This window comes from Caretta caretta, chromosome 22, assembly GCF_965140235.1.
Source record: "Caretta caretta isolate rCarCar2 chromosome 22, rCarCar1.hap1, whole genome shotgun sequence".
Classification (NCBI taxonomy): Eukaryota; Metazoa; Chordata; order Testudines; family Cheloniidae; genus Caretta; species Caretta caretta.
In genome coordinates, this window is record NC_134227.1 from 10,895,259 (window position 1) to 10,958,999 (window position 63,741).

Consider the following 63,741-nt stretch of genomic DNA (forward strand, 5'->3'; position numbering starts at 1 on the left):
TATTAAGTCACTGCATATGTTATCGTGATGTCAGTCGTAAGCCAGTAGATGAATTTCTAGATGTTCAGGTTATAGAAGACACATGGCTAAAACTCTGACAACACACATCTTAGAGTTAAATGCTTGTAAATTGAACTTCAGAGAGATGGCTGCTTGTGCATTTGATGGAGCTGCAAACTTCTCTAGAAGACATAGTGAAGTACAAAGCTTGCTCAGAGAAAAGTGTAACTCTAAACTGTCCTATTCAAACTACAGAGGCTGTCTACTCCTACTAGTACAAGCTACAGAATCTTCAAAGGCATTTAATATCATCGTCATACTCTTTTTTTTTTTTCTCGCCAGCAAGAGTCCAAAAGGAAAAAGTCCAAAAGTCATCTTGGAAAATATAGATGATACACTAGGACTGAAGTTCAAATTAGTCCAACCTGGGAAAACCCGCTGGCTTTCTCATGAGTGATCCTTGGCTATTGTCTTAAAATTACTTCAACCATTATTATTGGCTTTGGAAACTACCGAGATGGGACGGATCTCAGTAGTTAGGCTGGTGGACTCCTTTTGCTACTAACTTCAGAGAAGACAATTGCCATTCTCTCGTAAGTCCACTGTTGAAACCACTTGGGTCATTATACAATGCCATCCAGGCATCTTCTACAATAGTAGTAGATCTCTGTCCAGCAATGGAAACTACACTTGTATCAATCAGATATCTATTGAAAACGCACTGGAAGAAGCAAAGACTTCAGTTCAGAAGTTGACTAATTAGGGCACTTCATTTCAGGAGTTAGTATAAGCCAGCTGAAAAAGTAAAATACACAGACTTGATTCTTACATGTCTACAACACCAACTTCTGGATTCTATCAACCTCTACGTAGCTTTTACAGATGCCTGTCTTACAAAACACTGACAGTTGAGTGGAGTGAGGCACTCCCTGCAATGGGGCTGCCATGTGACCAGGACAGAATAGAGAATTTGAACACAGAGTGGAATATCATACAATGAACAAGTGTAGATTTAACTTCAACTTCTTTATCATCACTAGTGGTTCAACCTAATTTTTGTGCTATGTTTCCTGGGATGAAAGAAGTAGGAATTCATCTCTTTCTAGTCCCAGTCACGACAGCTATAGCTGAGTGTTCTTTTTCCTCATTGATTAGAATTTTGTTCTGAAAGAAGTCGCTTTCTGCGTGATCATGACCATATCATGAAGGACTGGAAGTACTGGACACATGAGAAGCCACCAAAAATGAATGCACTGCATTCAAGAAGTTCATTAACAGAGTTGTGCAAAATTACAACAGGAAACCAAGATGAAGGTAGACATAGTGCTTCATACTAGGCTTGTGTAGCCAACTTTAATTTGTGAGATTTTAAAAACGTGAGTTAAATCTAATAAAATGGTTGTGAACCATTTTTCAGTTTTTACTCTGGTGCCATACTACCTACCTTCACCCTAATGGTCTCATCCCTCATCAGTCCTCACTCCTCCCCATGTATTTTTAAACACTCCCCCTAATTTCAATTCCTGAGGAAAACGCTGAGAGCATCCCAGCCTATGAGGTGTCACTATACTCTGACAGAGAGGAACCAGACACTTGGTGAGAACATCTGGAGTATAGAAACTACATGGGGAAGGAAGGCCTCTTCTACCTCAGCTGCCCTAGTGTTGCCACTCCCTGATGGCTGTGGGAAGAGGAGCAGTATCCTTCAGGGGCTGGAAGTAGGGAATAACATTGCACTGGCCACTGGGGGCTTGCAATAAATGAAGCAAGTGAGCTTGCCATGTGTAGCTGCCTCTTATAAAGCAGAGGCCAAACAGAGCTGGTTTGTGAGCTAGGGCCTTTTGGCTGGAAGCTGCCATCTTTGCTCTAGAATCTTAGCTTTCACCTAACTTTTCAAATGCCATCTAGGAGTAACACATACAGTGATGTCTTCCAGAGCCTGCAGGCAGCCTGGAACAACAGCCCCAAAAAGTGTGAAATGCTGCCACCCATCCCAATGGGTTATTAGCTCTGAGGACTGATGAGAATGTCCTTTCAACATTAATTACTTCACTGTAGCTCGAAGCATGCAAAAAAGCAGTGGGATGATCCCGTTACCAAGATCTGTGGTAAGTGGCATCTCAGTCACCTCTCCAGTGGATGCAACTTGGTTTATGGATGGAGCTCGGGGGCGGGGGGGGGGGGGGGAGAGTGACACTACTCTTTTCCAATTGACTGGTCATCCAGTGAGCTGTTCGTAAACCCGTGAACAAAAAATAACCCCTAGAACTGGCACAGGTTATTGACCATTATTCCTATAGAATATCTGTTGACTTGTCAGAGTTTAAGGCCAGAAGGGATCACCAGTTCATCTAGTCTGACCTCCTGTACATCACAGGCCACCAACACTACCCAGCACCTGCACATTACACCCAACCACTGAAACTAGGCCAAAATATTACAGCCCACAGAAGACTAGACTATTAGGTGCAACAGGCAGAGAGTAGGAGGGGCTGAGGCACACCACTGCCCAAGGTCATTAAGTGAGCTTACCCAGATGATCCTGGCAAGTGACCTATACCCACATGCTGCAGAGGGAGGTTTAAAACAAAACAAGCTCACTGTCAATCTGACGTGGGGAAAAATTCCTTCCCAACCCCACATATGGTGATCAGTTAGACCCCGAGCACGTAAGCAAGAACAAACCAGCCAACCACCTGAGAGGCAGAATGCCTGGTGCCACCTCTGTCCCATCTCCAGCTGTTACTATTCCTGATGCTTCAGAGGAAGGTGGGTTTGTTTTTGTTTGTTTTAAATCCCAGAATACAGTGGGGGGGAAAGGAATCTCTTCCTGACCTTTGCAGATGTCTGGCTGAAACTGTGAACCATGAGTTCTTAGGAACATAAGACCTAAATGGAAAGTGAACCTCAGGGCTGTTGAGCTCTGCCCACTACCATCACATGCAATCCTGTCATACACTTGCACTCAGATTTGTTCAGCATGTAAATAATAAAAGTGTACTCATTTCTGGGGGCAGAGAAAGGGTGAGCAGCTCTCATATAAAAGGGATTTAGTTCTTTTTCTGTTAAGCTGCTGGCAATTAATCACCAGCAATAGAAGTCACTGCCATCTGCATGGCTTCAAACCATGCACCTACAGAAATTCAAACTTTCCCTTTTATTTCTAATCTTTCCCACCCACCTTTGAACAAGTTTGCAGGTAAAGAATTGAGAGGCTCTTGGAAATCATACCCTCTCCCCTAGTAAAGCACTTGCTTGAGGTGAATGAAATTGTGAGAGAATGGGAGGCCTTATTGAGCTTTGGGTCCCCCCCATAGATCAAAGGATCTCTAGTTAAACGTTCCAGATGTATTTCAGAACTAGAACCAGGAGTGAATAGTGTTGATTCAGGGGGCCATTATTCTATAAAAGCTGAGCAAGATCTAAATATACATAGAGAAACCTTGAGGACTCCACAGTATCTGACCAGATAAGTGAACTGGCTTATTTGTCCAATTACACTGCCGGGTCAGTTACTACCAAGTCTAATTACTGAATGTTTGGAACAGATGTGAACAGCGCAGTATTGCTATACACATTCAGGTGAGCAGGAGTTGAAATAGTCCATTAACACTGAGGTTTGGCTGGCTTTACTTTAGAAGCTGAATCAAACTGGGTGTTTGTTGCAAGAGATGCACTTGCACCAAGAGTGGCAGGACGGACACACAAATCCTGTCTGAGACTTCCTGCAGCTTTTGCTAGTGAAATGTATGAGTGAGCTAAATTCATGTTGAGGTTGGAAGACTGCCTGTAATTCACTTGAATTAAGTGGCCAGCAGTTCCCTTAAGACTGCTAAAATGATCCTTCTAACGCCATGCACGCACGCAAGAGCCATAGGCACTGTTCTCAACCCGACATGGTACCTCCCATCAACACCAGTGTGGTTCTTCTGTAGGGCATGGTCTGTGTGTGAACCTATGTGCGTGATTTTCGTATTTTGAGTGAGATGGGAGGGTGTGGAGTGGGTCTCTGTAAGCTATTTGCTACAGTGGCATACTGGACTTTGGACTTTATTTTTCACTGTACACAGCTAGGAACCAGATTGTGCAAGATGAAGTGTTATTGACAGGATAAAGGAAACTGATTCCAGGAGGATATGTGCAGCGGTCCAGTAAAGCAGATGAGACCCTTGGAAAGCTCCAGAGGCTCCAAACTTGGCCATGAAGAGGTCCTCTGAGGCAGTTCTGGTGAATTGGAAGAAGCAGGAGAGAAGCCTAATGACCCTGGGGAAAGCTGAAGCTGCTGCATGACAGTGCTGGGTAGGAGGAGAAGGGTCTACATTTCACTAAATGGCAGGCGGGGGGGGGGGCAATAAAAGATTAGATGTTTGCCTGAGTGATCTATCTTGAGATGGGACGAGTGTTCTAAAGTGATCAGGAGTGTGGAGTGAAATGGAAGGGTGAGGGGCCAGAGGGATCAAGGTGTCAGGAGGGGCGAGATAAAGGAGATGGGCAGAATTGGGGCAATTGACTCTGGTGGTGGCAGAAGAGGGGGTGGATGTAGAACTGAGTGGTAGAGCAAGGAGGTGGGAGATGGGGAAGGGCAGAGAAAGTGGAACTGGTGGTGGGAATAGAAGAAAAGGAGGGCAGCTGGAGAAAGAGGAGGTGCAGGAAGAGACTGACCCAGAAGGGGTGCATTCAGAAGCAGGGGTGAGCAGCAGCTGGCTATGTCCAGACACTGCTAATTCCTTGGGAGAATGGGGAATTAGCAACAGCACAAGAAACAAACTGAGCTGTGAAAGTGATCAGAATAGAAGCCCCAGGTCAATGATTAAGGCGACTAATAGCACGATACTGTAATAAACAGGCAGTAGAGCAAAGTTCGGTAATTAAAGTGCGTGGAGAATCAGGTATGCGATGGAACAAGCAGGTGAACTGACTAATGGAGTAAGGAGGAAATCAAGTTAGGGCAAGGCAATTTCTGAAAAAGCAGCCTCTAATTTTGGGTGCTCAAGGTGGGATGCCTTGGGCCTGTTTCTCAGGAGATATTGAACACCCACAACTCCATCTGAAGTCATTGGGCTGTTTTGGCTTACGTCTAACGTGGTAGTGCGAAGGACCCCAGACAAGGATCAGGGCTCTGTTGTGCTTGGGACTTTACAAACAAATAACTCAGACCATGGAGCACTAGGATTTAGACAATAGGCAAAAGGTGAACGACGAGAAAAGGTACAAGTTAACAGCAGAGACAAGTGCATGCAGGCACGTTTGTATTCCCAGTGGTTACATATTCCAGACAGGTTACTCTGCCCTATTCCCTGCTCCAGAGTAATCAGAGCAAGACTCTGCACGGAAATGCTTGACAGCCTATTGCTTTTTTTGTGCTTACCTGAGTCTCTGTTGACATTGGCACAGAAACACTGCGAGCTGTTCTGTGCTGGGCAGGATGAGTCAGGACACATGATCATTCTGTTAGTCTCAGGGTGGGTCAGTCACGTGGGGAAATGTTAGTCCTATCTTGGTACGCTTAAAAATACACTGAAGATCATTTTCTACTCTCCTGCAAATGCATTTTGATTCTGGAACAAGTTGCGTGCAGTCTGTTTAACAGGGCAGAGGATGTGGCCTTAACGCTCCATGCCTTGACGTGTCTGTGCGTCTATTAATTATGATGAGGTGATAACGTTCTGGCAACACCCATTTTATGGGGCACACCTTTAATTGCCATTAATGTCCAGCTGCTAGAGCTCTCATACAGGCTTATTGTGTGGTCATCTATTTACCCAGAAAGCTTATATTTTCAGCCATCTGCGTAGTGTATATGTATGTGGCCTCTTTATAGCAATTTGGGTAGGTGGTTGGTGTGTCTCCAAGGAAATAACGTGCCTAATACATAAAACTGTTGGATTGTACCAATATTGATGGTAAAGGATTCTGTGTTTGGCTCATTAAACACAAAATGCAAATGTACTCATTTGCCAATAATCTCTCCCCTTCAGCCGTGGAGTGAGGCAGTCTTTCATTGCTTTCGTAACAGCTGGCCACAACGTTGCTGTCCAATATGCAGGACAATAGTATTTTATTGTATGGGCTAGTTCCATTCTAGGAGTAAATATCCTCGTATAAGAGCTACTTGCAGGGATAGCAATATATCTTTATTGGTAGCTCCTATCTGGTGGTTTTGTAGGAATGGAACCCAGGACCTCAGCAATGGAAGAAAAGTCCTCTACCTCGTCAGCTGAAGAAGTAACTGTACAATAAACAGTAAGAAAACTAGAGCCAGCACTGAACAATGACCATAACGCTCAAGGCTCGTCTACGTGAGAAAATATCACTGGTTTAACTGAAGGCGATGATTTAAACCAGTGCAAGGCTCTGTGTGAATGCCTGTAGTTTGGTGTAAGGGTGGCGTATTTTGCTCTACCTTAAGTTGATTGGGGACACGTTTAAGTTAAACTGAAATAAGTGCCCATGTGGGGATTTGCACTGCTTTTGTGGCATTAAGGGCAGGGCTTTCCAGAAAGATAATCTAGACAGGGTGCTGTGAAGCTCTTGTTCACCTCAGTTGGAGTACTGTGTCCAATTCTGTGTGCCACGCTTTAAGAAAGATGTCAGCAAATTGGAGAGAGTCCAGAGAAGAGCAACAAAAATGATAAAAGGTTTAGAAAACCTGACCTATGAGGAAAGATTTTAAAAACTGGGCATCTTTAGTCCTAAGAAGACTGAGGGAGGATCTGATAAGTCTTCAAATATGTTAAGGGCTGTTAAGAAGAAGATGGTGATCAGTTGTTCTCCATGTCCACTGTAGCTAGGACAAGAAATAATGGACTTGTCAAGGGAGATTTAGGTTAGATATTAGGAAAATCTTTCCAACTATAAGGGTAGGTAAAGATCTGGAGTAGGCTTCCAAGGGAGGTTGTGGAATCTCCGTGACTGGAAATTTTTAAGAACAGGTTGGTCTAGATTTACTTGGTCCTGCCTCAGCGTGGGGGGCTGGACTTGATGATCTCTGGAGGTCCCTTCCAGCCCTACATTTCTATGCCCAGCCCGTTGGAACCAGATATGGAATAAAGAATTGCTCCTGGAAGCACCTTAAGCATTGAACACCACAGGTTTAATTAAATTAATTTAAAAACCAATTTAAACTAAGCCAGTGCAACTTTGCCATTTAAACAAAGTCTCAGCCAGTCAAAGCCCTACAGTGATGCAACTATTTTAAAATCTTAGCCCCAGACATCCTCTACATGATGGGAAACCCACATGGGACCAGAATCTTTAGAAGGATTTTGTGGATTTTTGGCCATGTTGGTTGGTTGGTGTTTGTATTACCGTAGCACGTACGAGCCTCAGTCATGAACCAGGACCCCATTGTGCCAGGCGCTGTATAAACACAGAACGAAAAGGTGGTCCCTGTCCCTATTGAGTAGTGGAGTGGAAAGGGCCCTAAAATATGAGGACGTTGAGTCCTCTGCTGGTGCTTAGCGCTCTCTGCACAGAGGGTCTGTGTTTCTGCACTGCCTCCTAGGCCCCACTACCCAGCTCCATAGCAACACAGTTCTGATGGAGCCAGGCTGCTGGGAACTTTCCAGTCAGTGCCTTGGTGAGCCTATACTGATGGTATTTTGTGTGAAAATCCCTGTGGAGTTGGTGAGCTGAGGGGATGGGAATGGTGAGTTGCAAGGTCAGATCCAGCTCTGAACTCTGCAGTTCAGCCCCATCTCATCATTGTTTGCTATTTAAATAAACTAATTCAAAGCAGCAAGATATATATGGCTGCTGCTTACTATTAAATGTAAGTCTCTTTTTGAGAGAGAGACTAATAAACAGAAGAGAAACATTTGGGTGCATGGAGTTTCAGCTTCAGCTATTAATTAAAAAAGCCTAATTGATCATCCTGGCACAGCTGATCCGTAATTATGCCAGATGGTCTTCCTGACATATGCTCAAGGCTAGATCAAATAGCTAACAGTTTCTTCACCTTGTTAAGCAAACTAGCAAGAGGCAAACAGGAACATACTGTATTTAATTGCTACAATTCTCCTAGGAAACCAATCCCCTGATTCACCTATGTAACTGGATGTGCGTGTGCTCCATGATTAAGTGAAACACTGGGACTCTCAACCTGCTGTTCTCTATGTTAACAGGTGAAAAGTTCATTCTGTGATATTGAAACTGTGGTGCTATATAATAAAGCATGGTCATACATCAGAGTGTCACTCAAGATCTGTAACTGTATTATCCTTCCTGTCACTCCTATATAAACTGAGGGATCTGTTTTACACCTTTCTTTTTTTATCCCTAAATCTTACTGTACTGCATTCCGTCTTTTGAAATCCTCTTTCCCTCTCTGTTCCTATAACCCCAACTCTTGTCCGTCTCTTGCTTTGACTGCTGCAACTGCCTCTTCTCTGGACTCTCCACATCTCATTTTGTGCCCACTCGAGTCTATCCAAAATGGTGCTGTCAAAATCGTCTCTCTCCCCACTCCGCCCTCCCGATGCTCTGACTGCTAGTGTCTCTTTGCATCTCTTCACTACCTTCCACTCATCCACCAAGTTCAGACTTGTCTTTACCTTAAAGACCAGTGACCTTCCTATTCACAACTTTGCGCTCATTCTTCCTCTGTTCCTAACAATCCTCTTGGTCTTTTGTTTTGCACCTAGTCAGAACTTGCCATGCCAGACACAAATAGAAGCTGACCTCTGAAATCAGTTTTCTTCTTAACCTATCCTCTCCATTTTCAAATGAATTCTGAATTGCACGCTTTTCTGTGCCGGGTTAGGATCTTGATGCAGGGTGTTGAACTAGCTAAACTATATCGTACAAATAAAATTAATTATACATTTAACCTGTTGCTTGGCTAGTATTCATGGGCTAAATCTGATTTTCTTAGACTACATCAGGATGTTCACTGCGCCACTTGGACAAATCATTTTCAGTTGACGTGCTGTCTTAAAAACACTTTATCAGTCATGTCATGTTTTTGCTTCCAGATCAGATGACCATTTTTAATTGTGGAATGACGCTGTTATGAATTTCTGAGTGAATAAGTAGTGCTAAAATTCACAAAACTTTTGGTATTGGCAAACATTCTCACAAATACCCAGCTGTTTTTTGAACACTTGCAGGTAATTAACAAAAGACCACATGGTTCATAATAAACTGAGTTGGTGTGTTTCATCATGGAAATATTACTCTTTCTCTCCCTCCCCACTAGAACTAGTCAATAGTAAGGATGCCTGTGATGCAACATTTGTAGAAGGACCAGTTCATTGCAGTGGAGATTTCAGGCCTCCTCTTCTGTAGGAAGTTCAGCACAGCAGCTTATTAAGCAGCATTGGTGCAAGATTTGAGGGGTATCTTGCATGTGGTTAGAAAATGGCAGGGAGGAGCTATTGCAGCTGAGTAGGGAAGATGGAAGGTAAAGGATGGGTGGGCCGAAGCTGCACCAATAAGGGGAAGTTTGAAGGCAATTCCAGATGCTTATTTGGTGAAGGGGGAGACTGGCAAGAAGATGTGCTTGGCAATTTCTTGCAATATCCTTGAAAAAACTAATTGCAGTAAGTTTGTGTTGTGGGCAGGGATTGTATTTAACCTCTCCAGGGGGGAGATGTGCCTGATGTAAGAAATGGGAGTTCAAAAGACTATCTTGAAAATGTGCCAGATGAGTATGGACTTTTGAGACAATAAGTATGAAGTGGATTTCCTGGGGCATCCCTAGGGAGAGGTAAATGCAAATTACCCAACTCTAGTTATGCAAAAATCTAGTCTTTTAAAGCTTTATCCTGAGGAGAGGGTCTTTGTCTGCTGATTACCTGTTACTTGAGGCCAAGATCAAAGGCCCAAACTGCATAAAGAAACAGCTGATCTGCCCAGTTTTTGTTCTGGTTCTGAATTCAAGACTGATATAAACTTGTAACCAGCAGGGAAAACCCAGTTGTGGGTTTTGAAGGACTTAAATCTACCAAAGCCTAAGGTTGGAGGTTGGTGTGACCTTTGGTAAGCTTTTTAGCATGAAAGTAGGAACTTCTTCTAATGCATTTTCTCTGTGGAGCTTTTATCTGAAGAATAAAAGTGCTTGCTTAGATGGAGCTGTGACTGTGGGTTATATACTGGTTGTAGCATTTGGAGAGAAAGCAAAGCGCAGATGCTGGCCTGGTTAGGCAGTCTGGCTTGCTGGGGATATCACAGTGCCAATCCAGGGAGCTGTGCAGTCTTAAAATCCCTTGTCAGGAGTCAGTGAGACTCAGGTCTCTGCCCCAGAGAGATGACTGCTGGGAACCGGAAATTTTAACCGGGAAGCCTCAAAGGACAGTGGAGGGGGAATACTGGTGCATTTGCCCTGAAACTGTGACAGAAGAGACGTACAAGGAGGGGGGAAATGGGTAACAGGTTTGGGATTATAAGTGACAGATGGGCTTCATGAGCTGGTCTGGGTTGTGTGGAGGACCCAGGGTGACTGTTTTGAAATACAGCAACCAGACCAAATAAGAAGTGATCTATACCTTTTTGGAAGGTTTAAATTAAACATGTAACCTCACCTCTGTGCTTCCTAGTTCCACTCATCAAGGACTAAGAGCCAAAGCTCAGAATAACATGAGGCCATTCCTGCAAGGGGTCAGTCCAGCCTTGTTAAATCCCTTGGGTCTGCTGAGGCTCTGGACCATTTTGAAGTTCACCCATCAGCAGGAGAAGTTAGTGGCCACTGCCTTTTTATAGGAAGGACCCATCTCTGTATCTTCCCCATAGGCCATCTCTGCTCAGGCTGCTTTCAGCCAGCATCTTCCTTTCTTTTGTAACAGAAAAGTTGCTGGCCCTGTACTCCCACTGGCATCTGGCAGATCTTCATGTCTCTCTGTGGCCACTGACTAATCCTGATTATTCCAGGGAGCCAATAAAAGCAGGTGTGTCAGGATGGCCTCATTGCCGTGTTGAGGTCAATGCCAAATGCCTCCAGGGCAGGGTGTGGGTAGTTGTGAAATGAGCCCCTCCCATGTAGTATTCACCTTTCTGCTCCCTCCCTGGATGGAGGCAGAGGGAAGGAACAGTGGAGCAATCTCACACCCTGATTGCACTACAGCTGGCATTTCTCAGAGCTCCATCATTTTCACATCTGTCTGCCATTGTGTAACATCTCTTTCTTCCATGTAAAGACCTGCTCTATCCCTTCTGTTTAGAGTCATTTACTTAACAGAAGTCCTAGGTGGTTACTTCCAGAAGTAAATCGTTGCGGTCAATCTGCAGCTTGTACATTAGAAGACCCAAGGAAACCGATGAGTCTTGCAATGTACCTTGAAGGATGCAAGATTCAGGCTCAGCTTGCTCTCTGGTGTCCACAATTTCAACAGCTTGGGGGCCTTTGCTGAGAAAGTTAATTGGAGCCCAGGCTCCATCAGCCGTACTATTGCATTGAACTAAGTGGCCATGGTGGGGTGTGACTAGACAGAGACAGTCCCTGACACAGCCACATTTTTCTAGCCAATTTAGAGCTCTATAGATAAGGGCAAAAGCTTGAAATGGACCTGAAATTGGATCAGCAGCCACCATAAAGCATGGAACACTGAAGACATGAGCTCAGGTCTCTGTTTAGATTGCTGGTGGGCTGCTCCATTGCAACCGTTCCAGAAATGGCTCACCACTTCCAGAGTAGGTGTAAGGTCATTCATGCAGCACAGGGCTAGCCCTGCCTGTCGGTCAGCCACCCACCCAGTGAATCATTCCTCAATGTTCCCTCCTCCTCCCACCCTCCTAGCTAGGTCTGTGCCACTCCTTCTGATCAGCCTTTGCTCTGCCTGAAATACATAGGATACATACCCTGTCAAGCATTGATGCAAAACTTGAGATGTCTTGCTCTTGTAATTGACCTATGTCAAGGGAAGGAGAAAGGGGAAATATAGTGATGGGTGGATTAGAAAGAAGAAGCAATTAACAACACAAACCCCCTTTGGAAAGACCTCCTCATAGCCAGGAGAGAGCCCAATGGCAGTCATATGTCAAATGGTTATGACTGCTGCAGTTCCTTCCCCAAACTATTCACTGTTGCCTTGCACTGTTAAAGTTGGCATATTCTTCCCCTGAGGTGGCTACACTTCTCTGGTAGGCAAAGTGATCTCCCTGCAAGGGTACAGGCTTATCTTTTTGTGAAGCACTTGGGGCATCTTTACCATAAAACATACCATAGAAATGTAAGTTAGTGAAGTTGTGCAGAACCAGGGAGAGTCCATTCACTGATATCTGAGCTTTCTTCACTGTCCAAGTCCAGCCACATGCACACTGGGCTGTGGGTACAGTATATTAATACCCAATTCTTATATAGCACTTTTCACCCACAGAGAGTGTAGCATTCCAGTCAAGCAGTAATTGCCTGGAGCTATACGAAGAACCATAGGGGAGTGTGCAGCACATGAGTGCGTAGAAGCTGAATATCCAGAGCCATGTAAAATATGCTATGGCCCAGAGGAAGCAATGGTAGCTGGCACCCAGCTGACTTCTCTTGTTGAAGATTTGAGCTTTGGGAAACAGATTATTTCTTTAAATTAAAAATCGCTGTACAGCATCCAGGGACGGTAGTTCTTCACACACCATGAAAATCATCAGCGTTTGGTCTTAAACAAATAATGTTTGTAATGGCCTCCTTCACTGGCTCATATTGCACAGTGAACCGGTGGCTTCTGTATTTAGATTTATTTTCTTGCCAGCGTTGGGAAGAGCTTGCACCACAAAAGTGACCCTGTGTTTCTACTCTGAATAGGTCTTTTGTGTAGCAGCCCTGCCTGCTCTGTTCTTATTTGGTTATTTGCAAAAGCCACAAACTGGATCAGAGGCAATGGGTTTGGATGAATTGTTGTCTGGAAGGGTTTAATGCCAGTGAATGCATTGTCATTCTTTTCTTACCCCTGTGCGTTTCCCCTTTGAAGCTTTGGCAAATCTGCCACAGTACCCTACTAATTTGGCAGCTCCATCCTAGAGCTTCATCCTTGCCCGCAAGCCATCCTTCAAAATAGGCTTCAAGAACTATTTCAAGTTCAAACACAGACTAGCGAAATGGTGAGATGCTTCTCTTGTCCTTAAGACACAATACAGTGAGGAGTGACATCAAGACTGCATTGCCTGCCAGGCAGTTTGGATGTGCTGTGGATTCCCAGGGCTACCAACAAGATGGCTTGTTTCAACTTCTTGCATGCTTTTTCCTCTTGCAGTGATGCACTTGCTCCATCACCCGCACAGGTGCATGTACACCACAAATCTCAGAAGCTCATCTGGACCTGTACAGTACTTTGCAGTCCACAGCTATTCAGAGCTCACAGGTCCAATATACCCTGGTGGAGCCTCTAGATAGTTTCATGCTAATCTCTGCCCATGCTACATGTATAGAAGGTCCATTCTAACTCTAACTCTGTTTTGTTTTGTTTTTAATGCTTCCTCTGAAGGGATATTGGTCAGTTTCAAAGAGGATTCTTTTCCTCTTGGGTCCAGAGTCACAGGGGCCAAAATCCCTCTACAAATGGCTCTGCATCACTGATCATGATATACAGTGTGTGTGATCAGTATCTGAGTAAAGATTAGCCTAGTCCTGGTAGCTCAGCCAGAGGGAGGCACTCTTCTCTTCTCTGGTAGGCGCACTGCTGGCAGGGCATGGGGTTACCGGTTAGTGACTGCGCTTGGACGATGGGGAATCTGCGTAATGTATCTGCTATGCCACTGCCTCTTAAAATGACAATGTGAAAAGCAAATATTTGGGTTGTAAAATGATCTTGAAATAGATGTGAAAACAGAGCTCTCTTCCTGAGCTAGCCGTGGTCATGTCCCATGGGCAAGGCTTATTTGCATTGTTAGGGAGATTGTAAAAGCCCTTCTCTCAATGGTCTTTTTTATCCATCCGATGAAGTGAGCTGTAGCTCACGAAAGCTTATGCTCAAATAAATTTGTTAATCTCTAAGGTGCCACAAGTACGCCTTTTCTTTTATTTCCTTGTCTTTTAGCACCAGCAGGTGAATCGTGATGGCAAATTTCAAAGGTCATGCTCTCCCAGGCAGTTTCTTCCTGCTCTTTGGCATCTGGTGGTCTGTGAAATACCCCTTGAGGTACTTCAGCGAGAAGGTGAATAAAAAGTCCCATAGAAACCACTGTTTCCAACGCCTGGATGTCATTGAAGGAGTGGTCAAAATCATCTTTGCCCTGATAGGTAAGGATTAGAACACAGTGCATCCCCGACCACCCAAGACAATTCACCATGCTACAATTATTGTCTGACCTTTTCACCCACCCTACAGCCCCTTAATTTCATAAAAGTAAGGGTAAATTTGATCCTACATGTACAATATATAAACAAGGCCCAATGAACTGCACACTACCAAGTGTCTCCAATGGGTGATGTGAAGCATAAGAACATAAACACGGCCATACTGGGTCACACCAAAGGTCCATCTAGCCCAGTATCCTGTCTTCTGACAGTGGCCAATGCCAGGTGCCCCAGAGGAAATGAACAGAGCTGGTAATCATCAAGTGATCCATCCCCTGTTGGCCATTCCCAGCTTCTGGCAAACAGAGAGAAACTCTACTGGGCCTTTTTCATTCTCTCCAGCCTGGAGAATGTTCTGTCTTCAAATCTGTTCCTCATAGACATTGCCAGACTGGATCAGACCACGGGTACATCTTGTCTAGTGTCTGTCTCTAACAGTAGTCAGAACCAGATGAGCCAGAGAATAGTGCAAGAACTCTGCAGTAGCCAGATCTGTAATAATATGTCCCCAAGATAGGTCTCACCTTGGTCTCTAACAGAGATTGGTTTAAGCTGTAAAGCACAAGCTTTAATCTCCCTTCCAAAAATGTTGTTGTCACTAATTATGATAACTTGATATCCATATAAATATCCATTCCCTTTTTGCATCTTGTTACATTCCTGTTCTTAGTGATTTCCTGTGGCAGAGAGTTCCACAGTCTAATCACAGATTGTATGAAAAAGGTATTTCCTTTTCTTGGTTTTGGATTTCCCTCTTTTTTTAATTTCCTCCCTTAAAAGGAAGGACATGTAACCCTGTATTTGTCTCTGTCCAGGAATGCTGGCTGAGCAGTTTGTTCCCGATGGCCCCCACTTGTATCTCTACAGTGGCGAGGAACGCAGCTGGGTGAAGTTGATGAACTGGCAGCACACGACCATGTACCTGTTCTATGGACTCTCAGGTGTGGTGGATGTGCTCACTTACTCCCCGCTCAAGGTGCCCCTTGGACTGGATCGTCTTATGCTGTCGGTGGCTGTGTTTGTTGAAGGTTAGTAGCCTGATGGCAAACAGCTAGGGCTGAGATTCCCAAAGCTGCTCAGAGGATTTTGACAGATACCCACTGAACCTAATGGGAGTTGGGGACATAGATGCACTAGACAGCTTTGAATGTCTACCGCTAGGAGGATAACTAGATTGGAAAACCTGCTAATGTGCTGAGGAAAAACAGTTAAGAGTCTGGAGAAACTACACAAAATATCACTGGAATAAACTCTGTTAATTGGATTCTGAAATGGCTGGAAACATCTCCAGATGTTGCTGGAAGCAGCTGGGTTCAGGAAGAAAGTTTGGGGATCTCATAGATACAAAACACAGGAAGTATCATGAAAGAATAATTAATGGTGAGTTGCTGAGAGACACTGGATCTTGCCAACTTCTGAACTTCAGCAAAGTTGGGATGAATTGGGGCATGGGGTGTTACTTAACGTCCACCTCTAGTGAGATGTGAAGGGCAGCCACCATGTCTAAATCAGAGGAGACCTCAATCTGGCTTTATTGTACCAGAACTTTTTTCTGCAGTGAAAGGGATTTCTTTGTGTCTCTGACTATGAGGTGGTTTGAAGACCACAGGAGATTTCAGGTTTCCTAGCTGAATTCACGTCATATGGAAGTAGATAGAGTTGAAGACTGAAATTAAGTGGCCAGAATCTGGAAGCGCTGGTCAGGGCATGGCTTTAGAGCTGGGATCAGGATGTGTCACACTATTATCACAACAAGGAGTGGGCCAGTCACTTCTTGCACTGTCACTAGAGCGAGGGCCTTTCTGATGCCCAGCAATGAATATCAGGCAGGTGAGCTCTTTGTGTAGAGATAAGGGAGTATAATGTAACTGACACCGATAAAGCTAAAGATCCTGCCATTATTTCAATAGCAACTGCCTCATGATTACTAACAGGCTTTAAAACCATACAATACTTGCCATAGGCTGGCATGGATTCCTCAGATGACGATGGTTTTGTGGTATGAAGCAGCAGGCTGAGTTCCCTTGTTACCACAAACAGCTGGTAGATGCTACTCTTGCCTCACATCTATAGAGTTTTGTCCTTGTGTCATGTGTACCCCCAGAGAGCAAATACTTCCACTGTAGGCAGCGTTGGTCTTGTCTGCTTTCGTCTCACCTGTCCAATCCAAGTGGCCTATGCACTGGCTTCAAGTCAACACATCTTGAACCAGGATTTCAGGCTTCACTTGACTTGAACAAGGCAAGCCAATGGCCATGTGCGAATGGAGCTCCTGTTGGTAGTGAATCCACTGTGTCTAGGAACATCTCGAGATTCTTTTCCTCCTCCTGTTCCCATGACTTTAAAGAATGCAGAACAGAAAGAGTGGGGGGAGGGGCGCTGGGGGGGGGGGGGGAGAATAGATATCAATGACTTTTGACATGGATATTCAGACACTGAAATGATCGTTTGCAAAGGTTTAGGATTTAAAAGGACACTGTCCATGCTAATCTCCATTTGCAAACTCCTGGAGGAAATAGTGAGGGTTAAACTAATGAAGTACAATAGAGAGCAAAAACTCAGTAGTGAGGGGACGGACTGCTGGTGGTGATGGGAGTTGACCTAGCACCTTCAAACAGGGATTGCTGTGCCATTCTCTTTTCCTTTGCTTCAGTCGTCCGTACGCTCAGCTCAAAGGCTTTGAGACAACTTCTTGTTGCCTTGACATACAGGCTATAATTGGGAAAGCTGGCCTGATGAGGTTCCATGGCAGCTTGGCTCAGTTAATATGCCAAGATTTCTTTCTGCCTGCCAGTGCCATAAACTCACGAGTGTGTGCATGCACGTGTGCAGTGGGAGCAGGGGAACAGCGGGCTTTCTGCAGAGATCTGCAGCTGAAACCTATTAGTTTTGCTGGTGATGTGTGAACCAGCAACTATCACAGGATGGGGACCTGGGTTTGATTTCCAGTCTGCCACTGCTCTCCTGGGTGACCTTGGGCAAATTGCTTCGCTTCCATGTGCTTCAGTTTCCCCATCTGTAAAATGGAGATAATGGAATGGTGATCGCCTCCTTTTGCCAGGCGCTTCGAGATTTTTATTTATTTTTTTGATGAAAACTGCAATGCAAAATCTATATGTTCCTTACTAATGATGCCACTCTGAATTTGGTATGAATTTCAACAGGTTTTCTCTTTTATTATCACGTCCTTCACCGCCCCATGCTAGATAAGCACATCCACTCCCTGCTGCTCATTGCCGTGTTCGGTGGGGCCTTCAGCATCCTGCTGGAAGTCTTCCTCCGCGACAACATTGTCTTGGAGCTCTTCAGGGCTAGCCTCACCATCCTGCAGGGAACCTGGTTCTGGCAGGTCAGTTCTGGTTCAATTCAGATTTGTTCTAAGACTAGGCATTGGGGGTGGGGAAATGTGGTGTGGGGGAGGGATGTACATCACTGTACATTCAAATCAGTTGTCACTGAAGGATTATCTTTCAGGGTTTACTTGTTCATAGATGGGTTTTGGAGCACTTACCAATTGTCCTGAAAACCTACTAGCCCCAGGTCCTTTACATTTTGCAGATGGGGAAACTGAGGAACAAAGATTTTAAGTGAGTTACCCAAGGTCACATAGCAAGTTTGTGGCAAAGATGGGACTTGAACTCAGGTCTGCTGAGCCCCAGTCAGAGCTTGAGCCACAAGTCCAGCATTGTGCATGAGTGGGGGTCAGGTCACACCATTAGTGAGTGAATCATTGTAATAATGAGGGTGAAGTAAAGTGATATTAGAGGTTGGAGGGTTAGGCATCCACCTATTTTTTTTTTCTTTTCCCCTCAAAGCTAACAAATCATTTTATTCTAACCAGATTGGGTTTGTGTTGTTCCCACCACGGGGAGGCCCAGCCTGGAATGAGGATGACCATGACAACATCATGTTTGTCACCATGTGCTTCTTCTGGCACTACGCGGCTGCTATTCTCATCATGATTGCCAACTACGCTCTCACTTACTGGTATGTTAGTGGTGGGAGGGCAGGGGAAGAAGGGGAAACAATTGGAGCATGATGTATAATGGCTCATATCATGACCTGCAATACAAAGTCTTAGTGGCATCAAACGTCTTTAAATTTCAGGGCACGCCAAGAGGCGTATCCTTCACTTGCCAGATGCACAGATTCAAAGCAATGTCAGCAAGCCTCTAAAGTTGCTTCTTGAAGTCTTAACCATTTTTATTTCTTTGCACTGGGTGCTGGCTGGCAATTGAAAGTGAAGGTTTAATTTTTAAAAAATGTATAGAAGAAACAACTGTCAAATTATTGTTGGGAATATGTAGCACTTGGCATTGCGATGTCGATTTCGTTCTAAGGATTTCAAAGCACTTTAAAACGGCAATGACATCTAGATTCACAGCACCTTTGTCTAGAAGGCAGAGCAAAATAATGCCAACCCTAAATATTAAAAAATATAAAAAGGACTTAGCCTTGAGAAAATCATAATTTAGCTTTAAAAATCTCATTATTTCAAAAGTTAAATAAAGTTGGGGTTCTTTTTAAGGCTTCCTGGTCTCTGAGCTTTCCTGGTACAACAGAGTCAGCTTTCCATGCAATCAGGAGGGCTATCAGTCTGTCTTAAGTCTTTGTATGGCCCCAGCACTATAATACCTGAGCGCCACACAGTCTGTCTTTATCCAGACAACGCTTCGGTGAGATAGGGAAGTACTTTCATCTCCATTTTACGGGGGGGAACTCGTGCACAGAGAAACATGAGTTGTCCAAAGTGTCACAGGCTAGAAACTTTTTTTTTTTTAAAGATGGGAATCTCATATATTCACTCCAGCAGCTGGGGCTTAAAGAAAAACATGAATTATCACAAGACCTGTGATAAAATCATGAGAGTTGGCAACACTGAGAAACAGCCACAAGAGATTAAGGGATATATATATTTTTCAACCTAGCTGAGACCTGGCTTCCCTTTTTACAGCTGCTATATGCAGATATATTTTTATGCCTACAAAATAGGTTTGGGGCCAGATTTGTAAAAGGTATATTGGTGCCTAAAGATGCAGACAGGTGTCTAAGTGTCTTTGAAAATCCCATTGGATGCCTATTAGCATCCATAGGCCTCTAAATACCTTTTAAAATATGCCCATGTGAACTATCTAACCCTCAGATTTTGCCTGCACTCAAATACTTAGAGATCTGGAACACTCTGATTTGGGCTCAATACCAGGAGCACAAAAGCGGTTGTTTACACCACTGTGAGTACAATTTGTGCCTATGACAGGAGGAACATCTTTCTGAAAACGTACCCCTTAATGACGTGTCTGCTGTCACACTCAACATTTGTGGCTGAGCTCTGTAATAGAACATGGTCTCTTGACTTCCAGCCCTGTGCTGAAACCCAGGAGCATTCTTCCTCCCATGTCCCCCCATACACACAGAGAAATATTTCACTGTATCACAGCTGAGGTGGCCATATCCCATCTGTACTTACGTACGGAATATCGTATCCCGCTAATGGCTGCACCAAGCTAATACAGCCATGGTGGACAAGCCCATTTTGTCTGAGCATCTTGCCCTTGCACAGCCAGCCCTGCAGTAGCTACATTAAATGCAGCGTTTGGAACGTGCAAGTGTGATGCTCGCCAGGGGTATCCAGGGCTGTGTGTCACCTTGCCGCCACCTGCCCTTAGCACGAGGCAGCCTGGTCTCTGCCTGGTATGGATCAGTTCCCTGAAGCCATCAGCCTCTGGCACCACAAGCACTGCCATCCAGATGTCGCTCTCTCTGTACAAGTTAGCGATAGGCACGTGCCAATCCCTCTGCAGGGAATGGCCCGAGGAGCTGCTACAGAATTACCAGGCCTGCTATTCCAGCCCCATGCAATGCCTGTAATCCCTCTGCAGCACTAGATAGTTGGCATTAGGAGACTGATCAATTTCAAGACAAGAGTGGACCATTGTGATCATCTGGTCCGCTCCTCTGTATAACACAGGCCACAGAACAACCCAAAATAATGCCTAGAGCACTGTGTGTGTGTATAGTGGGGTCTTCCTTTTGAGGGCACTCTCCAGGAGTATCAAACAAGGGGCTTGCTGGGGTAAGAGGTGAAATCTGCCTTTTCAGCATGTGGTGAGGGTGTCATTCCAGGATAGATGGGGAGGGATCTCTTCCTCCTGGACACAGGGTAAGGTGCTTCTTACAGAGAGGCGACACACCCTATACAGCCCCCATCTCCCTATATTGTGCCTAATATCATAGTTCATCACACATGAGGCTGGGGTCTTTCCAGAAGTCATGAGGCTCAGTGCCAGAAAGTCTATTCTGGCTGGTGGGGTCCCTTTTGACAGGGAATTGATTCGGGAAGGCGGGGGCGTTGCTGCTTACCGGTGTTCATGCAGCTCAGCCAGGCTTCGCCTTCATTCCTCCTCAGCACCTGGTTCGTGGGTCACAGCACGTGAAAAACCTGATGCAGGGGAGAGTAGAGAAATCATTCAACATCACAGAATAACACAAATCACTGCAACCCATGCAAGCAAATTCTTACCCATGTATATAATCCTGCCACCCTAATATTAGTGGCATGCAAAGCAGCACTGGTGGGTGGCGGTTTCCGTAACCATGACTATTATTGTTTGTGTGTTACAGCTGCATTCAAAGATGTAAGAGAAACAATGGAGAAATAGATATTGGACTTGAGGTTCGGAAGCAGAAAAGTGACAAAAGCTCCCATGTTGCCCTCTTAAATGGATCGGATGAGGAATGACGGTGCACCTTGGCTAATATCTTTTATTTCCTAAAGATTATGAGAATCAATTTTTTTTAATCCAAGTAATATTTATATTGGAATATCAAGAAGGAAAATCCTGCAATTTTACTGCTGAACAGTATGGACAGACTCAAGATGTGATCTCTGCTCTCCTGTAAATTCCCTGAAGCCCTTTGGATCTGAAATATCCTACTTCTGAGCGATTTCTTTAATGGCAAAATCAAATGCAGAAATTCAAATATCAGGACAGTTTGGCTTATGGGATCTCGGGTCTATGCTGCCGCCATAGTGATGGACCAGAACCTCCCAGGTACATTTTCAGAGTGAATGGAGGACTGACCTGTGATAATCGAAGTTGGAGAAACCTCCAGACTGGGCTTCAATAACTCCAGTGACACCTTGTGGAGTGAAGGATTCGGAAGGGTCACCCCAAGCAGGAAGAGCACAGGCCTATGCCAAAGAATGTGCACTGTCATTGTTCAATTGTACGCTATTGAAATTTTTTACTAAGTCTATCAGCTTAAGTCTTTTTTTATATTTTTGAGGCAAGCCTTACAAAGACTGAAATAAAAATCCTACTTGACCAGGTGTCCGTAATTCATCAGTTTATAAGCTGAGTATTGCACAGAAAGTACTAAACATTACCTTCTTACTCTTTGGCCTGTCTATCTTCAGGCTTTGTACTGCTGCCTATCACCAGAGTATGAAAAGCCTCCCAGGTAAAGTAGATTGGAACAAGGTCCCTAATGGATATCCCAGAGTCTGAGGCAATCTGAATGCAACTTCAGGTTTTTGACAGATGTAAACCACACTCCTGAAGGTTGGATAGGACAAATATGTGTGTCCCATTCCAGTGCTGCACAGGCTGATTTAGAGTCTAGCTGTCCTGCCCAATGAATGTTGCTTTTGGGACATGTTCCTCTTTCTCCTGCTTCTTAAATCCCATTCCTGATCTCAAGCAATGATTGATTGGGGGGAGGGGAGGGTTGTGTGTTTGGGGTTTTTTTTGTTTTTTTTTTTTAGGTGCCATATAGTCCTCTGAAAGAGCTGCTGAGCCAGGTCCCACTGCAGATATGGAGCTATCTGGTCCAGTTCCATAATATCTATTCTGCTTGTGCCAGCCTGGTGGGTGGGGGTGCTGTGAAATCTGCTCTGCAGCTGTCTGCTGGGTTGCTGAGCAGTGAGTCCCTGTGAGTCTGTTCAGGCATTGCTGGGAAATCAGCTCTGTGATGCTGTTGGTCGGCTCTGACCCAGTTCAGCAAATTTACAGGTCACAGAATCTCCAGGTGGGGAACTCAGAGTAAAACCAGAGCCTTGGACAGAGTCCCTGCTTGCTGGGATAGTGATTCTAGTCTCCAGGAAAAGGGTTCTGCCCCCACTTCCTTGTTGAACTTGAGTTTTGTTGCCAAAACCCAAGTTCACTACCCATAAGGTCAGGCTCACCTGCTCCTGCCGAGGCATATACTGCACAATGCTTGTGTCCTTTAATGAATACAGCAATAACCTTTTATATATAAAATCAAAACTTAAGTTCCAACCACAGAAACAAAACTCAGGTGGAATTATGGGTAAGCAACATTATAATTAATGTATGTAATGATAGTTTTTCCCCTTCTCTAGAGGGAGCAGAGTTTCATCCCTCTGAATCTTCAGGCCCTGAGGCTTACATTATTTTATTATTGGGGCATTTGTCTCTCTTATAATCTGACTTTTCTGTCACCAACCTGTGTGCCTCCCTCTAGCTCTGAGAGAACGAGGAGTCCGTTTCTGGGCTGCCATAGGGATAGGCAGAAAGTCATTTTCCCTGTGAGTAGGATACTGTAATGAACTTTCAGTTGTTGCCTATACCAGCAGCTGCTATGTGTCTGGTCCCTTCTGACACAACAAAGAGAAACGTCTGCCAAGGGCATTAAGAGAACTTGCTGACCAAGCTCTATGCTTTCTTCAGCTTGCCTTTGCCAGATAATTAGATCCAGAGGGACGCTGGAAATGCCGCTCCCTAGTTCAGATAGAAATGGTCTGACACTGGTTGTGGGGAGGCTGAGGGAGAATTTTAAAAAATATTTGCGTTGCAAACATCCAAAGTTCAAATCCTTATATCCCTTGGATATGAATGATGCTCTGCCGTCACAGACTACAGTGTGTTTTAATAACTGTTAGGAGTAGAATGAAAATTGATTTTGTTTTTGTCCTGGCTTAACGGAACCACCTATTTATTTTACAATAGGCTCAAATTATATCTATCTGTGGATGTATGTTTATGCACCTAGGGGAGGCATGGCTTGCATGTTAATGTCCTATTGAGCTTGTGTGCGCATGGTGAGAAGACTTGAATGCTGTCTAAAGAGTCTAGAATTGAAACCTTATTGCTAATTACCAAAGTTGCAAAAACTAACCACATACCTTTACCTGAATGCTAGCTTTACTACTCTCTCATTTTTTTTCTTCTTTCCACTGAACAGCTTTATTTTGCATTCTTGAATACTAGGAGAAGCATGAATGAATTGATGTGTAAAGAATCAAGAAACAGCATCTTCTCCCAATTAATCCAGTTGACAAGAGCCTTAACTGTAAGCTGCAAGGATTTGAACTATTTTATACAATAGACATTTTGTAGAAACCATTTCCCCCTGCAGTAATGTGTCTGGAATGTTTTACCTAAATGAGCTACATCATTTGTTCCCCCTTACAATGATACAAAACTTGCTGTGAGCATCTTTCAGAATTTTGTTTCTTCTCTAATCATAAGCAAGCCAATATCCAAATGGGGACAAGATGAATTACCTAAATTGCAAAGGGGTGAAAATAAGCTTAATTGAATAATATGTAGAACTCAGGTGACACTGCAGAATGTTTCTGCTTATTTAAAAAAATTTAAAAATTAAATGACCACGTGGTGGCAGCAGAGGTTGGAAGAGAAGATGGTGGTGTACAGTGCACTAATGTCTGAAGAATTTAGATGATGATCACCTTGCATCTCTCCTCTCCCAAAAGAAATGATTGAATTTTATTTTCATAAGATAGGATCAAGATCAAAATTGATCTTGGTTTTTGAAACATTCATTGGATTTATTCTGCTCTTTGTGAGAGCTCCTTAAAAAGTGAGAATGGTCTTTTTACAGTTCTTCAGGGCCATACGTGCTGCTGTCGATCAAATAAATTACTTTTTCTGTCACTCCCTGTTCTCATCCAGCATCTTTTTCTATCCTTTATCGCAATCTGGTCACATTTGTAGCAAAGTGCTTCTTTTTCCTCTGCTGTTCCTACCATCTGGAATAACTTCTCTTCTGCCTCATTGACTCTCCAGTTCTAAAAATGTCTTAAGATTCATCAGTATAATGCTTGCTAACTTGTTTTCTCTCTGTGAAGCATGTTTCTTCCAAAGTATCATCACAACTAGTGAGTGGGAGGGAGGAATTAGCAATGGGTGAAAGAAAATATGCAATCCCATCTACTGCCTGTTAGCAGCATCTCAAAAGGGATTTCTAACTTTCCGAGGAGAGTGGAAAATTTTATTTCAACTATGGGCCCACTTTGAAATAATCTAGTATATTGAAAAGACCCTCTCGAGTTCTGCTTGGCACAAAAAGCCAAAACGATGGCCAAAGGTGCTTTTCTTTTTCCCTACCCGCTTCTCTGGACATCCAGAAGCAGCTAACTGATTCAGCCAGACCCCTGTGGTCGCAAAATGCAACCAATAGGTTTTTTTTTTAAAAAAGATGAGCTCCCTGCCCCAACCCCATCTCAGTTAAAGGGGCTAATATTTCCTCTCTTTTTTTTTTTACTGTTATTTCCATGCCTGCTGAAATTAACTTTGTCTTCTCTGGACTGAGCCTCCTAACAGATCACTTTCTTCCAAGCTCCATCCTCTACACAATTATTGACAAAGCTGAGTGACACCACATTGCATGAATCCAATGACCTGGAGACGTAGAGATGAATGTCCTAGCATACAATCGTGTACCTCGCTGGTAAGCATGTGTTACAGATCCCACTCTGCCCAGTCTGCAGAAAGGGAGAGGCTTAGCTCTTTATTCCAGTTGTAGCAGCTCATGGTTTTTACCTCTGGTTCAGTCCCTGGTGTTTTGGCCAAGTTGGCAGCAATCACAATAGCACTCAAGCCCGAACCATCTGTCTCACAATTTTCCCTAGTCTTAGTATAAACTGGAAATGGGGGGAGGGGTGTAGCACTTTCCTCTTGATGGGAAGTTTTAGGAAAAAACAACACCACTCACTGGACTCCATCTAGCCTAGCCTGCAGAGAGACTCCACTTGCCCCTGAAGACATGTTGTCATTGTGAAAGGCAGCTAATGGGCCTGAAGAAACCAGCGCAGATATTTTGATCTGTCAGAAGATAATCAACCACTGACTAGTGCAGGTCCAATTCTGGACTGTACTACATACAGGTCCAATTCTGGACTGTAGAGGATCAAGGAAATCTGAGGACTCCAAATGAAGCAGACCTGACATCACTACAGCCTTCTCTGTCTTCTCCAAAAAAGGTAAGATTAAAGACAAGGAGATCCCTAGTAAAACTGTCCACATTAAGAGATGTTTCCTGGAGCATGAGTCTGATTGTTCATGCTGTTAATCTCCCCTTTGATAAGGCAATGTTTGATGGTCAGTCTCTCAATGATAAACCTCTCCAAAACATGGATCCAAATCGCAATCCAGAACCTTAATCTCCCTAATCACATCCAGGACCTCAGAAGCTAATATTGGTCAAAAGCTAAGGGGAGGCATTCCTACAGGTGTTTCCCCTGCCACAGGTCTGCTATTGCAGAAAGGAACTAATACAGTGCAAATCAAAACAACTTTATCCAGCCTGCATTGTTTATACCATTCCCAAAACATGACTAAAGTAAATAGTGAACTAACTGGTTTCCACAGTTTAAATGCTAACATCAGCCACTTACTTCGAAATCTTATGCTCAACTATTTGTTTACGGTTGATTTAAAATATACTAAGACACAAACCCACATTAGCCACATTTTGTCTGCTTTCTTATTTCTGAGGCCTGGTCTACACTGCACGGTTAAGTTGACGTGAGCTGCCTTGTGTCGAACTAGCTGTGGAAGTGTCTTCATTTAAATCTGGCTCCTGCTGACATAAGTGCCTCTCTACGCTGATTTAGTGACCCCACCTTCCCAAGTGGCTTAGAGTCACAATCAAAGTTATTAGGTTGATGCAGTATCAGTGTAAACACTGTGTTGTTTACATTGACTGTTACTGGCTTTCAGGAGCTGTCCCCGTATGCCCCCACGCTGACAATACAATCGATACAAGAGCTCCTGGTGAGGACACGCATGGTCGACACAAGGAGCCAAGTGTGCTCACGCACAAGTGATTTAATAACAGCGGTAGCTGTATGCCAACATAAGTTAAGTTGGCATAATTTTGTAGTGTATACATGGCCTGATTTCCTTCTCTGATGGGAACATCTATGTAGCTAATTTATCCTTCCAGAGAAGGCAGACACAGACTTTAATACATGTGATAATATCCTTTCCCCGCTCCCCACTTTAGACTCTTGTAGACGTACTTTGGAGTTGCTGTAAGATCACATTCCAGAGCAGTGGCTGGTGTTGCTACCACAGGTGCCTGTTGCGGACATGAGTAATCTGATAATCTCGGGTAGGAGGATGTTGTTGATCATCTTAAAATAATATCAGTAACATTAAGTCTGACTCACTTTCTTAATCTTAACAGTATTAACCAAAAACAAAAGGCAATTAAGTTGGAAACCTGTTGTTGCTCCACCTGAAGACAATACTGCAACAAGTCTAATATTACTACAGAAAGTCCATGCAGGACTCATTTCATGTCCTCAACTAAAGATAGGATCCACCACCACCTGCCTTCACTGCCTCTTTTATGCAAGATTGAAATCAAAGTGTAGGAAGCTGAACAAGTCCTGCCCACGCTTATACCACTTGTTTCACCAATTATATTGCCTGTTTGACAGGCCTGTGTGAGCAATAATAATTCACACTTCCCTAGCATCCTTCCATCTCCCGAACTCAAGCCATTTAATTAACCTTTAATTAAACCTTTAATTAAATCAGCCTCCCCATTCCCCTGTGAAGTAGGCAAACGTGATCACAATTTTTTTTCATTAACTTCAAGTATGGTCATCTCACAAGGGTAGGCTGGGGAGGAGAATTGAGCTCGGCATAAAACTTCAGCGGACGTGCGGCCGCTCACACCAGTGGTGAATTCAGCCTCTGGCTTCTCAATTCCCAGTTCTGTTACTGACCAGTCTAGGACCAGGAACATGTGCATTAATATCTCCAGGTGCAATATAGTGGCGGTATTGTCCACCTCATGTTGCCAAGCTGTTGTCAGAACTTCACTTTTTGGTTTTTATTATAAAAACATCCTTTTTGTTTTTTAAAAAATGGAGCTATTTCCTATGCCTTGCCCCAGCCTGGGAAAGTCCTTCAGTCAGGTCCCTTTCCCACAAAGGAAAGTGGAAACTTGGCCACTTCCTGTCTTTACAGCTGATTGAAACACACTATTGTAGAGTCACCCTTTTACGGAAACCTATCCTAGCATGTTTTGCTCATCACTGGCCCTCTACATTTGGCAGAGAAAAGCCCCTTAAGCCTGAAAGTGTCAATTTGGCAGCTGGCTGCTGCTTATTGTATCTCCTTTCCTCCCAGCTGTTAGGCCTTCCTCTTACATTTCCCTAATAGTGGCTCAACCTCAATTTTACCACCTGTGAAATGGGCTTAGGTCCTACCTGCTTTCCAGGGAGGGGAAGTTGAGGCTTAATTAATTTAATTTTTTTTTTAAATGGGCATGAGATTGGCAGCTGGAAGGCACTAAGGAAGTGCAAGACAGGACCGGGACTCAGGAGAGACCTGGGTTATAGTCCTGGCTCTTCAATTTAGCAGAGAAATGTATATTACTGGCTGGAAGTTAAAGCTAGACAAATTCAGGCTGGAAATAAGGCATAAATTTTTTAACAGTGAGGGCAATTCAGCACTGGGGCAACCTATCAAGGGCCATAAGGGATTCTCCATCACTGGCAATTTTCCAGTCAAGATTGGTTTGTTGTTTTTTTTTTTTTTTTTTCCCCAAAAAGCTCCGCTCTAGAAATTATTCTGGGGCAGTTCTCTAGCCTGTGTTGTACAGGAGGTTAGACCAGATGATCAGAGTGGTCCCCTCTGGCCTTGGAATCCGAGTCCATTCATCGTGACCTTCCTTTGTAAAAATGCTTTGAGATCACTGCTGGAAAAGCACTGTGTAAGAGCTAGGTTATATTATCTATAGAATTGAGGCCCAGGGAGGCTGTGACTTGCTCAGTGTCCCTCAAGAAGCGTAAGGCGGGGATAGGAATAGAGCTCTCCCCAGGCAGTCTCACTGCCACCACCGGGCACGGTGTCACTGATAGCGACGTTGATCGGTGGTAATGGGCAGCTGCCCTGTTTGTGGTGCTCAGGCCCCGAGGGAGGTTGAGGCACCTCTGAGGTAAAACTGGCAGGCCTCTGGTGCCAAACAGCAGGGCTGAGAGAGGATCCCTCTCCACACCCGAGTCTCTCTGTTGTATTTTCTCTGCACTGGGGATGCCAGGCCAGCTCTCTCTCAGGGTCTTAAAGGCTAAGCCTGGGTGAAACCACATGCAGGGGTGAGGGATGGGGTTCTTTTTCTTTCAGGCTTCTTGTTAAATCATCCCTTGTTTTCACCTGCCTCACTCTGCCATGCTGGGTTTCTCTCCAGTTCAGGCTAAAAGAGCTGGCCTGCCTCCCTTGTGCAGAGAATTCATTGTGGCCGGAACTGTCCCCCTCACGTCTTTTCCTCATATCTGGGAGTAGAGAGAGACTGGAAGATGTGGAGCTTCAGTCTTTGTGAGGCCGCTTTCCACTGCTGCTGTTTGCCAGAGGCACCTGCCACCACTTCCGCCTTTCCTCTTGGGTAGGATAGTTGCTTCAGCTGTGTTTGCTGTCCTCTCCACCCAGCTCGACAGCTCCAAGTCTCTCCTTCCCAGCCCTCCACTCGCACCTCTTCCAGCCTCACCAACTGGATTTCCTTGACTAATCCCGGATGGCCTCCGCTGATGCTAGTGCCTGTCAACTGTCATGAAAGCAGAAGTGAATGCTTTCCATCTCCCAGCTGTGTTGCTTAGCAACTGGGGTGCTGACCGCGCTAGTGTCCCTGTATGCTGGTGCGGCGGTGAAGTGACAGAGGCTATCGCTTCCTGGGCTGTCCTCACCGTCGTGGTTTGCAGTGGTGTTGTTGCCACGTGAGACCCAGGATATTAGAGGGACAAGGTGGGTGAGGTAACATCTTCTATTGGACCAACTTCTGTGATGTTACCCTCACCTTTGTCTGCCACCACCAACCCACCACCCGCACCCCAGTGAGAATAGGCACCTGTGGTAAACACAGACCACTAATAATGGAACCAGCACTTGGGAGAGAAAGGTGCTTCCTCAGAACCTGAGACGTATTGCTCTCGTTCCAAAGCTATCTGAGGTGATCGCTACAGGCTAGGCCATTGGTAGGAGATGGCCTAGTGTTAGTAGTGAAGTATTGCTTTGGGTATTTTACATTGGGTGGGAGGCTTCCCTGGCCATCCGTACTTGGATTGCATTGAAAAATGTACTAATACATGGCATGCAGATGCAGTATGCTTCAGCAGCCAGCTCGTTTGTAAGCCTCCTGGTCTCTGGTTAGATCTTACTTTTGGTCCTAAACAAAAGCATGAAAAGCATATTACCACGCTGCTTTGTATTAAAACACCATAGAGGGGTGTGATGCTCTGTAAGTAGAAAATAAGACCAGGTTCTTGCCCTGAGGAGCTCACAACCTTTTCTATATGCAGCCCATAAAGACTTTGAGGGGTCAAAAAGGAGCTTAAAGGAGCACTTTGTATTTACTTGTGATGTTACACTCATGAGACCTTTGCAATTGTTTAAGTAGCTATATTAACTTGTCATCTTTTGTTTAATGTGGGTATGATGATACTGAGCAGCTGCTCAGTGGAGGGTTAGTGGCGGAATGTTAGATGAAAGAAGTGAGTGCTTATAGATAGATTAAGAGGACTTTATAATTGAATCTTCATAGAAATGAATGAGTGTTTTATGACGGAGGGAGATTTCACAAGTTCTCTGCTTCAACTTATGAAACCCATGGCCTGAATTCTCAGTTATATTAACTCCTACCCCCACCCCCTTGCACCCCTCTGGCAGTTACACCTGCTTCACACTGTCAAAGCCATGTGATGGGGCATTAATGTAATGAGAATTCAGGCCCGAAAAGTTTTGCGAGCTTCCAACTTGTAAGGCTACTGAGTTCTCCCATCCTTTTGAACTGCAACAAACTTGACTAGTCAGAATACTGACCAGGCTATCTTCAGTCATCAAAACCTGAATATGATGTAACCTGAGTAAGCCAGGTTATCACAAGAACAAAAATTTAGTGTTGGGTTTGTTTGTTTTTTAATTTTATGGTGAAATGACAGAAGAACGTTAACTTTCCTTGGGAAATACAGCAGCAAACAGGTGTCAATCATTGTGAAAACTGGTTGACTCAGACCTTTTCTGATCTGGTTTGAAGATGTTTAGGGTGGAGCATCCGGATGGAGAGTCACCTCCCTGCTCTACTCCTCCCCTTATCTGGGACTTCCATCTCACTTCTTCTTACCGCTGCTGCTGCTCACATCTGGAGTGCGAGTGGGAACAGGTGCACCTCACCTCTGCAGCAGGAAGGAAGCAGGCAGTGCAGACAGCACAGGTAAATTCCCCTTCCTCCTCCCTTCCATGGGGAGATGCTGAATGGTCTGTGTGTGAACCTGGCTTTCTGAGCTTTCTAAGGTCTAGGGAGCTGGAAGGAAGGGTGATCTAGATGCAAGGGGGAACAAGCTGGGAATACGTTTCATGCTGTTGGGATGAAGAGATGCTCAGGAGGTCTTTTCGAGTTCCCATGGTTAACCCCTCTTTTTCCCCACCCCACCCTCCAAAAGAGTCACTGTCTGGCTCTTAAACTTAGTGATCTTTAGTGAAAAGGATCTTCCAGCGATTGGTTTTTGGAGGATGTTGGAAGGCTATGCTGAGCTGAAGGTCCCTCCTTCCTCAGGGATCCCCTCCACCAGCCTAACCACTGGGCGAGGTCAGCCAGCAGCTCAACATCCAGAAAGCAGATGCTTCCAGGTGTGTGTGCATGGCAGTCAACCAGCTGAGGAGCTCTCTTTCTCCTCTTGGCAAATTATCCACAAGCAGGCTCTGATTGTTTGCTTTTTTTTTTTATGAATGTATGTGAATTATTTACCATGGCGGTTCTCCTTATAAGTGCTGTGATTGGTCACCAAAAATTCGCATTGCCGCGTCCCCTGATGGGCTGACTGGAATCCTTCTGAGCAGAGAGCAGGTGCTTGTGGAACCAAGAGTCATGGGTACGTGCACATTCAGCTATTCGCAGGGATAACAGCCGTGTCCCCTCCTCCCATGCAAATGAAACCCTGTTCTTGGGAAAGGGGATGTGAACCTTGCCAAATTGGAAAGGGATTTGCAATGCCCTGTGAATGTTCATGACTAAATGGGCCCACTTGAGCCCTAGAGCTTGGCCAAAGGGCTTTGTGGCATAGGCTGGTATTTATCAACACAGCTGGGCAGGTTCCAAGACACTGTCAGTATTTCAGGCCCCTTCCACAGATGAAGTTAAGGGCTGCTCAGATCTTAGGGGATTGGTCCAAACTCCTCTCTAGAAATAACTGCTGTTCATATTGTCCCGTCTATCGCTTCTCCTCCCACACAGGCACCTATCTTTCCCATTGGGGGAAGAGGTTGTAAAGCCCTGATTAATTTAAAATGCAACAAAGCACATTTCTCTGCACAGACTGTTGCACCAGTGCCCTGTTATGAAGTAAGCAATAAGCTGAACCCATCTCTGTTAGGTGAACAGGTCCTGGGGTATTTGAGATAGGGGAGAAGGCATATAAAAGAGATCAGGGTTTGGAGCTGAAGAGCTAAAAAACAGAACACGGGGAGACTGAACACAGCAGTCAATGCAACGATGAAACGCTCTTTAGGGCGATAATGCAGGTGTCTTATATGACTATCAGGCAAGTGACCTCAAAATCTCAAAAGCATTGCAGTCTGCCAGAACAGAGAGAAGGGAAACTCAGATAACAATACCTTCTGATCAAAGCCATATTCCCAGTCTATTGGAATGCAGATTAGTTCACTGTAAAATATGAGCCAAGTTTTTGATTCTTTGCAGCTGATCTGGGTTTGTTTCTAAACTACAACTTGCTTAGAATTTAGTCCATTTTCCCCATGGATCTATATCTAAATTACACAGCTGATAAAGCAGGAGATGTGATGAAGTAGGTTTCACAGTTAGTGCCATGGGGCTGGTTGAAAGATACTGTGTTTATTTATTTGTTTTTAGTAATTTGAAAGTGTCTGACCTCGGTGCTAACCATAATTCTTCTTAAAAAAAAAAACAAAAAAACCCCTGTCTTTCCAACTGGTGTGCCTCTAAACTATTATCTGTCAAAATGGTGAGTTCAGAGTCCAGAAAGGGTTGTATTTATTATAGGTACAGTACCTAAAATTATGCAAAGTGTGTTAATGAACAAATAAGACTTAGTTCCTGCCCCCAAAGAGCTTACATATAATTTTACATATGACACACATTGTGTTTAATAGACTCTCTGCTTTCAGATCCCTCTCTAAAAGTCACTTCCTTTGTCTTAGCTTCTGCCACTTATCTCCCCTCAGGTGCAATCCATTTCCTCTCTGACCCCTAATTATATTTGGGGAAACACAAATGCAAAACAAACACCTACAGTGTACATGTCCTGCAAGAATGAAAATACAGTCTTCTCAAAAAAAAGTGACTCTCTTTTTCTCCTCCCCTCTCCAGGTGTTTTCCCCTTCCCCACACTCCTGACCCATTGTCTATAATTATCTGTCTAATTTGGAATGTAAGCTCTTTGAGATGGAGACGTTGTCTTCCTATTACTCTGCAAAGCATCTTGTTCACTTATGGCAATACATAGATTGCTCAGTGCACAGAGTTGTTAAAAGACATGGCCATCTTCAATAACACCGCAATCCTCTGCATGCGAGAGAATCTCATTCAGACCAACTACTCTGAGTGGCTTAAAACATTCCTTTCTGTGTCCATTAATTCACACTTACTATTTTACATTTTATTTTGCCATTCTGGCTGCCCATTAAGGTTTTTAAATTCATTTTGTCATTCTTCACAATCCTTCTCCAACCTAAATATTTCACAACAGCTTTTGCTACCTCCCCATTCACTCCATATGCCAAGTTACTAATAAATGTGTCTACCGGGCTAGATCATCAACAGGCATAAATTAACACAGCTCCATTTGGGTCAAGGGAGCTATGACCATTTATGCCAGCTGGACCACAGAATACAATTAGTTCTAGTATTGATTTCCAAGATACCCTACTATTAACCTCTGTCCGTGATGAGAAATATATGGGTGTTCCTGTGCCGTGTCAATGGGGACTTTTTTAGGTGTTACTTTTTAAACTGAGACCCATCATAACTCATTGTACATAGATGTTCTAAGTAAGAATGAAAGGTAGGCCCTGGTGGCATAAAGGATAATGCTTTTATCTGAGCATATAGGTGTAAAGATGATCCAAAACCAGAATCACTTATTTTAATCAACTCCACTTGGAGAAAATGAGGCCAGAGCCAATCTGTCCTGACTTGGGTTTTGCAAAACACAAACCCAACCTTTTGAGGTTTTGTAAAGCCGTCCTCATCCCTAATATCCAGTACCTATCCATACCACACCCTATCTTAATTTTGAATTGCACACCTAATTACTCCGAGCATGGGAGGACTTAGAAAATGTGCCAAGGTGTTGTCGATCTAGATTCTGACAGCCCATGTGCTCAGGACTCTACAAACATTCCATAAGGATAATCACTGCCCCAAGGGGTTCACAGTATAAACTGGACACTAACATATGATATAAACAGGAAAGGTTCAATATCATCAGAGTACAGTGTCTGTCTCTCTTTTTGGTGGGTTATTATTAGTCTTAGTGGAAGGAGAGTGATAAAGATCTGATGAAAGAGAGGAAGGTTTGTGTGGCACAAAAGGGGACGTGTTTCCCAGTGCAAGAATGACACAGGAGAATGCATGAAGAAGAATGGAAGGGTACAAAACGGCAAAAGGAAGGTTTAAGTAGCAGGAGGGTACTAAGAGGAAATGAGACTGTCCCAAGAGAATATTTATTTAAAGCACAGCATGAGAATTTTGTAGCAAGCATTTGAATGATAACTTCTTGTGCATTCCTGTGCTCGCTGCACGAGTTTCTTGGACCTCTTGCTAGATTTTGAGTGCCAGTTAATATTCCTCAAAGTGTACAGTTTCCCAGTTTCCCATGGCCAGAAATGCTCATTGGATCTCAACTTCTGTTTTGATTTTTGTTTGTTTTGTTTTATGTCAACCGGTTCCCACCTCTGGCCTTGCTCTGTGAGTCCAACACAGAAAACAATGCCCTCAGACATTAACTGTCTCCTTGTTTCTGAAGATTCAATCTCTAAGTCTGGTGTCAATGCATCTCACATGCTTGATGTGAGAATCATGCATGGACGTGCCAATGTAGTCATTGTTACATTTTCCATATGTGCTCTGTGATCCTTGCATTTTTGTACGTGGGATTCTAGGCTGTTCCCCAAAACCTGGGATGTCTGGTCATCTTAACTTTATAGGAATCTCATTTGTTTATCTCGGTAGTTCAGTATTCAAGTTTTAATGAAGCCAAAGTTCTCTGGAGCGATTAAGAAATCACATCCAACCTGGCTGGCTGGACTTGCACCCTATTAATTACTTTGCCTGAAGGGAGTTAATGTTCCTAAAAATCTTACCTACTTGCTTTTTGCCAGCAATAACTTTGCTTCCTTCCCATTTAAAAAGCATCTGGCTGCCCTGCTCTTCTGTAAATATTATCAAGGGAATGGTCTAAATAATTAGTCCTGCCACGAGTGCAGGGGACTGGATTAGATGACCTCTTGAGGTCCCTTCCAGTACTATGATTCTATGATTTCCCATAGCATTAAAAAGCCCCTGCCATGTGCAATCCATTTATTATGCAAATCCTTCCCCCTTCTCCTCCAGTGGTATCGTGGCTCTTTCTGTATTTCTTTTCTAATCACTGTTGATTACCACTCTGTTATAAGGACAGAGATGTGCATTGGGATTTCATAGGAAGCCAAGTGCCTTGGTGTGACAACATTGCAGACTCCAGGACACTGCATCTAGAGAGGCAAGGCTCCTCTGAGTCATCCTGTTGTCAGGGTGATCAATGACAGGGTGACTTTGAACATTGTTATCCTTTCAGGCCCAGGTATCCAGCAAGTTGGCTCAGTGATGTCAAGCTTCAAAGGCAATGCCCTTAGGGGCACTTTCTTCCTGGTCTTTGGGCTCGGGTGGTCTGTGAAATACCCACTAAAATACTTGAGCCGGACGCTGAATGCAGACAGTCAGGCAAGCCGCTGGATCCAAAAACTGGATATCCTCGAAGGGGCAGCCAAAGCTTTCCTTGCTGTAGCAGGTAAGGATGGACTATTAGTCACTACTACTTTCCCAAGTAGTCCAATGGCCCATGAAAAACCTGCCATTCCCATGCTGCAAGTATTCTCTCATCAGAGATTCTGTGGACTTGCCCCGTGGCAGAAAATGGATGATTCTGTTTTCAGACGCCTTAGTGGCCTTCATTTTAGCATTTTATATAGAAGTCTTACAGCATCCTCAAAAACAACCAGGCAAACCCTACACCACCCTACAAGCATGCTTTATGAATTGCATACCAGGAAGTGTCTCCAATAGGTGATCCTAAACAAACTCCATTGGGACTTCTCATTCTCTTCAGCCTGGATGATATTCTGCATCCTATCCTCATTTAGAAGGAAAAAAAATCATCTGTATTTGCCTCTGCTGTCTAGGGATGCTGGCTGAGCAGTTTGTCCCCGACGGCCCCCACATGGGTCTCTACAGTGGGGAGACCCACAGCTGGGAGAAGCTGACTAACTGGCAGTACATGACCATGTACCTCTTTTATGGCCTCTCGGGCATTGTGGATGTTCTCTCCTATTCCCCGCTCAAGCTGTCTCTGGGACTGGATCGCCTCTTGCTGTCTGTGGCTATGTTTACTGAAGGTGAGTAGTAAGTAATGACAAAAGGGCTGAACTTGAGGGCTGAACTCAAGTTGCAGTGGGGGAGGTTTAGATTGGATATTAGGAAAAACTTTTTCACTAAGAGGGTGGTGAAACACTGGAATGCGTTACCTAGGGAGGTGGTAGAATCTCCTTCCTTAGAGGTTTTTAAGGTCAGGCTTGACAAAGCCCTGGCTGGGATGATTTAACTGGGAATTGGTCCTGCTTCGAGCAGGGGGTTGGACTAGATGACCTTCTGGGGTCCCTTCCAACCCTGATATTCTATGAACTATTTGGCTGACTTGAACTTTTCAGATGACAGAAACTTGGTTGAGAGAACATAGCTGGAGATCTAATAAACTGCTTCATGAGTCACTGCATCACATTTTGATGGGATTGGATATGAAACTGTGGCTGGTGCCCAGGTTCATGTGAAAAGTCTCAGAGCCTCAATTGAAGCTCTCAATGCACGTGGCCCAAGGTTTGAACCTGCAATGAATCCTGGCAAGTTCTGTGAGGTTTTGTGTTCTTGTTGTTGTGAGCATTTTTCCTGGTTCTAATTACATGCGTCCAGCAGGGCAATGAAACAGTCCCAAGGCCCTTTGTTTTTGGTGGTGCAGCATCCCAATTCAGCCATATTGTGCGGACAACAAAGGCAGCCATAGCAATTGTAGATGTCCGCTACGTGACCGCTAAAGAGGGGAACCAAACTTTGCTCTAATAACCAGAAAGGCAGAACCAGCTTTGGAGGCATGGGAAACAGGCGTGCATAGGGTCCTGCCTGCAGTGATGAGTTGGATATTTGGAGGCTATGCATATTTTACAGCCACTAGATGGCAGTGGTGGTTTAGGGAGAGGAAGCTCCTTCCCCTCTCCTATGGCCCTGTGTGATTATGGGGGAGGAGGTTGATTGTGTGTTAGGACCTGATCCTTCTCGTGGTGGCTTATGGTGATGTGCAGTGACCGAAATGGAGCTTCTTTTCCTTGGCTTGATCCTTGGCAGGGAAGACATTTCAGTATAAAGCTCATTGTTCTGCTCCGAGACTTGGAATGACTCTTATTGCTGCTTCCTGTTTTGGACAGGGAGTGGGTACTGCAGACGCACCCATCTGATGCCCTATCGGGCAGACACTATAGACTAGGGCAAAAGAAGCTTTAAGCTCTGCCTTGCTGGAGGAAGCAGATAGTCTTGGGGTGCAATTTTTTAAGCTTGGTGCTATGGGGTGTAATGTTTTGTCCTCCTTGCCGCTCCCCATGATTGAAGATTATCAGAGTGGGGAGCTCTCACCTGATTTGTCCCATAAAATTCAAATATCCGTCTTTGCCTAATGGGCAGGTAGTTGCATATGCATAAAGCAGAAAAAAATGTATCTATCTATTGCATTAAATGCAACCCACGCTTCCTATGGTCACTGATGATCCTCTTCACTCACTGTCTTGATACAATTTAATTATTATGTAATGTGGTTTGATTTTTGGCAGGTTTCTTGTTCTGTTTCCATGACTACAGTAATACTGCTCTGGATCAGCACCTCCACTCCTTGCTGCTCATCGCTATATTTGGCGGAGCCTTTTGTGCCCTGATGGAAGTGTTCCTGCGGGATCACACCATCCTGGAGTTCTTCAGAACCAGTTTTTTCATTCTCCAGGGATCCTGGTTCTGGCAGGTCAGTTGTTCTGATCTGATACTTTCAGCTGAACTTTAGGTTTGGAGGGGACAGGGAAAGGAGAGAAGGCAGTGATGTTATTGATTGTTTTGTGACGGCACCTAGGAGCCCCTGTCATGGAGCAGGAACCCATTCTGTTAGGTGCTGTACCAACACAGAACAAAAAGACAGCCCCAAAGAGCTAACATTACTCATTATAGACCAATGGTTAGTATCCTTTAATTATTGGTGATCTTGTTGGGTGTTTCTTAGTAAATACCATGTAACTATATAGCTGTTCATTCTTCCAGATAATATTTGGTAATGACACATTGGGCCAAATTCTCTATTACCTTCAGTGGATTTACTCCAGGGGTGAATTTTGCCCATTAGATCTTTAAAAATCACTTAGCTCCTACTTTGGGAAGGAATGTCCATCTGTGTTTGTATTGCTTAGCAGCTCTTGTAGTACAGTTTCGCTTTGTGGGGAAAGGACATGGTAAGACCAATAAAAAATTCTTTAAGGCATTTTAAGTCATTGTCAAAAGGATTTAATCTCTGGATTCTGTAGATTGCCCTGAATATTTCACCACATAAGCCATAGGTTTTATGCTCTTCTCTTGCACTGCAGCTACTATATGGAGAATTGAGTATATATGCAACATTGACCACTGCAAGTATAACAAAATCTTGAATTGGGTGTCCCCCCCTCATGGTCGTAGCATTCACCTGACTTTAAAACAGTGTTGTGAGGCTTTGCTAATGAGCTCAAACACAGAATCATGTCGTCTGACTCCAAAGCGTTTGTTTTAACCACTCTATATAATATTTCTTGTCTAGGAAACCTCTCTAATCTTCTTGTGTCCAGCACCGTGGACTAGACAAATTCTAGTGCTCAGGAGAAGGGTTTGGGGGAGGGGAGGGGAGGCGAGGTTGAGGTTTGCCCAGCGTCCGTCCTTCTGTTCAGAATTGTAAAGGTGAGCGTATTCATTTCTGGCATCTAAAGAGTTAGAGACTGATGTAACATTAACAAATCCCCCTGTTTAAAAAAGTTTGTCAAGCCAAGAGGTTGTTGCAAGCAGGGAGAACTGGTGCAGGCAGTGGTTTGATAGTGAGCCAAGAGCATTCTGCTTCTAGTCAATGGGTGGATGTTGACATAATAACCGAGATGTGCTAGAGGGGCTGATACCTGTCTTTCTCTGTAAAATGGTTCATTTTTTTCTTCTTCTAACCAGATTGGGTTTGTGCTGTCCCCACCGCGGGGAGGGCCAGGCTGGGACCAGACTGACCATGGAAACTTCAAATTCCTCACCATGTGCTTCTTCTGGCATTACGCAGCTGCTCTTCTCGTCACAGCAGCCAACTCTGTTTTTTCTTCTTGGTATGTGGTGGGGCGGGGCAGTGGCATGCCAGGACTAGACAACAATTTGTGTCTACTTTACAGTAACTAGTCATTATTTGTCAGTGGCTGATAGTTTGTGCAATAATTAGAACTACTTTTAATAGCACTGCAGTGCTATGCTGATTAACCTGTTCACATTTCGCTGTGTGCACAGAATTCAGATTAGTACCAATGGGAGTGACATGTACGTATCAAGTGCAGGAGAGAATCAGAACAAATAAGCACCTAAAGCTGCTGCTGTTTGATGGGTAACAACGTGTTTTTACGGTGGGTGCTTCCATAATAACTTAATTGTTGTTGCTTGAAAATATTTAATTGATTCTCTCATCGTTGACACTGGTAGCAGTGGGCTTTTAGGACACAAACAGTCTTCTAGCTGAATATACCAGGTTAACATAACCAGACTAAAAGCATATGCCTAAATTAAATGTTCTTATGGGAGAAATGATGGTGAAGGATCCCATGTTACAAAGAGTTGAACAGTTTTTAATGTAACAAAGATAACAAAAAGCCTAGTGACTTTACACAAATCAGTTACTAATTAGATCAATGTTTCATCATCAGGCCAGTGTGCACATTAATATTTTTATTTTCTTTTTTTTTTAATGCAGGTACAGAAAGGCATGTCAGGCAAACTTCGGAAATATCGATGTCGAACTCGACTGTGGGTTTTGTTTACGGAAAACCAACCAAAGCCCTGAACCCGTCCTTCTCCCAGAGGATGGGTTGGATGAAAAGTGAGGACTTGGCTGACTTCTCTGCTTTCCTGAGGGTTGTCCACCTTGTTTAAAGCACTTAAGATGAGATTTTTATTTGCCATTTTAAATAAAGTTGAGACTTTACAATGGGGTATCTAAGGTGGGAGGAAAGTGTGCACAATGTCCCATTATGCAATATGTACAGAACTAAGGTGTAAGAATTTTCTCTCCCCGCCCCCCCATCCCTGCAGATGCCCTTTAGAGCTGAAAAGTGTGCTAATTTTTTTTTCCTTTTTAAAATAATACTATAGATACTGGGTGTAGACATTCTAATGTTATGACTACACTGCATGAGCAAGTTGGCATTTGGAATCTCATATCTACGTGGTTGGCTAAGCTATTTGCACCCCCTTCAGCTAATCCAGTTTCCGAATCGAATTGAGATTTAGCATTGAACTGTAGAGTTCGAAACCGTAGACTGGCATTTCATGAACTACACTAAAATGGGTTTGACCAAAACCCCTGGATTACAGCTAGAGTACTGGGAGATATACAGGAAGGTCATCATTCTCTTTCGTGTGTTAATATGGTATATTTCATTGTTTTTTGTGTACAGTATAATTTAATTATATAATTTTCAAGTACATGTGTCTACAAATAAAAATAGTATTTTAAAAAGGCATGTTTACACACACCTTGAGCTAATGCACCAAGAAGGAAAAAAACTTGTCTTAATTTTTTTTTCCATCCTAAACATTTCTGAAATTTAGCTCAGCACTCCTCTCCACCCCCTGCCACTCTAAATATCTGGGGAAATTTCCAGGCTGGGAGCTCTTGCTATGGAATAGTCTCCTAAAGGAAGTGCCACTCATGCTGGAGGAATCACTGAAAATTGTGCTACAGGGCTCATTCCTGCACAAGCTCGGGTGCATGAACTCGATGTGCTGGGGCTAGGTAGGCCTTTTCTACCTCTGCTTTCCATGATTCTATACATTTCGGAGTGGGAACAGAGAGAAGAGAAAATGAACCAAGCAAGAAGATTCAATTAGGTGGTGCTTATCTGTCAGCCTATCCAGACTGCTAATTAATGTATGGAGCTGGGGGGATTTGTTAGAGGCATGCGACCCTCCTTGTGGCTATGGATACAGGCAGTATTTGCATGTTCCTACTACAAGACCTTTCTGCAGCGTTCAACACAAAGAGCTGTTGACCTGCCTACTGTGCATGGCACAAGCCGCTTGAAGTCATACCACAGAAAAGAGTGAAACTACAATGCAAGCTGCGTATGTTTTACTCCCCTTCCCTGAAGGCATGCCTCTCCACCCACCACAACTGGGCAAAGTGATGCAAACAAAGCCCCAGGGTCTCGCTCAGCACGTGAGCAGTTAGCTGAGTTGACCTGCTTCCTTCTCTGGAAGATAATGTATCCCTTCATTCCAACCAGATTGGGTTTCTGCTGTACCCACCTTGGGGTGGGCCAGCCTGGGACCGCACTGACCATGGAAACATCATGTTCATCACCATGTGCTTCAGCTGGCACTATGTGGGTGCTCTCCTCCTCGTTGCCACAAACTACGCCATTGTTTACTGGTATGTGGTGAGGCTAGGCTGGGGAAGAATTGTTGGATGTGTGTATATTACAGAAACTAGCCAGGGTTTGTGACAGTGAGCCACAATAGGTAGAAAGCTCTCTAAATTCCCTTAGACCGGTACAGCGAGAGCGGTTAGCTGAGTTCCGTATCTTTGCTGGATGCAAGGCAACAAAATACGTAGATTTGGGCATTATTTGAGGGTAGCTGCTTATTGAAAATCTGAGGGCAATCTGAAAAAGCAAGCCAGAAGATACAAAACTTGCAAGAAGAGCGGGGAATAGCATTGATTTACTGCTGCTGAAAGCATACATCCCAGTTGCTGTCTTCTCTAGGTCATCCAGTTATTTACAAATTGTACAAAACGTCCTGTTAACCTTGAACAGAGATGGACAAATCTGCACCTCGGCAGTTCCACATACAGAAATCACTGATTCTAATGTTATGGTCAAGAAACAGTTCCCTCCTCTTAGCCTTGCTCTCTGTATTTAGTCATTGCTCAAGCCTGTCTCAGAAGATCCCCCATCCCTATTTCAGATCCTTCTGGCCTACATTTACTACTTCAAGGTAGCTTTGATGTCTTCAAGCACCTCAGCTTCTTTTCCCGTCTTTTTTTCAATGGAAATACCAATGCATTTTCTGTCCTTGAAAATCTTCTCCTTACTCCCAACTATAGCTGAGTGAAAAATTGTTTGTTTGTTTTAGTTCAGTTGCTGAGCTGAAAAAAATACTGTTTAGCTTCTAACTGAAAGTGAAGGTTTTTAGTTTTTCTTGCCAAACGGAGAAAACAAAAACAAACAAATTGTTTGGTCAAATGAAATGTTTTGAATGTGAATTCAAATTGCCATTTCATTTTAAAGTCATTTTTTAAAAAATGACAAAATGGTTTATTTAAAAACTGGAGATGCTTTTTCCAGATTTTTTTTCTAACCAAAACTATTTGCCAGATTTGACCTAAATTCAGATAATTTTGGTGCCCTGAAAAATGCATTCTTTGGCAAATTTAGTATGCACTGAAATTTTTTTGCCTTTCTCTACTCCTGTTATTGGTGCTGCTGTTTAAGAGGTAGCTGATTTGGGGGCTTTCAGATACATCTGTAGCACCTCTTGCTGCATCTTGACATATTAGGCCACTTGGGTGCCTAAATATGCAATTCAGTGTCTAACTTGAAGCCTCTATGTGTGAAAATTTTGTCCAATATTCAGCATGAATTTAAGCCCCTTTTTTGAGGCTCAGTACTGCAAGGTGCTGAGCTCACTGGCTCCGCCCAGTAAAACATTTAAGCACATGCTCAACATTAAGCATGTGAGAGTAATCTGATCAAAATCAATGGAATATTTATGGCCTTAAAGTTGGTCACATGCCTAAATGTTTCATTGGATGCAGCCAGAGTACTCAGCAGTTGGCAGGATCCAATCCCTGGTTAATGAATAATTCATGAACTAGGTGTGCTGTATTGAGGACTGTGCTGGAATTGCAAGCGATCCCTGTCGGAGCATCAGCGGTGAGGGGTGTTCTAGGCCCTCCTTGCAGGGTAGAAGATTCTATAGCAAAGCAGAACAGAAGAGTCAGTTTGAAGAGAGCTCACTTAAAGCAAGGTGGGGTGAGTTGTGCCTCCCTGTGGTAGGGAGCAACCTGTTTTTCTTTCCTTCTGTTTTTAGATTCTTGCATGTTGTTGTTGTTCTCAATTCTAGGAAATAAAGTAGTGTTAAGTTGCAACCTTCCAGGAAGAGTATAATTGGGTTTTTTAAAATCTAATTCTCTGTGTGTGTGCCAAAACATAACACTGAGCCTCTTCTGTCAGAATATATTTAGACTTGGAAGGATTAGATATTTATCAGTAAAAGTTGATTTCACTACACACATACAAACTGATGGGGGAAAAGCAGTTTCATCAAGGATGACTGAAGTTTACAGAGAGGTAAACTAAGAAAAATACTGCTTGAAAACTGATTAGAGTTTGATTTAAGGATATTTATTTTATATATTTTGACATGTCATGTTAATAGTTGTTTTAACGGTGATAAAGCTTTAACATTTTGAATCTCCATGTCTGCTGTTGTTAAATAATTGTCTGGCCTCCCCACCCAGTGTCTGGCATAATATTTCCCACAACTGTAAAAATTTAACTGCTAAAAATAATTTTAAAAAAGCTTAAAACACAATATTTTGTGCAACTGTGAAAATGTAAATAAAAATGCTTAAAATAAACATTGAAATTATTTGTCAGAATTATTTTTTAAAAATCAAATTTGGTTTTTAGTAAGTATTCACTGAGTAGTTTGGAAGATTAATTTTCAGTCTGTGATTTTGTTTCGGCTATTTGCTATTGTATGGTTGGTTGTCTTGGTCGCACAGTTTTGTTTCTGCTCCCTGACTTGATGACTGAAGCTTTTTAAACAAGAGAATAATCAATAACTAGTTGAACAGTAAATAATACATTTAAGGGGATGAATTTTGTGGACAAATACTCATTCCTGTTATAATTTTTGAAGATTTGGAGGGTTGTGAACCCATCACAAATACACAGTGGTTTCCTGAATACTTCACATTGAATAACATGATTCAACAGGAATCACAATTTTTTTATGACAGTATTTATTTGTGAATCAGGGGGTTTGTTTTATGACTGGCACTACTGAATTGTGACTGTTTTTAATATTCACCTCTGTAGATTGTTAGCCATAGAGCCAGCGTCTTTTAGCATCTCCTTACTTTGCCCTCAATTCAGTTCTGAAAAATGGACAGGTATTTGAAATTTTGACACAGCTTCTTTTTTGCTCTTGCCATTGCTCAGCAAGCAAGCAAAAGGGCGCAGCTGGCATTTTACATTAGTGTACTCTAAACTAATAGGTGCTATACGAATAAAAGCACTGAAATGCTTAACAATGCAAATTGTTCTCATTGGGAGCGCACCTGTCACTCAGGCACCAGGAAATGCTAGATTCGTGGGTGTTCAAGGAATCAGTGTTGTATAAATCACTGTTGTAGAATGCAGCGGCTCTCAACCTTTCCAGACGATTGTACCGCTTTCAGGAGTCTGATTTGTCTTGTGTCCCCCAAGTTTCGCTTCCCTTAAAATCTACTTGCTTACAAAATCAGACATAAAAATGCAGAAATGACACGGTACATTATTAATGAAAAACTGCTGACTTCCTCGTTTTTACCATATAATTATGAAATCAATTGGAATATAAATATTGTACTTACAATTCAGTATAGAGAGCAATATAAACAAGTCATTGTACGAAATTTTAGTTTGTACTGACTTCGCTAGTGCTTTTTATGTAGCCTTTGTAAAACTAGGCAAATATCTAGATGAGTTGATGTACCCCCTGGAAAACCTCTTGCATACCCCCAGTTGAGAATCACTGGTATAATGTGCTTCAGTACATTGTTCAGGTAGAAATGCAAAGGTTAGTTTGTACATACAGCAGGCAAGTCACAACGTGGTTGTGTCCAGCGTAATGTGGACTACATCCCCAAATGACCTGTCAACACTACAGCTGCAGCTGAGTCAAGATCTGATTAAAATACAGTTGTCCAGTGACCCAGCTAGAAAGTGTTTCCAACTTGTCATTTTGATGGAACTTATCTGTTTTATTAGCAAGGCTAAAGTTGGATCCATTCAAGCCTGGGTAAAGAATGTGGTCAAGGTCACATCTACGCAACAAATTTAAAAATTGTGTTTGTAAGCGTGTGCCCTGAGTGGTTATAATTGTGCCATAAATGGGGTCTGAGGAACATTCTTCAGATGAATATCTTCGTCTCTCTTTTTGTCAATAATCGGGATGTAGAGAAGGAAATGTGATGAGTGTAACTTATGGATGGTTTCACAACGTAACCTTGTGTGTTTTATAATAAAAATTATTGCACAAAGGTGGGAGCATGTTTTATGGTACCTGGCAAGATGGCTGCCTGATGTTGGATGTCCTTACTCCTCACCCACAAGTTTATTCTAAATTAATATCTTTTGGACAAATTGACAAAAAGTTTCTCTCTCAAAAGCTAAATCTTAAGTGACTGGATAAAATATGGGTAATTAAAGAGAGATTCATGAGTTTAAAAGGGCCAACAAATGATCCAGTCTGGCTCACTGACCTGCAGAGTCTAACTCAAGACATGGCAGCACTGAAAATATCTGACAGAGATTGGAGATGATTTCAAAGATTATTTTTGTCCTTTCTAGAGAGGCCTTCAGTATTCAATCTCATCTGGCTTATATAGAAAACGAATAACAAACTGCTGTGTAAACTAATGAGTTTAGGGGTGAAATTTATCTCACTGAAAAAGAATGGACAAATATGAAGAGAAGCAGAATGACCTAGAAAATAGATCTCATACCAGGCACCACTGAAGGGGAAAATATTATTTGTTTGCTTCAGAAATTCCTCCCTGAAGTGCTTAAATTGGGCCTTCAGCTGCCCCCACAGAGTCTGTCAGATCTGGCTGAAAAAGGCGGGAAAATGATAAACCTATGCCCATCATGTCTAAATTGCTAACTGAGAGTCATAATGAGATACTGAATGTTTCTAGGAAAGCCCAGGAAATATAACAAAATTGGCTATAAATTTTATAGCCTTATTTGGTTGGTTGGTTAGTTGCCTTTATTTATTTATTTACTTTATTTAGTATGGACGGATGTGAAAAAGGGCTGCCTTTTATAGTCCCTCTTACAAGCTGTTTTGTTCTAACATTAGATATGAAATCATTACCCAGATATGTTAATATGAACCTGGCGGGTCTCTGCAGGATTTTACAAAATATCAGCAGAGATGTGGCAGTCTAAAATCAGATCTGATCAAAATAACAGTACAACTTTTTGACTTAAAAGCTTCTCCAACAGTTACATTTAATTCTTGTCCACTGCACTCTATTCCTAGGTGAATGCATTCTCATTAAACTTCAGGTTCATCAGAGCTTGAGCAAATAATTTTATTCTAAATATACTTTCAGAATATGTGAAATAGAATATTATTTCAAAATGCATAAATTTACCACTATATCTGCCATTATAAACAAATAAAATATTTGGGTACGAAGTAGGGTGACCAGATGTCCCAATTTTATAGGGACAGTCCCAATTTTGGGGACTTTTTTCTTATATAGGCTCCTATTGCCCCCCGCCCCGTCCCGATTTTTGTAACTGTCAGGTCACCCTAGTACCAAGGCAAAGTATTTACATGATATTTTATTGATTATATGGATCCTTTGAACGTTGATTTTTACTAATAAAAGATAAATTGTATTTATACTGATTAAATAATTTTCATATATTATGCCTATTTTTTTCATTGTATCTAAAATTTGGTTGGCTTACAATTAATGCCATTATACATTACTTTAGAAGGTAAATCTATGATGCTAGGTCTTAAAATGCAGTTTAATAATTACAATATTTCTATGCTGGTAGCATCTAGGAGCCTCAGTCATGCACCAGGGCCCCATTGTGCTAGGTTCTGTGAGATGGGGGCACGTTCTGTAGAATCACCTCTGTAAAATCAGGATGGTGAATACCTTACAGGGTAATCAGATTCAAAACATAGAAAATCCATCTAGGCAAAACCTTAAGTTACAAAAAAGACACACAGACAGGAATATTCATTCTATTCAGCACAGCTATTTTCTCAGCCATTTGAAGAAATCAAAATCTAACACATACCTAGCTAGATTACTTACTAAGTTCTAAGACTCCATTCCTGTTCTGTCCCCGGCAAAAGCATCACACAGACAGACACAGACCCTTTGTTTTTCTCCCTCCTCCCAGCTTTTGAAAGTATCTTGTCTCCTCATTGGTCATTTTGGTCAGGTGCCAGCGAGGTTACCTTTAGCTTCTTAACCCTTTACAAGTGAGAGGATTTTTCCTCTGGCCAGGAGGGATTTTAAAGGTGTTTACCCTTCCCTTTATATTTATGACACTGCCCTTAAAATATTTGAAGACTGTTATCAGGTTCCCCCTTCAGTCTTCTTTTCTTAAGACTAAACATGCCCAGATTTTTTTTTAACCTTTCCTCATAGGTCAGGTTTTCTAAACCTTTTATCTTTTTTGTTACTCTCCTCTGGATGCTCTCCAATTTGTCCACATCTTTTCTGAAAGGTGGTACCCAGAACTCTACGTAGTACTCAAGCTGAGGTCTTATCAATGCTAAGTAGAGCAGGACAATTATCTCCCATGTCAGACATACGACACTCCTGTTAACACACCTCAGAATTTTAGCCTTTTTTGCAATTGCATCACATTATTATTTTTTGCCAGGAAAGGATCTGGAGAAAAGGAGACCCCTACGTAAGTCGGCATGAAGTGGTGGTAATTAGGTACAGTGAACCCAATAATTAAATCTCCCCACTCCCCTAGGAAATTTCAGTCCTTGTTTGTTCCCAACTCAGGATGTTATTTTAGGCTTGTAAAGCTAGTTTGAGTTCACAAACCTTTCCTTCCCCCCACCTTCTACTATTAAAAAACAAATGGGAAAATCCCACCTTTATTCCAAAGCTGATTCAATTTTTCATGGCTTTCTAGCTGAAGGAAAACTTGGGCTGTGTGGAAAAGCGGACCTTTCCCCCCCATCAGCTGCCACTAGTGGGTGCTTTTTAGATAATGTGTCGTTTCCATTAGGATTTTGTCTTTCTCCCCGTTTGCTCTGTTTTCTCATGCATTTGTTGTTTGCATTTCTTTAATGTGGTCCGCAATCTGCTCTTTTCCCACCTTCTCCTTCACTGTATCTTTCTCTCTTAACTCATCCCTTCGCTTCTAGAGTGGATTTGAGATGGAGCTGACCTCTTGAACTCACGCCATTCAAGGTGTGTGTGAAATTAGATGGAACAAGTTCACCCATTCCTAGTTTTGATCAAAGGTATTTGATTACAATACTCTTGTCTTTCTGCTTTCCTGTTTTGCTGGCCTTGGGAAGGCTTAAATTATGGACCCTGACTACATTTTAATTTAATTATTTTTAACTAAATTTCATCTGTGCCTACTGCCTTGGATTGGTACATTTTTGTTAAAAGTCAAGCCATGATCACATGTATCAGTTAAAGAACAAGAGTGTGGTGGGCTTATGAATGCAGTCTTCCTATCTCTTGCAATTTTATCATGAATCTTGTGATATTTCATGTTTTTCTTAAGGTTCCAGCTCTTGGAAGTATGTGACTATGGAAGAATCTCAGCTTTCATTTAAAAAACAAAAACAAAATAAGTTTCTAGTCCTTATGGTTGCAGAAAAAAGCATGAAAATGTGAACTGAATGCACCCTAAAGGATTTGGATACCAAAAGGCAAATAAAAATAACCCCAATTTATCACTTCTTTTAAAAAAAAATCTATTTCTTGTTTAAAATAATCTCCTAATTTTTGGGCAGTCTGACTCATGACTTTCAATAGATTACATAGAGATTTTTTTTAAGGATGGGAGGATGTGAATCATTTCACCCTGGAAAAATGTTGGAAGAGGAGTGAGGGGCTGCCAATGTTTTAACAAGATGCCTCATAAAACATTTTACCATTAGGAGCTCAGAGGACTATGGCAATGGGCAGCAGTATAAAACCCAAATATAAATAGTCACTTCATGCTTCTAGGGTTCTTACATAAGCTGTTTGCCTCATAGATCCAGGTGTCCTGAGAGTTGTCTCTGTGATGGGAACTTTCCAAGGACACACCCTTCCAGGAACTTTCTTCCTGCTCTTTGGGCTCTGGTGGGCTGTGAAATGCCCGCTGAAATACTTCAATCAGAAGATGAAGCCCTCTGTCCGCACAAACCTGCGCTTCCAGAGACTGGAGCTCCTAGAGGGATGGCCAAAGCTTTCTGGGCTCTGCTGGGTAAGGACAACTATCTCGCTTGCAGCTTCTGGGATTACCTCGCTCTCAATGAATAATTCAAACGAATCCATGTGTCATACAGTTTAAAGCCAGAAGAAACCACAGTATCCTCTAATCTGACCTCCTGTTTATCACAGTCCACCAACCCACACCCAGCAGCCGCTCACAAATCCAACAATAATTGCTGACAAGAGTTAGTTATTATATAAATCATCCAGACACACACACTTGCTTGGACTCAGACCGGGCTGTCGCTGGCGCATGAGTGATTTCAGCAAGATTCTTCTCTGTGGTTTCCCCCTTTTCCCCGGCATGGGAGGTTGCGTCCAGAGAAGTAACATTTTTAGGGAATGCAGGTGTCCTAAAATTTCTACATCGTGCAAGGTTTTGGTCCTGCTATACCCTTGATCTTTGTGTGACCACTGAATATAAATACTTTAATTTCTGAAAAAAGAAAAGGAGTACGTGTGGCACCTTAGAGACTAACCAATTTAGTCGCTAAGGTGCCACAAGTACTCCTTTTTCTTTTTGCGAATACAGACTAACACGGCTGCTACTCTGAAACCTTTAATTTCTGAGGCTGTAATTCCAGTGATATAGTTTGCCATCCCCACAATAAAACCATAGCACATCCTCGCCAACCCAGGCAGGAGTGTTCTTAATTTAACTTGTTTCCTTATCCCTTGCGTGGGGCAGGAAAATGGCAGGATTATGTGGGCTCAAGAAGGGGCAGAGGAGTGAGTCAACTGTGAAGTAGCCAGAAATCAATACTCTTTAATACCCAATGAACAGGGGCATGATCCAAAACAAAACAGAGTGAGTGGGGAGTACAGGTAGGAGACTGGGTGGCTTAGAGATGGTTTAGTGTGAAATCTGTCATCTCTAGAATCCTGAGTCGTGTTCAAACAAGTTTGGTCTCATTCCAGTCTATAGTGAGCTGTTGTTGAGCATATAATAAAACCTGGCACAAGTGGCAGTCTGTCTATCTAGCAGATGTATATCTCACCCATCACAATAATATCTGGATTTATTTGGATGGATTTACCCTCACAGCATCAATTTGAAGTAGTTTCCCATTATACAGACAGGGCAGTTGAGGCTCAGAGAGGTTCAGTGACTTGCCCAAGGTCACATAGGAAGTCTGTGGCAGTGCCAGGAGTTGAATTCGTATCTATTATTCATTTGTGTTATGGCAGTGCCTAGAAGCCCCAGTCATGGACCAGAGCCATAGTGTGCTAGACTCTCTGTACAAATTCTCTTTTTTCCCCCAATCCAATTCCATAGATACATGACCATCCTTTCTGGGCCTTTTGAAAAGGCCCACGGCTGGAGTAGCAAATTATAACTAAGATGCATTCTCGCCCCTATGTGTGGAAACCCAAGACTGGAATTGTAGGATTTTGCTGCAGTTTGAGATCGCAGGATGTAGGCAGAGCTGGGGTGGGAGGGAAGCTTACACAGCATCTGGCTGCACTATGCCTGGCTTTTGCCACTGCTATTTGTCTTTCACATTCAGAAGCATCAGCTCAAACAAAACAACAGAGGGGTTTTGGGGGGAGGAAGGAGGGCCAGGGCAAAATCTGAAACTGAAGCCTCCTACCCTTCCAAAAAATGACCACTGAGGAGGGGTGGGAGCAGGGTTGGAAAGCGAGTCTGCCCTGCACTCACCTCACAGTGGCAGCTCCTGTCCTGTGGGACTAGGGCCTGCTCCTTGCTGCAGGCATTATGATCTGATGCATGGCATTGCAGTTTGGGGCCCTCTCAAATGGGGGTCCAGGGGCAAAAAGTGCTCCCTTTGCTCCTCCCCCTCCGCTGGGCAGCCCTGCAAACACTGACTGATGATACTAAATAGATTTCTCAATGCATTGTTAAAGTCGCTCTAACCTTGAAAACGTTCTCCCTTCCAACATGCCCTCACTTGGAAGAAGGCCCAACTCATTGTTTGCCTCTGTTGTTAAGGAATGCTCGGTGAGATGTTTGCACCTGGTGGCCCTTACCTACATCTCTACGATAAGGAGGCCCACAAATGGGTGATGCTAACCACCTGGCAGCACACAACCATGTAGTTGTTCTTCAGGATCTCCGGCATAGTGGATGTGCTCACCTATTTCCAGTTCTGGGTACCCCAGGGGCTGGATCGCTTCATGGCGCTGTTTATTGAAGGTTAGTAACACTGATATAAGGCTAAGCTGTTTGCACGATAGCTGGGCTATCAAATACCTGTCACAGTGATGGGGAAACAAGTCAATAGAAGGGGATCTTCAAATCCAGTTCACTGAGTGTCTGACTAATTCTTTGTGGGGGGATGGAGGGGGTTTGTGGTAATGGTAAGTTTGCAGATATCACTCAGCTGAAGCTCTGTGTAAGCTTGAAAGCTTGTCTCGCCCACCAGTAGAAGTTGGTCCAATCAAATATATTACCTCATCCACTTTGTCTCTCAGATACCATATAGGCATGCTTGTAGTATCTGCCTCCTAGCACACTGTGATTGCCATGTGTTGTCAGGGGCATAGGCAAAAGCCTCTCAGGTTCCTACCTTAAGGTAATAATTATACCATAATTATCTGGGGGCAACATCCTATTTAATTGAAGTGTTTCTTTAAGATACTCATCATCGGGGCAAGCACAAGGGAGGGCAAGCAGGAGCATGGGCAGCTAAAATCTTGCATATTTTAGCTAATGCCTATGGAAAATACCATTATCTCTATTTTACAGGGGAGGGAGACAAAGAGTAGGGGGTGTAAAAATTCTTGCTTCAAAACCACTGTGGGCTAGTGGATTAGGTATGGTTCTGTGGTCAGCAGACCTGTGTTATCAAATTGTTCTTCCAGCTCTGTACAGTGAGGGAGTCCTACTAGCCGGGCAAGGGGGTCTAGAAGAATCGTACCTTAAAAATGTGAGTTTACTCAGTTTACGGAAGAGATCATATTTCACTAATAGCTGCTCTGTAAGAGGGCTGGGTTTCAGGTTTGGCAACTTTTTAGGTCAAAGCAGCATCTGTGACATTTTTCCAACAGAGTGAAGATTCTCTTCCTGTAACATAGTATGTGCCCTTACTGACTCTTGGATTCGGCAAGGGATTTCCCCAGCCCTGGGAGTGGTTCCAGAGACATGAGAAGAAAGACCCTGATGTGTACTCTTGAAGTTTGGGTCAATGAAACAGATTCAGATAATATGCTTTGTCTACAACATTAACCCCCGCAAATCTGCCATCATTAGCACTTGCCGGATTTTGTTTGGTGTCACCCTTCTAATGCGTAGGTAATGCTTCCCCCTCTGCATTTAACCTTCATTTCAGCTTAGATCTGCCACAACTACTAGCTGTTATTCTCTGTCGTCCTCCTTTGCCCGAGAGCAGGATGCACTGTCTTGGCCAACTCCACAACATCTGTGCGCTCTCTCAAATAAGGCACAGGCTGCTGGCTTGATTTTTTTTCTTCTTCTCCCAATTATGATAAAAGCAATGAATGGCAGACACACAGAAAGAGGCATTGATCAATTACTTTTTCCTGAGGCATAGGCAGGTCATGGTGGATTTCTCCTGAGAGTCTCCAACTATGTCCTTATACTCTAGCATATTTATTCCTTTGCACATTAACTAACCATCTAACTAAGAGTAAGCATTGTGTCTGACATAACCTGTACAATATGCAAGCTCAGGCTTCAGTTTACATAACTTTTGATGTCCATGCTATTTTTATATCATCACGTCCCTTTGCTCTGTTTACGCTAACCATACCACTTAATGTAAGTATGCAAAGTACTCTGATCACTGCTTCCCTGAGACCTTTTGCCATTTCTGCTGCACTCTATGTATTCTCAAGGAGGGTAAACACTTAGGTCAGTTTCTTGGTCCAGATGGTTTGATTGCTGGCTGGAGGTTCCTTGAGGTGGAATGCTGTGTGCTGGTCCATCGCTTTGCAAGGTGGCAGTTAGTAAAGTACTCAGAGTGTGTCTCCACTGGAGTTGAAGGTGTAATTTTCAGCTTGGGTAGACATGTCCATGCTAGCTCTGATCAAGCAAGCATGCTAAAAATAGCAGTGTAGCCATGGCTTCATAGGCAGCAGGATGGGCTAGCTGCCCTGAGTGCATACCTAGGGTCTCGGACAGGATTATAATCAGACGGCTAAGCAGTCCCACTGCCCATGGGGGCACAGCGACACGGCTATTAAAAACATGGGTATGTCTATCTGAGCTGGAAATTACACCTATATCTCCAGTGTAGACATACCCATAGTAGCAGAGGGACGGGTTACCTCTAAAGGAGATTTGTTGGTAGAACTAAGTTAACCTCTGCTCCCGTTTATAATCTTAGGAGTGAGGTGAGGAGGAGGAGGATGCAAACCTTGCCAAGTGCGGTGTTCCCCGAAGCCTGACACTCCAGCCCTGCCAGATCTATCTGGAATGGCACTAACCCAGTGGAGACATTTTGTCATCAAAGTTATGGGTGGGGAGACCCATGGTACTTTGTGTGTGTGTGTGGCAGGGAGTCTCTGACACCCCCCTCCCAATAAATTAAAATGACCAGGGTCACTGAGGTATGTCTACACTGCAGCAGGACGCGAGCCTCCCAGCCTGGGTACACAGATTGTGCTGGGGGGGCTTGAGCTAAGGCACTGACTAGAACAGCATGGATGTTGCCAGGGCAAGCTGGAGCTCGGGCTCTCAAGCTAATAGGAGTCTGTCTCCCTGGGTTGGGAGGCTCGCTCCCAGCTGCACTGTAGACATTCCCTGAGGGGCTCACTTTCACCTTTTAAGTGCTGTCTTACCAAAGTAGCTGCTCCCAGGTTATGACAGACCAGACCCCCCACCCACACACACACACACTTTTTTCAGATCTCTTTAAGCTCTGGAATCACAGTCCCCCAAAGCTCCACAGAAGCCATTGGCATGTGATGATCTCTCTTGGCATGTTGTATAATCAGCCCTCAGGGCAGTATCTGAGCACCTCCCACTTGAAATATATCACAATAACAAAGTCCCTAGTGACTCCTCCTCTGGCTCTGAATAGTGCTCTCCCCAAACATCCCCTCCCTCACTCTGCCTTCCAGATTTCCAGTCCCTCTTGCCCCACACCTCATCCTCCCCAATGCCAAGCTCTCTTTTCCCCCTCCCCCCCGCCTCAGACACATCTCCTCCCCAAATCTCCCTGAGCCTCTTTGTCCCACGCCCAGCAACTCCAGCCTGGCCAACTCTCTTGTGATTTTATCAAATGTCTACTCTTTTCTTCTTAAAGCTCCAGGCGTTGGCATCGTGCTTTGCAAGAGACTCCCAGCTTTCATTTAACTCCTGCTACTAATTAACTAATTAATTAAGTTTTTACCTCTTGTGCTTTCAGAAAAAAGTTTTTGAAAACATGAAGGGAGTGAACCCTAAAGGCTCAGAAGACAAGTAAAAAGAATCCCAAGTTTATTACTTTGTCTTAAAAATAGTGATTTAAAAAAAATCTCATGATTTTTCAGGGACGGACTCACCTCTCCCATACCACACCCTACTTCGTGAAGGAGGAGGGGGTTGCTGCAGCTAGCTCATTTCCCCCCCCCCCCCCCCCAAGCTGGCTGGGATGCCCCTGCTCTCTGCTCAGAGCTAGGGCTGGGAGGTGAACAGCTGATCCAGCACCAGAAAGCAGCCTCCTGCCTGCCCAGTAGGAGGGAATAGAGTGGTCCTAGGAGCAGCAAGTTTCAACTTCAGTGGCCCCCCCTCTGCCTAGCTGATTTGCTAAAGAGCCAGCCAGCGATGAGGGATGGATAAAGCAGCCTCAGATTCCATTCTGCCTCCCTTCCTCCTCCCAGGTGTGGGCTGAAGGTTGGGGGAAGAGTAGGGGGAACAATTTCCTCCTCCCCGATGAAAATTGAGTAAAAATTGCATCCATGCATGCACTAATGGGATGAAACACCATGGATCTTCTGCCACCCAAAACCACAATAATCTGTCTAGTTTTAAAATAGTAATTACAGGTTGGAATCGCCTTTCCTAGAACTGGAACAGACACAGTGATCCTCCCTGGAATGACTCCATTCAAGTTGGTAAATTTTATTCAGGGTAATTAAATAATTCATTGTTTAGAAAATTATCTCACCCACTCCAAAAGTCACACAACTACCCACACTTCGTGCCAAATCCTGAAGTCCTTCCTCAGTTTTTACTGAGTTCTTATTGGGGGTCAAGGAAAATGGAGTTTTGTTGATATAAAGACTTCAGAATTTGACCCATTATAGTTACAAGAATCACTTCACCCACCAGTGAAACAAATCCGCCTCTGGGCTGAAATAGATCAGCTGTTACATAGTGCAGAACAGGTCCAACTATATGGGCTCTTTCGTTGATACTGTGGGGAGAGGGGTAGTTCTCTTTCTTCCCCTCCCACCCCCAGAAATCAAGGAGAAAATCTCAGAAGAGCACCCCTCTGGTGTAACTACATTAATCAGACCTATCTAATTCGAAGATGCTCTACAGACATGTAAAGTAGTCCCGTCCATGAAGAGTTCCAAATCCACAGATCACAGAATTATGACAAGTATACTTCGTTAATTGCAGCCCAAGTTCCAGGGGCCTGTGGTGGCTGATTGGCTAGAAGAGGAACAATGAAGCAGAATTATATAGTTTGAATTTTGGCAGGTTGTGTCTTCTACTTTCATGTCCTGCACCTCTCTGGGCTGGATCAACACATCCACTTTCTACTGCTCATCAGTATATTTAGCACTGCCATCTGCTGTCTGCTGGAAGTGTTCATAGGAGATCACCCCATCCTGGAGCTCTTCAGTGTTAGCATGGTCCTCACCCAGGGATCCTGGTTCTGGCAGGTCATTTGTCCTGACCAAGTACTTTTGGCTTATGTCTATATCAAGCTGTCTATATCAAGCTCTCGGAGATTGCTATCCCTTCCCTCCATTCTGGGTATAAATTTCAGGGAGCATTATCAGGTTTACTTAAATTGCATGACTAGTAATTCTTCCTTCTCTAGACCATAGCAGATTTCTCATATATTTACCTTCAGGTTTAGCAGAAAGCAATAATCACATATGGTATTTGTATTACTGAATAAGTGCTGTTCCAGCTGAGAATGCTCATGCTTATCTGTATGTTGCGGTATTGAATGAATGGGCAGTCAAATAAGCATTTGTGTGGTAATTAGCTATCATAAAAAGGTTAATTCTGTGATTGCATTGTCTGATCACCATGTTATTGTCCTGGGGAATATCATGAATGTCTCATAGCATATAATTTTCACCAGGCACTCAGATGCTATAGTGACATGGGCCCAGCGCTCAGGTTGTTGCTGGAACACTGCGGTAACACTCTCTTTTGGGGAGCCAGAATGGTGTACTTCCAATACTTTTGTTCCAGCGCTTTGTTCTGACGCTTCTTATTTTAAGGAGTCAAGCACTGTACGAGTCACATAGCTATCTAGATAAATAGCTACGACTGATTATAAATGTACTTCAGGTCCTGGGAAGACCCCTGATCTGTAAAACCGCAAGTCTTTGAGATAGTCAGTCAGAAAACATTTGGGACATCTGTATAGTTTTTTCTGTTGTTATTAACTGGAAGCAGTAACTGGTGAAGCCAGGGCAGAAATGACAATGGAGTAACAGCAGATTTCTCAAAAAATAGGTTTAATGTATCAATTTAATTCCTTTTTCTTCTAAATCCCTTTCCTCAGCTCGTGTTTTTATTCCCCTCCCTTCCTTTTTAACTGAGGTGGAGGGCAATGAAACACTGTAAATTATTTCTCTCCCCCACCCCCCCCCCAAGGGAACTGAAAAGCCATTTGTGTAGTGGTTGTGCCTTGGGCACTTGGAATGGGACCATCAGTGATGCCACATCCTGGTGCAGAGCTGACACTTAAGTGTTCAAAAGTAGCCACTGATGTGGAGGTGGTTCAATCTCTGACACAAACGCACCCAACATGAACACTTGCCCATGCAAATTTTAAATTCTGTTTTGCTGAAACACTCGTGCATGTGGCTTTGTTCGTGCATGTGGCTTTGTTCATGCATGCCAGGAAAATCTTGGTCACAGAACATTTATGGAAAGGGAAGGGCACGGTTGAAGGAAATTAATTTAAAAGCTTGATGGCATATTTGTGAAAATGCCTTTCTGCAGTATCCATCACCTTTAATTGTAATGGGAGGAGGAAGAGGTGGAAGGATGATAGGCATTGGGTGGGCTGACAAGGGTTCTGTATATGAAAGATAATATATCATTTTATTCTAACCAGATTGGGTTTGTGCTGTACCCACCATGGGGGGGGGGGCAGGGGCAGGCTGGGACCAGACTGACCGTGATAACATCATGTTTATCACCGTGTGCTGCTTCTGGCACGATGCAGTGGCTTTTCTCTTCACTGTCTGTAACTACACCATCATTTACTGGTAGGTGGTGGTGCTGGGCAAGGGTGGCAGAATATTTTGTGTATTATACAGTAACTAGCCAGGGCTTGTGTTTCTGACACACAATCGGTACTGAGCGGTTTCAGTTCCATGATACGCTGAGGGGCTTATGTTTTGCTTTGAGTGTTTGCTGCTTTTATAGAAATTCTGAGGCCAATCACACAAGGCAATGAGGAAAACATACTTTATAATTAGAGCAGAGAATACCATTGAATTGCTTAACCCTCTTCACCGTGGCCAATACTTCAATGCATCCCAGGTTCAGTCTTATATGTGTGATTATATGGAATATTGGGAGGGTTGGCCCTAGCTGCACTGAAAAAAAAAAAAAATCTCTGGTGAGGAATTGTGAACTGAAGCAGTTAACCGAAAAGTCACAGCTTTTGGACTATGGTCATTTTGGGACATATGGGGGAAATACTAGCAAAGAGCCCCACGTTTCGTATTACATTACGTTTACCTAGACAAATGTGGTGAGAGTCCAAAAACTACTTTAAAATGCAGAAGGGAATTTTGAGCCCCTAGGTAAATCCTTGGTGAATTTATCCATGGTGGGTGAAATTCAACCCCCTGCAAGAGGGTCAGTGCAAAACATATACGCCATTTTAAACCCACTTTACCCTTTGAAAGAAGTTTAAAGTAGGACTCACCGTTCGTTGTGCCAGCCCTAGGAAGGGAAGTGAATTTCATGCTTTCTGGTGTGCATCAGCATTTGTTTTTTAATTGCACCTGGTCAACATTTGTTTGTTACAGCTGCCTTAAGAGATGCACGAGAAACTCTAGAAGCACAGAGAATGGAATCGAGAAATTTAAGTTAGACACCTGCTCCTACACTGTCCTTTTAGATGGATCAGATGAAGAGTAAGGACAACAAATCCAAGCAACTTTTTTTTTCCTAAAGATCTTGAGGAATTTCAAGTGCAAGATATTTTTCAAGTAAAAAGACAACATACAGGTGTTCCTGCAAATTGTAAGCATGTTTGAATGCCCTCTCCTTTCCCAAATTATTTACAAATGGATCCTTCCTGATTTCTGGGGACATACTTGGTTTCTGAAAGTAACTGTTTGCTATTGTATGTGTCTGGGGCGGGTATCTAAGTTATTGGCTTTTGCTTCTGCTCTCTGAATTGAAGACTGAAACTTTTAATCAGAAGACAAATAAGTGAATAGCAAATAATCCACTTTTTGGTATGAGTTTTTCAGACATATGATTATTCATGCTAAAATTCATTAAAATGCTCAGGATTTGCAAATATTTTTCACACATACTCTATGGATGTCCAGATACCCCTAAGCAATGAATAGGCAGAAAGGGGCCTTGTAGATAAAATATTAGTTTGGAACTCAAAAGATGTGGGTTCAGTTCCTGACCTTGCCTTCCTGCATGCCTTTGGGCAAGTCTCTCTATGCCTCTCTATTCCCCAGCTGTAAATGTGGATACTTCCTTTCTCCCACCATTTATCTATCTTGCCTTGATTGACAGCTCTTTGGGGCAGGGATTCTGTCCCTAGATGTATGTACAGCACCTAGCACAATGGAGCCCCAATCTCAGTTAGGGCCTGTAGGCGTTACTTTAATATAAATAATAGTAGAAGGCCTATGCCCCACTTAAGTCCCATTTTGAGAGTTTACACGGTGCATAGGCCTTGTGCAGGCCCGGTGCATAGGCCTTGTGCAGGCCCTCTGCACAAGGGTGAATTTCACTCTAAAAGCACAGATACACTCACCTTCTTTCCAAGACCAATTGTACTCATGAAGGGGCATGTGTGTGATTCAGACCACAGGGAGCTTAATTCAGTGGAGTTTACCTATACAGAGTACAAGACTGGTGTATTAAATATTAATTTATTCAGGAGATGATACAATATGCTTTATAAGGTGGCATTTCAAAGTTCAGCTTGCAGGCATGGGATTCAGGCTTGAGAGCTGTAACTGTTTGTGTCCAAGCTGTCAATGCTACAGCTAAAGTCGAGTCAAGAACCCAGTTATCCGCTGACCCAATTATAATGTAGTTTCAATGCTAAGCAGACGGGATCTTAGTTGTGTTCCTTAACAGGGCTACACTTGGGCCTGTCCAAGGCTAGGGAACATGTATAAACTTTTGGCTACCCAACAAATTAAGAATTGTGTTGTAACCAGCTCCCTTGAGTGGCTATAATTGCTGTAGATCAGGCCTGAGAAATGTTCCTCAGGTGAGTTTATTCTATTTGTTCACTAGTAGGTATGTAGAGATGGGAATTTGTTGGTGTAACTGTCGTGCAAGTGCTGCTTACAGAGGGTTTCTCTGTAAATTTGTGAGTTGCATCATAAAGGATCATTAAAATAAAAGAATGGATGGCCAAAAACTACAATTTAACTCTAGCACGAGCAACTGCTGTTTGAATACTTGGCCATTTATTCAAAATATTTGGGCCAAATTTCAATCTCTTCAGTGGCACAGTTTGTCTGAGTAAGGTAGGCAAGATCTGAAGCCTTATGTATAGCAGTGTTTTGAATTAAGATCTAAACATGTATATTTTACAGTTCTAATTATGGATAATATCTGAAGGCACTAGGGCAGACACATACTACCATGCCTCTGCATTCACTCAAAACATGAGCTGCCCCAAATACTTTTAAACAAAAAGAACATCCTCTGGCAAACCCAAAGAGGTGGATGAACCATCAGGAAAAGCAAACACCTGCAAATTAGGCGGCACCATTAAGTATCTTTCATAAAAACACAATTCATAAAGCAACCTCTGTCCGGTTCTGAGCTGATCCCCAGTATTGCACCAGGAGAAGCACCAGGCTGAGAAGACATACGCAACATAATTAGTATGCTTCAGAATTTGAGGCAGAATCAAGACAAACTGTATTGCAGAGATAAAAATCTTCTGTCTCTGTAACCCCATAACAAATTAGATTTAATACAAACCCAAATGCAAAGAAAGCTTAAAGCGGAATCCGTGGCTTAGACAGCAGAAGTAGGAAATGAAATAGATATTCAAAGGCCCAAGGAAGGTGGCAACTTTTTGAAGCTAGAATCCAATGAGCTGGAAGACTGGAGCAGAAATTTTAATTTCCACCTACTAGAAAGAGGAAGGGGAGCCTAATGTTTATCTTTATCCACAACATGCTGAAAACTGTGTTAGCGGAGAAGCTGATGTCCCAAATCCTGAAGTCAAAAGAGCACACAGCATTAAAATCAAAGGCTAACTCAAAAGAAACTTCAAAAGCAAACAGTGATATATTTCTAAGATATCAAGACAATGAAAACCTCAGAAAGATACCAAAAATGTTGCTTAAAGGACACCAAGATTTATTGTTTTCTGGACTGAACATGGAAACTAGGATGAAAAGATGAAACATGCATAAACAGGGACTGAACTGATGCTGTGGTATCCAGAATGGCCTAACTTCACAGTGCACATGCTGGCTTTTCACAGACACCAGTGAAATAACTGAAAATAACTTAAATTATTTCAGTTATTTTCCCTACTGTCAAGGTTCCTTCCCCACTCTGAACTCTAGGGTACAGATGTGGGGACCTGCATGGAAAACCCCCTAAGCTTATTTTTACCGGCTTAGGTTAAAACTTCCCCAAAGTACAAACTATTTTACCTTTTGCCCTTGGACTTTATTGCTGCCACCACCAAGCATCTAACAAATATATAACAGGGAAAGAGCCCGCTTGGAAACGTCTTTCCCCAAAAAATCCTCCCAAACCCTACACCCCCTTTCCTGGGGAAGGCTTGATAAAAATCCTCACCAATTTGCATCGGTAAACATAGACCCAAACCCTTGGATCTTAAGAACAATGAAAAAGCAATCAGGTTCTTAAAAGAAGAATTTTAATTGAAGAAAAAGTAAAAGAATCACCTCTGTAAAATCAGGATGGTAAATACCTTACAAGATAATCAGATTCAAAACACAGAGAATCCCTCTAGGCAAAACCTTAAGTTACAAAAAGACACAAAAACAGGAATATACATTCCCTTCAGCACAGCTTATTTTATCAGTCATTTAAACAAAACAGAATCTAACGCATATCTAGCTAGATTACTTACTAAGTTCTAAGACTCCATTCCTTTTCTGTTCCCGACAAAAGGATCACACAGACAGGGAGAACCTTTGTTTCTCCCCACCTCCAGCTTTGAAAGTATCTTGTCTCCTCATTGATCATTGTGGTCAGGTGCCAGCGAGGTTATCCTAGCTTCTTAACCCTTTAGAGGTGAAAGGGTTTTTCCTCTGGCCAGGAGGGATTTAAAGGTGTTCACCCTTCCCTTTATATTTATGACAGCCTAGGTCTCTGCATTGGAGAAAAAGTGTCCAGAGTGGCAAAGGCAGCACTGGTAAATCTCTTCCCATATAAAAGGGACTCTAAGTCCTGGGCTGGTTCTGAAAGCCCTGTAAGGGAACGGGAAGGGCCAGGGAGTTGGCACTAATAGCTACGAAGGATGTGCTGGAGACTTTCTGAAGAACCAGGTTTGTTTGACAGGACTGTTTGCCCTTAGGATGGATCTGGAGTGAAGAGCCTGGGTGGTGAGACATCCCTGGGGAAGTCCATTTAATTAGCCCAGTGATGCCTATGCAGAGTCACCTGATTTCAAAATTCACTCATATGCACATAGCCCTCAGCCAAAGTGTGTGGGGTTTGAGGTCGAGAGATTCTGTAAGAGGGGGGTACATAGAAACATGAAGTTTTAGCTCTACTCCCATGCTCTTCTTCCTAGTACTAACTGCTGTAACTTTGGATATGCTGTTTATCCATATAAGTACTCAAGAGGAGTTCTCAGAGACTGGGGTGAGGGGGCTGACCACCCCACACATACACCCCATTCACGCACCGGGTGCTTGCCTTGCCATCTAAACAGTGTAGCTGAGGCAGGCAGCCTCTTCCAGCCTCTCGTGATGGGCACAGGGACTACCCAGGGTCTCTCTGGCTGGTTTTGATCAGATGTATTTATTGGTTATGCTGCACAGGCCCCTCCCATCCTTTCCCTTTTGGTGGACAGAAGAAGAATTGAAAGGAAAAAAATTGACTTGCCAAAACAATGCTGCCTACAGCAAACCCTGACTTTGGGCCCGTGTTTCCGCCTGGTTAAAAATGTCAACAGAGCAATAAACTGAAGAAAACACAGCTAATGATATCAATCACATTAGAAAATCAGACACTTGTCATTTGAGTATTGTCTTCTCCCAGAACTGCCCCCTAAAGAGGGGTCAACTTGAATAAAGCTATTTATGATTTGTATTACTGTAGCGTTTAGGAGCCCCAGTTACGGACCAGGACCTCATTGTGCTAGGCGCTGTACAAACACACAACAAAAAGATGGTTCCTTTCTCACCCTAAATGACATGATGGATTTCCTTAGAGGGGACCCTACCTGAGTCCTTATTCTTTGCGCTACCACAGGGAATGGGCATGTTTCCATCCAGTGTTTATCACTTTGCTGATTCCGGTAAGAGTCATGGGAACATCATAAAGGAGAACATTAATTACAGAGCTCACAAGAACATATTCCCATTGTCCTTTCACAATGTCTATAATCCTAGTGATGCTGCCCCGCCTATTCCTAAAGGATTTGTTTTTAAAGGGCAGAATTAACCTTATTCAGGCATTTTCCTTTCTTTTGCTCTGAAGGTTTTATCTGTCAGAAGCCAAACGTTGGAAATCAAGAAATTAAGGCTTCTGAACAGTAGACCTGGATGACCTTTTTTTGACGACTTTTTTTTTTTTTTTTTTGGACCAAAAAAATCAAGAGCATTTTTGTCAAATTCATTTTGATTAATTTCAAAACGTTTTGATTAACTGGAAACAAACAGAAAACTCTCCAAAATTCTGTTCAAATCTGTTTGAAATGGTTTAGTTGATTCAAAATCAAATGTTTTCAAGATTTTTGATTTGACAAAAAATAGCAAAAAAAACTGGTTTTTGTTCAAATTTCCCTGGATTTTTATTTTCCCCTGGATTCCCAGGGTCAGCTTCAATCAAAAAAAAAATCAATCCATTATTTGCTCAGCACTACTGTACATGGAGCTATTGAAATGCCTGGTTTTGCCTTTTAGGTCCAGGTTTCCAGTGAGCTGGCGTAGA

General features: G+C 43.2%; 2 protein-coding genes and 1 pseudogene across 2 annotated transcripts; all 3 read left to right on the plus strand.

The window, feature by feature from the left end:
• The first annotated feature begins 13,980 nt into the window (after nucleotides 1-13,980).
• On the plus strand, nucleotides 13,981-21,487 carry LOC125625481 (transmembrane protein 45B). Its single transcript, XM_048827616.2, has 5 exons — nucleotides 13,981-14,164; nucleotides 15,037-15,249; nucleotides 17,386-17,570; nucleotides 18,063-18,208; nucleotides 20,843-21,487. The coding sequence occupies exons 1-5, from the start codon at nucleotides 13,981-13,983 to the stop codon at nucleotides 20,958-20,960; spliced, it is 846 nt and encodes a 281-aa protein (XP_048683573.1). The 3' UTR covers nucleotides 20,961-21,487.
• Nucleotides 21,488-35,308: 13,821 nt separating this feature from the next.
• Nucleotides 35,309-41,436, plus strand: LOC125625482 (transmembrane protein 45B-like). The gene is made up of 5 exons (XM_075122220.1): nucleotides 35,309-35,516; nucleotides 35,908-36,120; nucleotides 37,600-37,784; nucleotides 38,999-39,144; nucleotides 39,777-41,436. The coding sequence occupies exons 1-5, from the start codon at nucleotides 35,333-35,335 to the stop codon at nucleotides 39,904-39,906; spliced, it is 858 nt and encodes a 285-aa protein (XP_074978321.1). The 5' UTR covers nucleotides 35,309-35,332; the 3' UTR covers nucleotides 39,907-41,436.
• A 7,650-nt stretch (nucleotides 41,437-49,086) lies between these two features.
• LOC125625294 (transmembrane protein 45B-like) lies at nucleotides 49,087-58,527 on the plus strand (annotated as a pseudogene).
• Nucleotides 58,528-63,741: the final 5,214 nt, after the last annotated feature.

Coding starts and splice junctions, on each gene's coding strand:
- LOC125625482 (XM_075122220.1), top strand. CDS start 35,333: ATGTCAAGCTTCAAAGGCAATGCCCTTAGGGGCACTTTCTTCCTGGTC. Junction 35,517..35,907: donor AGCTTTCCTTGCTGTAGCAG/GTAAGGATGGAC, acceptor TCTGCTGTCTAG/GGATGCTGGCTGAGCAGTTT. Junction 36,121..37,599: donor TGTGGCTATGTTTACTGAAG/GTGAGTAGTAAG, acceptor GATTTTTGGCAG/GTTTCTTGTTCTGTTTCCAT.
- LOC125625481 (XM_048827616.2), top strand. CDS start 13,981: ATGGCAAATTTCAAAGGTCATGCTCTCCCAGGCAGTTTCTTCCTGCTC. Junction 14,165..15,036: donor AATCATCTTTGCCCTGATAG/GTAAGGATTAGA, acceptor GTCTCTGTCCAG/GAATGCTGGCTGAGCAGTTT. Junction 18,209..20,842: donor AACTACGCTCTCACTTACTG/GTATGTTAGTGG, acceptor TGTGTGTTACAG/CTGCATTCAAAGATGTAAGA.